The 64,195-nt window shown below is 46.2% G+C and overlaps 2 protein-coding genes across 23 annotated transcripts in view; one reads left to right on the top strand and one right to left on the bottom strand.

Annotated features, from left to right (window-relative positions):
• Nucleotides 1–20,584: 20,584 nt before the first annotated feature.
• RMP24 (ribonuclease MRP subunit p24) lies at nt 20,585–44,676 on the top strand. Its single transcript, XM_068126562.2, has 6 exons — nt 20,585–20,664; nt 33,235–33,327; nt 38,833–38,882; nt 42,763–42,962; nt 43,104–43,369; nt 44,510–44,676. The coding sequence occupies exons 1-6, from the start codon at nt 20,585–20,587 to the stop codon at nt 44,601–44,603; spliced, it is 783 nt and encodes a 260-aa protein (XP_067982663.2). The 3' UTR covers nt 44,604–44,676.
• Nucleotides 44,677–54,572: 9,896 nt separating this feature from the next.
• PCIF1 (phosphorylated CTD interacting factor 1) overlaps nt 54,573–64,195 on the bottom strand; it is a 131,056-nt gene continuing 121,433 nt past the window's right edge. For 21 of the 22 annotated variants that reach the window (XR_013624776.1, XR_013624777.1, XR_013624772.1 and 18 more), the window contains one exon: nt 54,573–55,478. Coding sequence is in view for 16 of the 22 variants with exons in the window: in XM_078785861.1 (XP_078641987.1) it covers nt 55,184–55,478 (295 nt within the window). In the remaining 6 variants the exon portion in view is untranslated. The remainder of the gene's footprint in view (nt 55,479–64,195) is intronic. The other variant, XM_068126558.2, reaches the window with a different exon arrangement.

Here is a 64,195-nt window from a genome sequence, read left to right as displayed (position 1 = left end):
AAAGTGTATTCTGTCGACGACGAAACAGCTAACCTGCCGCTGAAGTGGTTTCAGTGGGAGACAATTGAGCAGCGGGCCACAAAATTAGCTAAAGATGGGACTGTTCAGGATGCCCTGCATGAGATATGCAAACAACTTCCATACTTCAGCTTGCACTCATTCATCAAGAGGAAGCAGAGCTACTTCTTTGAAGATAGAAGGAAGGCAGTTGATGGTGATCGCGTTGTCGTCCAGGTCGATTTTGCGGAGAACTATGCTGCAATAGAACAGAATGAAATCCAGAGTGCTCATTGGAGCCACGTCCAAGTCACTCTATTCACAGTGTGCGCCTCGATTGATGTTAATGTTACCGAGTCTTTCGTTATTGTTAGCGATGACCTCCAGCATGGCAAATATGCTGTTCATACCTTCCTGTCCAATACCATCACCACACTGATATCACGCCACCCCAGGATTAGGGCAATTGACTTTTTTCAGATGGGGCGGCCAGTCAATTTAAACAGAAATTCTTGTTTTCCAATCTCACTTTCCTTCAAGAATTGTTCAAGATTCAATTATCCTGGAATTTCTTTGCCACATCTCACAGTAAGGGCGCTGTTGATGGGATAGGAGGTGAGGTACAGAGGAGAGTTTGGTTGGCAAATCTGGCTGAGGATCCTGTATCTGATGCAGAATCCTTCTTCCGTGTAGCGCAGCAGCGGCACAGTGCAAAAAGATCTAAGTTTTATTCATCACAGCAGGAGACATTCAGAAGTGCCAGTCGCAATTGGACGAGCGCTTGCAGTTAGTGACGTCGCTTCCGAAAACACACCAAACACACTGTGTGAAACCTGTGAGGAAATATGTTATGAGCGCCTCTATGTACTCAACAGCGGAACAATTGGAATTGGTGAGTCTTCACCCCGAGTGCCATGTATCATTCTTGGAATGTCAAAATACTGCTAGTCCAGCACCTGCTGAGCGCCCCAGGTCAGACAGTCAACCCCAAGTGCACCCTGGTGACTTTGTGACTGTGCAGTATGTCACAAAAAAATCTAAGAAGTTGTTTGTTGGCCAGGTGACTCAGGTAGTAGATGATGGTTGTTTGGAAGTATCATTTTTGCGAAAAGCGGGCCTATCTGACTTGGCATATACATTCCCAGAGGTGGAAGATAAATCCTGGATTGATTCCAACCAAGTCGTCAGATTCCTTCTTCAGCCATCCCTCGACCATCGCAATCATTATGTATTTGCTGAATGCCCTTTGGGAAAGGGAACCTTTTGCAGGGCAGTCATGTGAAGTTTTGTGATGTGGCCAACTGATTAATTCCAAACTTTGTTTTTTTTCTGGTCATCCACTCGTAAATTGTTCTCAATTTCTTTAGTCTATTTCTTGACTTTTGTATATGTTTATTGTATATTTTCTCAGTTGAGATTTTGATGTTGATTATTTTCTAAAGTGTTAGATGTTGAAACGCCAGCACAAGTCAGTTGGGTTCAGAATGAAAGTCTGGCGTAATCTAGAAATGATTTGTTGCTTTGGGAGAAATCTCAAAATTGACCTGTCACTCCCTAACGGGATTTTTCGTCACTTCGTAACGGGACTATTGTAATTATTTCAGAGTAATTAGGTCATCTCTGGAATTTTGAAACCCCTGTACTGAAGGTACAACTATTAGTGTATGTTCCCAGTATTTCATTACAATTTTATAACTATTGTGAGAGCAGAGTTTTCAATAAATGTTGTTATTGTTTAATAAATGACAAAAGACAGTGTCACTCCGTAACACAGTTTTTGAATGTTAATTACTTGACAATGGTCCAACTTACAGGAACTCCATCAATATCTTTGTAAAGTGCAACTCTTCCTTTACAATATGATATATAGAGAGTAGGTACTAGTGGCTTTATCGCTGTGCCAGAGCAATCAAAGTTCACAAAAATCACTCAAAGTGTCACTCCGTAACGTCGTGGAATTGCCCTTCATATAATATGTCAATTGCATGTTCGTCTATTTGTTTATAAGCCTTGAAAAGTCGGGCGAACTTTCCTTTGCATTATGGGAACGCACCTTCATTGGGCGGTGTATATTAGACCACTGCCACTATCGCTGCGAATAAAACATGTGTTACCTTGTTTCCTCTGCACGAGTTATAATCAAAATGTACCTTAGTACCAAAATTTGCCATGACAAAGGCAAGTGGATTCTCACCTAAGCTTTGCCTTACCGACTAGTAAGTCCAGCTTTTTATGCCTCTGCCTACCGGAGTCGCCGGAGACCTTATGTTTTCAGGTTGTCCGTCCGTCCATTTTTTCTTTTCACGGCATAGCCCATCGGGCAGAGCCGCCTAGAAGAGTGTTTTTCCGTCTGTATGTATGTATGTATGTTCCCTCAAACGCATACCAATCAGAGCTGAGAATCTGGTCACATGACAGGGTGATGTGATTACGTCTGATGTTATCACGGCGGTGCTGCAGCTGACTCTCCACTCCACACACCACCATTTTGATTTATATGCCGTTCATGCTGAACATATCGGCGAACCTGTCATATATCACAATCGCCATGCTCTTCCTTTACGTTTTTCATTCAGTGTGAAACACAGACAAACCGATTGTTAAAATGACCATGAAATATCGAAAGCATCGACGTTACGGCTCTTCCAACAATACGGTACGTATCGACCTTAGCCTTAGGCGTTATGACTCGCCGTCCACTTCGGACAAATTCAACCCAGGTTTCTTAATACAGTGGCATCGTTTCAGTATTATCGTTTTCGTAGTAATAATAATATTATCGTAAATATAACCATAACACTTAAATCCCAATGTTGTGAATGGAAAGTTGATGGATTGAAGTGGTATAACAGCGGAAGTAAGGAATTACCTCGGATTCAATTTGTACGCATGCGCAAGCTTGTACGAGAGGGGGTGCTGCACTGTAGCTGACCCCGCGTGACACCGTTTACTCTTCTGTTTCGTGGTCACTTTGCTTTCTATGAGTGGATTTTTATTGGTAAATGGAAGATGGAGATTCACGACCTCCGCAGCTGTCGAAATGGCTTCGGGGTTTTGCTGCTACTGCACATGCTGGCTGGTATCTGTTCTTCACTTCACGGACGTTCTTTACAAGATAGCGTCATCACGTATACTCGCGAGGCCTTGCTGAACCTGCGTTTCAATGGTATTGGTGGTGCTACGCAGAGAGTTGTGAACTTGGCATCGAATGGTGTTTTCAGAATTAAAGAAAAGAAAAAACGAGGTTCTCGTGGAGGTCTTCGTCAGCGGCTTAAACGCAGAAACCACAAGGTACCGCTTCCTGTTTTGACTTTGATTAACCCTCGCTCAATGAAGAACAAAACTGATGAACTTGATGCCTTCCTGAGGTTCGACTGGTACTATCGGACCTCATCTGTTGTGTGTTTCACCGAGACATGGCTTGGTGAAGGGGATGACGTGTCCTTCGATGGATTTGAGATGATCAGGGCTGATAGAGTCACGTCATCGGGCAAGGCCAAAGGTGGCGGCTTGTGTATGCTGGTGAATTTGAATTGGGCCAAACATTTTACGGTACATGAACGGTACTGTTGCAAGGACGTGGAGATACTGACGGTGTTTTTCCGACCCTACTACCTGCCACGGGAATTTGGTCAATGCACTATTATTCTGGTGTATGCACCGGGGCCGGACTTTAAATGCGCATCGGAATGAATCGCAGAAAGTTACAATGGAGCGACCGCCCGTTCAACGGATCAATCGATCCTGATTCTTGGGGATTTCAATCGATGTGATCTCGATCAGGAACTCCCTCAGCTCGATCATTATGTGGATGTTGCTACCCGTGGTAACAGGACGTTGGACAAATGTTATGGTAACATTGAACATGCTTATGTGGCGAAATGTGCTCCTGCGATCGAACGATCAGACCATAAGGTGGTCCATCTCTTACCTACGTACAGACCAAAGGTGGTCCATCTCTTACCTACGTACAGACCAAAGGTGGTCCATCTCTTACCTACGTACAGACCAAAGGTGAAACGAATGCCGGTTCCTTGCAAGACGTTAAAACCAGAACGGTGGAGGATAACAAACGTTTGAAGGGCTATTTCCTTTGCACAGACTGGGATGTATTTTTTGACTCTTGTGACGACCCTGATGAACTCACTGAGACGATCACAGATTATGTGAAGTTCTGTGAGGATCTCGTGACCACAAAGAGAACCATTCGCGTGTTTCCCAATAACAAACCTTGGGTTACCGCTGAAGTGAAGGCTTGTTTGATGAAGAAGAAGCGTGCATTCCTGAAGAAGGATGATTCGGCCCTCAGGGTGGCGAAGAAAGAATTGCGCTCTGTCATTGGCAAGTGTTTGCCGGTCGTACAAGGATAGGATTGAAGAACAACTACACGATGGTGATGCTCGTAACGCTTGGAGGGGACTCAGGCATATGATGGGAATGAATGAGAGGCTCAAGGATGGTACATTGCCCACTAATATTCCAGATTCCAAATTTGTGGATGAATTGAGTGACTTTTACGCGAGATTTGATGTTCCAGGAAACCGAGTAAAATGTGAAGCTCTGTGAGTATCTAGATACTCGAGCGTGTCCCATACCTATAATTTGTCGTGAGGTGTTTTAGGGCGTTCAGTACAAGGAAGGCTTGTGGTCCAGATGGCATTAAGTCTTGTATTCTGAAAGAGTGCTGTTTAGAACTTAGTAATGCTTTTACTCGATTGTTTCAGTTACTTTTGGCGACTCACACTGTTCCTATTTGTTGGAAAAAGTCCATCATTATTCCCATGCCAAAAAAGGTTCACCCAAGGTAGCTCAATGATTATGGACCTGTTGCCCTTACCTCCATCTTGTGTAAATGTATGGAGAAATTGATGGTGAAGATTATAGCATCAGATGTAACTCCTAAACTGGATCCTTTACAATTTGCATACAAAGCAAGACGAGGTGTTGAAGATTCCTGGGTCAGTTTACTTCATCCAATCACAAGTCACCGTGACCAGAATGGAACCTATGTCCGTGTGTTATTTATCGATTTCTCGTCAGCCTTTAACACTATGCAGCCATTTACCCTTCTGAAAGTGTTGAGTGACCTGTGCCTGAATCCCCATATCATACTTTGGGTGGAAAGTTTTTTACGAGACCGTCCTCAGCAGGTGAGGGTGAATGGTAGCTTATCAATGTTATCAATCTTGAATACTGGTGCTCCGCAAGGCTGTGTATTGTCACCTCTACTGTTCAGTTTGTACACCAATGGATGTTTGGCTCTTAAAGACGTTTGTAACTTGATTAAGTACGCAGACGATATCGCCATTGTTGGCTGTCTTTCCGATCAATCACCTTTTGTATCTTTACCTCGACGAGATTGACACATTGAATAAGTGGTGTGGGGACTTTTCTCTTACTCTGAATGTGTGCAAAACAAAAGAGATGATTTTGGACTTTCGGAAAGGTCACAATCATGAGCCTGTAACCATAAATGGTGATAAGGTGGAAATTGTTAGCAAATTTAAATACCTGGGCACCATTATTGATAACAAGTTAACTTTTGATGGAAATACTGATGCTGTAGCGGCTACCGCTGGGTTTACACAATCGCCTTGCACTTACCAAGGACGCGGAGCGATCACCATGCCGGGCTCGTCCAGGACGCCTGGGCAGGCCCGCGCTCAACTTGCCAGGCCTCGGCCGGGACGCCCGGGCATGCCCGGGCACGCCCGGCCACGCCCGCTCTCGACTTGCCAGGCCGCCCGGGCATGCCCGCCCTCGACTTGCCAGGCCGCCCGGCCACGCCCCCTCTCGCCTTTCCCGGGCAAACGCTCCGGGATAATGTGTGTATATATATTGCTGCCCGATAAACGGGCTTTTCAGAGTACCCGAGTTGTTTTGTGACAATAAAGAAACTCGGACGAATTCCAGCTTTTTGTCGCATCCATTCTTCCGATTGACGTGGGAGCACAGCTCCTACATTGGTGACCTACCGACATGGACACGGCAGTTGCCCTTAAACTGCCTACCTTCTGGGAGGCTCACGCGGCGGTTTGGTTCGCCCAGGCGGACTCCCTGTTCGCCCTGCGAGGCATCACGGCCGACGACACCCGCTTCCACCATGTGGTAGCAGCGCTCGGTTCAGCCACCGCGGCCCGCGCCCTGAGCCTCCTCGAGAGCCCGCCAGCCGCTGACAAATACGGCGTGATTAAAAAGCTCCTCCTCGACGCTTTCGCCCTCCCATCGGCGGAACGCGCACGGCGCCAGCTCGACCTGCCCGAGCTCGGCGACACGCGCCCGTCCGAGCAAATGGACTACATGCTTTCGCTGCTCGGCGAGCACTCTCCGGCATTCCTGTTCCGGGAGCTGTTCCTCCGTCAGCTGCCTAGCCCGGTACGCTTCGCCCTGGCAAGCACGACGATCAAGGATCCCCGCGCCCTCGCCAGGGAAGCCGACAAGATCTCCGCGGCAGGCCAACGCATTGCAGCAGCGACCTGGGGCCCACCGCCGTCCGACGCAACGCCCATGGCGCCCGAGCACCCGGCACGGTCGACGACCGAACTGCCGACGCAATTGGCGGCCGCTACGCTGAGCCGACCACCTCCAGCACGACGACCGGGGCCTCCACCTGACCAAGCATGGTGTTACTATCATGCCAGGTTCGGACAGAAGGCCCGGACATGCCGACCCCCGTGCACCTTCGGCAGGCCGGGAAACGGCCGGGCCGGCGTTCATTACCAGCCATGAGCGCCGGCCACACGGGCAACTTACTTTTCATCACGGACAAAGCGTCCGGACGGCACTTCCTGTGCGACACCGGCGCCCAACTGAGCGTCATACCCGCCTCTGATCAGGACAGGCAGTCCGCGGTTTGCGGCCCCTCCTTGGTTGCGGCCAACGGATCGGCCATCCGCACCTTCGGCCCGCGCAACGTCACCCTCTGCTTCGGCGGCCAACGCTTTACTTGGACGTTTGTAACCGCAAACGTGCCCATGGCTCTGCTAGGCGCCGACTTCCTCTGCGCACACGGACTGCTGGTGGACGTCCAACGGCGTCGCCTCATCAACGCCGAGACCTTCAGCTCCCTGGTATGCACATTGAGCAGCTCCGCTCCGACCGAGCTGGCATGCGCCCTCCCGGCGGCGAACGAGTTTGCTCGCCTGCTCAAGGAGTTCCCGGCCCTCACGCGGCCGACGTTTTCGGCCGTCGCGGTACGACATGGGATCGAGCACCACATACCAACCACGGGCCCACCGGTCTACGCCAGAGCCCGCCGCCTCGACCCAGCCAAGCTTGCCGTGCCCAAAGCCGAGTTCGACGCCTTGGAACATCTCGGCATCGTGCGGCGCTCCGATAGCGCGTGGGCTTCACCACTACACATCGTCCCAAAGCCAGGGGGCGGCTGGCGCCCATGTGGCGACTACCGCCGCCTTAACGACGCTACCACCCCCGACAGGTATCCGATCCCACACATCCAAGACTTCTCCGCCCGTCTGGCAGGACGGGTCATTTTTTCAAAAATCGATCTCATACGGGGATATCACCAGGTACCTGTCAGGGCGGCCGATGTCCCTAAAACGGCCGTCATCACGCCGTTCGGCTTATTCGAATTCCTACGGATGCCGTTTGGCCTCAAGAACGTGGCTCAGGCGTTCCAGCGCTTGATGGATGGCGTGCTGCGTGACCTGCCGTTCCTCTTCGTTTACCTGGACGACATCCTTGTCGCCAGCACGTCCCGGGCCGAGCACCTCCTCCACCTCTGAACACTGTTCGGGCGCCTCAGCGAGCACAGCCTCATCGTCAACCCGGCCAAATGCCACTTCGGCACGACGACCGTTGAATTTTTGGGCCACCACATCACCAAGAATGGGGCCGTGCCGCTGCCAACCAAGGTCGAGGCCATCACCACGTTTCCGCGTCCCTGCTCCATAAAGGCCCTGCAGGAATTCCTGGGAATGGTGAATTTCTATCACCGCTTCGTGCCCCGCGCTGCTCAACTCATGCGGCCCCTCTACAAAGCCCTCCGGGGCAAGCCGGCCAAGCACGACATCGTCTGGTCCGCAGCAATGGACGCGGCCTTCCAAAGCTCAAAGCGGGCCCTCGCCGACGCAACACTGATCGCTCACCCGGTGCTCAACGCTCCCATCGCCCTCACCACGGATGCCTCCGACTACGCGGTGGGCGCCGTACATGAGCAATGGGTGAACGGGGTTTGGCAGCCACTCGCTTTTTTCAGCCGGCAGCTCCGGCCGAACGAGCTCAAATACAGCACGTTTGACCATGAGCTCCTCGGTCTACACCTGGCCGTTCGCCATTTCCGCCACCTCCTGGAGGGCCGACCCTTCACGGCGTTCGTCGACCACAAGCCGTTGGTTTACGCAATGGCCAAGGTCACGGAGCCGTGGTCGGCCCACCAACAGCGCCACCTCTCCGCCGTGTCGGAGTTTACCACGGACATCCGGCACGTCGCCGGCAAAAACAACGCCGTGGCCGACTGTCTTTCTCGGGCCAGCGCGAACGCGGTCCACCTCGGCGTGGACTTCGCGCTTATGGCGGCGAACCAAACCACCGACACCACGGTGCAAGCCCTCCGGGCGGCGGACATGGGCCTCCGCCTGGCCGACATCCCCTTTGCGGACACTGTCCTGCTCTGCGACGTCTCCCAAGGCCAGCCTCGCCCCATCGTGCCCGTTACCTGGCAACGCCGCATCTTCGCCTCCCTCCACGGCCTTTCCCACCCGAGCCGGAAAGCTTCCCAGAAGCTGGTGTCGGCGCGATTCATCTGGCACGGCCTTCGATGGGACGTCCGCGATTGGACCAGCACCTGCACAGCCTGCCAACAGGCCAAGGTCCACCGACACACCCAGGCCCCGCTGGCACCTTTCACCGTGCCCGAACGACGTTTCGACCACGTCAACGTGGATCTGGTGGGCCCCCTCCCCCCATCACGGGGGTTCACACACCTGCTCACCATGGTGGACAGGACCACCAGGTGGCCAGAGGCAGTTCCCCTCGTCTCCACCACCACCGCCGACGTGGCGCAGGCTTTCATCGCCACCTGGGTCGCCCGCTTCAGCGCACCGGCGGACATCTCGTCAGACCGCGGACCGCAGTTCACCTCCGAGCTGTGGGGCGCGGTCGCCCGCAACCTGGGGGTCAAGCTCCACCGTACTACGGCCTACCACCCCCAAGCCAACGGGTTGTGCGAGCGATTCCACCGCTCCATGAAGGCCGCGCTCATGGCCGGCTTTCAAGACGGCGGTTGGGCCGACCGGCTGCCGTGGGTCTTTTTGGGCCTCTGCACGGCCCCCCAAGGAGGACCTCCGGGCATCCACCGCCGAGCTTGTCTACGGCCAGGCGCTACGCGTCCCGGGCGAATTCGTGCCCGACGCTACCAGTCCCTGGTCCGCAGCTCACCAGCGCTCGGACCTCCAGGAGGCCGCCCGACGGTTTGCCCCCGTGCCAACATCCCACCACGGTGACCCCCAGTCCTATGTCCCCCCAGCGCTTCGCACAGTGGAGTACGTTTTTGTGCGTCATGACGCACATCGGGGGCCACTCCGGCCGCCGTACGACGGGCCCTTCCGGGTCCTGCGACGGGACGACAAGTCGTTCGTCATCGACATCGGCGGCAGGTCGGACCGGATTGCGGTGGACCGCCTCAAGCCGGCGCACGTGGACATCGACCATCCGCCACGGTTGGCCCTTCCGCCGCGGCGAGGCCCCCCCCCCGTCCACGGTGCCCCCCACTCAACCGCCCACCACCACACCGGACCCCCCCCCCCACGACCCGCCAGGGGTCGCTTCGGCCGGGTCATCAGGATCCCCCTCAAATTGACCCTGCCGGTGCAAGTCGATTCTGGGGGGACGTGTGTAGCGGCTACCGCTGAGTTTACACAATCGCCTTGCACCTACCAAGGACGTGGAGCGATCACCATGCCGGGCTCGTCCAGGACGCCCGGGCAGGCCCACGCTCAACTTGCCAGGCCTCGGCGAAGACGCCCGGGCATGCCCGGCCACGCCCGCTCTCGACTTGCCAGGCCGCGTCCAGGACGCCCGGGCATGCCCGCCCTCGACTTGCCAGGCCGCCCGGCCACGCCCCCTCTCGCCTTTCCCGGGCAAACGCTCCGGGATAATGTGTGTATATATATTGCTGCCCGATAAACGGGCTTTTCAGAGTACCCGAGTTGTTTTGTGACAATAAAGAAACTCGGACGAATTCCAGCTTTTTGTCGCGTCCATTCTTCCGATTGACGTGGGAACACAGCTCCTACAATGCTGTGTACAAGAAATCAATGCAAAGATTGTATCTTCTCAGGAAGTTGAATTCATTTGGTGTTAGCTCTCGTGTGATGCGGACGTTAACAAATTCCTTACTGATCATTGTTTTATCATTTAATTTGATTTCCTGGTACAGTTATCTTAATGTGCGGAATAAGTCACGATTGAGAAAGGTCATTACACTGGCATTTAAAGCTGTAGGTGGGCCTTCGACCAGTCTGGAGTCTCTATACCTGCGAGCATTGAAAAGGAAGGCGGTGCAGGTGTGTACTGATGAAAGTCATTTCTTGAACGGACTTTTTGAAAAACTGCCATCAGGGAGACGTTTTCGTGTAAGGAGGATGAAGAAGAACATTTTCAAAAGGTCATTTGTACCATGTGCAATTCAAATGCTAAATTCAAATTCCTAGACATTTTGCTGTTTAGTCAATCTTCCATATTTTATATTTATTTTATATTTTATGTCTTTTTTTTATACTGTTTTCTTATTCCCTTTGTGTTTTATGTTTTAATGATGGTCAACTTACGGTGTCACCAAAGAATAATTTCCCTGAAAATGGGACAATAAAGCTTTATTTATTATTATTTAAAAAAAATAATATAATTTTCGTAATAATAATGTAACATTATTATTATAGTAAATCTAACGTAACACTATCCCTTTTGTTACGTGCTCCTCCCCAACCCCCTGGTCTTGGTGTACCTCCGAGCCCCGAGAGGAGTCACGGCAGAAAAATGTGTTATTCTGTGTGTCAAAGATCAATGGAGAAGCCACCCCAATTGTTACTCACAAACAAATATTGTATTAAGATCACACAAGTATAACAGTACAACAACAATAGTATTCAAAAGTACAATCAATATGTCCTATGATGGCACCATCAGTTTTGTAATATATAACTCACTGTGCTCCAAGTGAGTGAAACAAGAACATTCCCCAATGTCTCTTATTCCCGGCTTCAAGACGAAGTTGATTCGCTCCAGCGATCGCCAGAACGATGTCTAATCGAGACCAGAATCCCATGCGGATGGCAAGTACAGTCACACAGCCGAAGCTGTACAAAGGCGCCCTCAAGGCGACTGGGAAATCCAAAGGCGCCCTACAGGCGACTGAGAGATGACACCCTCGGGTATGGACGAATTAACCTTCAAAAAGCCACGTCACACACACGCCCCAGATAGACGTCTGAATGTGGTGAAAATGGTCGAAAAGAGACGAAACCGCGAGCGAAGCACAAGTCCTGCGTGAGTCAAAATGGCCAACGACCCGTTCTTGAGACGTAACGGCCCGGCGATAATTCTCTTCGGAATCCACCACCAAAAACCTGACATGCAGGTTGATCGGTCACAGCGATGACAACTCTGTCGCAGGAATCCCTTTCCCGGAAACCTGAAAGTTCGCCAGTGACTCTTGCTCGCCAACGTTTGCTCCAGACCGCAAGTAGCTCGGCTCCTTCTTGTCCGACTCACACGCTCCCTCTTCCTCCTCTTCGTCGTCCGGTTCCCGATCCGGTTTCCTGTTTCTTTCAACATTAACTTTTTTACCTTTTGAAAACAGTTCATGGACAATAAACCTTTTGAAAACAATAATAGTACATGGAATCAGAAATATTTACAGTGGATGCAAACCACCACAACGGAAGTGACGAATCCGTAACACTTTGTAGTGACTGCAATGTTACTGGAGATTAAATATATATCTTGTATATATTGAAGTAGCGGAAGTTTTGTGTCTGGCCGTTATGCCATGTCATTACGTATATGATGTCATTGCGGTGTAAACACCCGCACACTTCAAGTTCAGCAGGAAGGGTCATTCCTCTTTGGGGTGTATAGATTACTGTCGATCTAGGGTCGGGTCTCAAGAACATTGGGTGTGTGTTCATTTACCAACGTTCTTGTGGAGAGATCGCCAAGTGGTTTAAGCATTCGAGCAAGCACTCCATTCAAAACCGTTAAGGAACAGCTGGCTTGGTAAGCACTAGCTAGCTGCTTGGTAAATGAGCACACCTCCAACCCTTGTGCCGTATATAGAATACAGTAGATCTTCCCTCAGTTCTGTAAGTAAAACATACCTCATGGATGTCTGGATTCCTCCAAATGTCTTTGTTTAATGTGATAAACAGCATTAGCGACTGTTAAAAAAGCTAATCATGTGTGTTTGTGGTTTATAATATTTTACAAGCCCGGCTACACCGCTGTTAGACTGTTGGTCTTGTTTTTTTGCATACAGAATTGAGGCTCGTGTAATATGTTTTCGTTACTGCGATAACTTGAGAACCGCTGAAGGGATCTTAGTCAAACATGGTGCAGGTATGTATAATGAGGTAAAGATGAACTGATTAGATTTTGCGGTCAAGATGTCAAAGGTCAAAGTCTGTAATAGGTCTATAACTTGAGAACGGCTGAAGTGATCAAATTCAAACTTGGTACAGGTATGTATAATGATGTAAAGATTAAGTGATTAGATTTTGGGGGCAAAGGTCAAAGTCTGTAATAGGCCTATAACTTGAGAACAGCTGAAGTGATCTAATTAAAATTTGGTACAGGTATGTATAATGATGTAAAGATGAACTGATTACATTTTGGGGTCACGATGTCAAAGATCAAATTCTGTAATAGGTCTATAACTTGAGAACGGCTGAAGTGATCGAATTCAAACTTGGTACAGGTATGTATAATGATATAAAGATTAAGTGATTCGATTTTGGGGGCAAAGGTCAAAGTCTGTAGGAGGTCTATAACTTGAGAACAGCTGAAGTGATCTAATTAAAATTTGGTACAGGTATGTATAATGATGTAAACATGAACTGATTAGATTTTGGGGGCAAGAGGTCAAAGGTCAGAGGTCATGTCAGGTAAAAATATGATAACGTGAAACCAGCTAAATGGATTTAAAGCAAACTTGGTACAAGTATTATAATGATGTAATAATATGGCGGAGGCATATCGGTCAACGTCGAAGAGTGTCGTTCTAGTTAGATTTATAAACTTTTACTGTTTTAATTTGACTGGATGAATAACAGCCTGCATCGATTTAAAATGCCCTGGTGTTGGGCTAGCGGCTAGGGTGCCAGCTTAGGATCCCAGAATCCTGGGTTTGAATCCCGGTCGATCGCTGAATTAACGCCAGGGGGGGTTGACTCAGCCTGTCATCCTTCCGAGGTCGGCTAATTGAGTACCAGTTCACTGGTAATTCCCTGCTTGTCGTAAAAGGCGACAAAAAGGGTTGGCGGCAGGAAGGGCATCCGGCTGTAAAACATTGCTTCAAAAAGGGGACCAAAAAACAACAACAACCACGGTCCCTGAAAAAAGCCAACCCCCGCTTTGTGGGGAAAAATGGCCTCTAAATGTGGTTATTTTTATTATTTATTATCGATTTAAAATGCACCTTTTTTTCCTCAAAATGGTCCCTTGTAATGAGATGAGACGCGTTGTTCAATCTTCAGATGTACACCAGAGACCTGTGCGGCCTGTTCCTAGGCAAGAAGCGTGGCAAATTGAGACCCTTGCGAGGGAGAGCAGGGTGGCCAAAAATATGGCCTGATGATGAGCACCCCTGCTAATTATCTTTAAAAAAGGGCTGTTTAAATTCACCCAACTAAATTTTCATTAATGCACTCCCTTGGGGTTCCCTTAGTATGCTTGCAAACTTTCAGGCCACTAGGTTTCATGGTTTTGCAGTTATGGAGGCGACACATGCACACACTGACATTTATTATTACTAGGGCATGCCCGTACTATATCTATATCTAAAATTATATCCCCCCCCTCTATTTACATGAAATGGTTTGGTCCAAAGCGAACGGCTTGCGAGTACGGTGACAATCCCCCCCCTCTATTTACATGAAATGGTTTGGTCCAAAGCGAACGGCTTCCGGAGTTTGGTAAATAAATCGCCATCGCGTGCACAAACGCGCAGGAAAGCGAAAGAATCGCAAATTAGTTTTAATTAGTTTTAAAACATAGTTTAACGCCAACATAGCGGCAACATAGTTTGCCAACGTGAAATAAATGAATACGCTCTCAAATGTGCCGTCCGAGGCAGAGTGTGTTCGCCACGTTCGGCACACGTGATAGCTCGCTGCTCTCTGATTGGTTGAATCGTTTTTTGGACATAGCTCGGTAAGTACTTGTCCGATTAATTTCAAACCTTGAAAAGGCACATCCTCGGGTCCCCAGCAATATACCTGGCAAGTTTCAAGTATATCGGACCGGTAGTTGTCGAGAAATCGTTGTCGCATACACACATACACACATACACACAGAGATTACTGGAATTATAGATAGATAAATTAGTGCCTATTTCTATGTGTCCTTTATAACATCCTTAAAAACAGTAATTTTCCGGTTTGGAATGATTTTCAATTTTGTTTGAGTGCCAGACAGGCAGACATTGGGAAAAAAAATCGTACATGTGTCCGAAGGAAGCGGTTTGGTTTGTCATTTTTAATTTGAAATAGGCAAAGTCGAGAAATGAACGAAACCCATTAGAATGACGCTTTAGAGTTACCCTTTAATCCACACACACACACACACACACACACACACACACACACACACACACACACACACACACACACACACACACACACACACACACATATCCGGGGGACGGCACTCCCGTTAGCAAGGGGGGGTTAATCCCCTTGTCCTGTTAAGCTGGCCATCCGACCGGTCCTGGGGGTATCTCGCCACTCCCAGTCAGCGCTGAATAGGGTAGTAGGCCAATTCTTCCTATGACCTAAGTACCAGCGCCTTCCGGTAAGCGAGGAAATACTCCCGCCCGGGCCGCAGCTTAATGGATGGATTGCGCCGAGCGAAGCGAGCTGCGACGCAGGCCGTTAACCAAAGACTAAACCCGATTAAAAGCGGTTCGGCCAAAATCGCGCCACAGGTACTCAATTGGGAAAAGACAAAGACGATCGGACGAGAATGAAACCAAAAGAATAAGGAGGAACAGGGGTTTATTAATTATTTACCACAAACCAAAGGAAGAGAAGGAACGAAGGTAATATGAAGAAGAAGAAGACACAGCGCAAATCCTTAAACAGTCTTACTTATACCCAGGACAATACAGACAGCACAAACTCACGTACACGAATGGGGATTGCAGGCAGGAATGGCTGGAAGGATGAGAGGGGCAGACGGTCCACAGAGCGGGCGGGCAGGGAGGTCCGGGGATCGCGGCACGACGTCGAGGTCCCGCTTGAATGTCCACGCTCCGGTTCAGTGGTGAAAAAACCCGGCAGGCAGCGCTCGTTCTTCCTCCTCGGTCATCAGCCTCCTTATGCGTCTCTCTTCCAACTCCACCCAACTTCTCGGTTCGTGCTCCCTCACTCATCTCAAGTGAACTCGCCGAGTGCCTCTTCCTTCTTATCTGATCGCCTCTCCTCACTCATCTGCCTAAGCAGTCCCTCGCAGTCCCTTTTATTGGCCTTGGCCGTATCAAGCCGCCGGCCCCGCTGACACGCCTACCGGTGGGCTCACCTCGGCGATGGTTGGTTGGCAAGGGCTCTCTGACTCCACCTTTGATGACGAGGTGGTGCCACGCCCGTGATTTGGCGGCTCCTCCCCCCTTCTTCTCCGAGACAGAGCACATGGCCAATGGCGTCTTGCGGGATAGAAAACCACTCGCACCGCCGGGATAGAAAACCACTCGCACCGCTGGGATAGAAAACGAAAGGGGGCCTATCTTATTTGATTGATGCAACGTAGAGTCAACCATTGGAAACACAGCCTTACCTGGAACACATAATAATGACATAACTATAGAGAGGTCCTAAAGTGTCCTACGTGTTGTACATGGACTAACTAAGGTGCAATCTTTAATTAACAGCCAATTAAGGGGACATGTACACAGGGGTCATTTATAAGGGAATTTACTACTAAATTTACATGTGATGGTTCTAAAAACCGTAACAATATATATACTGTATATATAGATTGTTATGTCGGTGGGGTAGGGCATATATAGATCCAGGTAGATCTGCATAGGTAGGTGCTTCGACTGTCGTGATAGTGAACCTCACCTGTAATAAGTTCTGTGTAGGCGGTTTGTTCGGATTAAGGTGTAACTTTGCCCCCATTACGAGGAATGGGGCATGTTAAATAGTTCTAGGGATTATGCTAATTCCCACGTGTGTGAAACCTCTGTGATCATTCCGGTGTCCCTTATGACAATACATCACATACATTAGTGAGGCCCAATAGCGCACCACATTAATTAAATCCCCCCTCACAATGACTGACCGGAAGAACAAACAGCAAGCAACCACGCACTTGGGCTGACAACACCCGCAGGGCAGCAAACATTGAACAGGCAGGCTGAGAGACACGCCCAGAAGGACTTTTGATTGACAGGGGGTGGGAGGGGAGGGGCGAGCAAAGAGCTGGCCACCGATTGGCAGAGTAGGGAAGGACGTGTGATTGGTCGGGGAAGGGACAGAAAGCTTCCCCGTGATTGGGGGTAAGAAAGGTGAAGGACGTGCCACATTGATTGGCCACCGACCGATGACACCACGGCCAATCAGTGCGGAAGGCGCAAAACCACTACCAAGAAGCTACGCACTGGTTGGAGGAGAAGCGCCGGTGAAGTGAGAAGGCGCGAAACACCACGAGTAAACGACGCACTGGTTGGGGGAGATAGAGAGCTGACGTCAGACGAGGTCTGACAAAAGTGAGCGGAGACGGACATTTTCTCTCTTCCCTTTTCACCCTTCACCTCTGCCTCTTCACCTTTGCCTGCCTCTTCCTGCCTTCCCGCATTGGAGACCGTTCCTTTCTTCTCCTGTTGCCCTTTGCGCGTTCCTGTGCCGGCGGACCTCTTATCTTGGTTCCAGACGAGGGGGCGACTGCACGTGCACGTGGACGAGTCCGGGCACGGCCGGAGGAGCGAGCTGCATGCGACCCGTTCGAGTCGCACGGAGGACCGGTGGAACGCCAGGAGACGGACCAAGCGGTTTGCGCCAACACCAGAGCCGCGTCTGATGGAGCCTGACCATCCGGACCATCCAGACAGATAAGCACAAACGCGCAAACAACGTTTTATTTTATTCATCCTTCCATTGTCTTGTATTTGAAGTGAAGTGTGGGAGCGCTCCATTAGAGGGGTTTAGTTCTTCCGTCGCGTCCATTGTTCACGGGTTCCGAATAATAAATCATTTCTTTTTGTACCATAAATTCCGTTTTCGTTCGTGAGTTACTTTCCACAGGGTGAAGACTGCGCGCGGGGCCGTGAAGGTAAGCGGCATTCTCCCCCAAACCCCCCTGCTCACATATCACCCCGCCATTGAATTGAATAACACCTCATTAAGCTCGATTGCTATCCATGGATGCTCTGTCTTAATAGAGTCGTCCACAGGACTATATATATATATTGTTGCGGTTTTGAGAACCCACACTTGTAAATATAACATCATTAAAGGTTAAAGGTAGCACCCCATAGGTAGGCCACAAGCAACACGTAGGTCACCATAGGACATCAGTTATTTCTTAGTATGTGTTAGATAAGGCAATTCCCAATAGTTGCATCTGCGTTGCGTCAAACAAATAAGAGTAGGTCCCCATCTGTTCATTTTGGCAGCCTCCCTTCCAAGCGACGCCATTAAGCGCTCCCCAGTCTGTGCCCCATGGCCCCTCCCAATTGGTTACGCGCCTTTGCCAGCAGCGTTCGCAACCTCGCTGGGCTTCCGCCCAAACCAGCCCAGAAACCCACGAGGTAAGGCCCGAAAAGGGGGCGGAGCGCCAGGATGGAGGTGCGGCCACATCAACCAGCCATCAGGGCGGGGCCGGTAAGCCGTCACCAGCCAACCAGGGCTGAGGGGAGGTCGCCTGACAGGGCGTGGTTGTGGCTTCGAGAGCGTTCGCTGGCTTATGTTATAAAAGCGCGCACGCAAAGCCCTTGAATAGGACTTATCGTGGTTGAAAGGACTTGGAAGGACTCGCTGGCGCTCAATGCGAAAGGACATCGGGGAGAGAGAGGCGCTTGACCTGGGATGTGCACTTTACGAGAGAACTGAAGCCAACGATTGGTATTGGAAGGAATTGCGCTTTGCGAGAGGGCTGACTGGGCGAGCGCGCGGCACGCATTGCTGAGAACTGCAGGGTGCAGGACATTGGGGAGGGGGCGCTTGGAGCGAGTAAGACCGGTAGCTGAGAACTGCAGGGTGCAGGACATTGGGGAGGGGGCGCTTTGAGCGAGTAAGACCGGTAGCACGAATACAAAAGCGCCGGTACACCAATTACGTACGCCGATAGCCCAAGTTTACCTTCCCCCGTCACGATAATTGTCCGCTACGCTACACGGAGAGCTGCCTGCCGGGTTTCATCGCCTGGTACGGGTCGAGGACCGGAGCCGGACCGGAGCCTGGACACCATCGCCGGACCTTCCACCCTACCATCTGCATCCCCGTGTGAGTCTGAAGTCTGAGACCGAATCTGAGAGCGATCGGGCCCGTGTCCAGGGAATAGAGTAAGACTGTTTAAGACTGCCCTGTGTACTTTTCCTTCCTCTTTCTTTCTTGTACATTCTTTCGTTTCCTCTTCTTCTTTGTACATTTGTTAATAAATTCTTTGTTCTTTCTGGTTTCCTCTTAATCCGATCGTCCTAGTCTTTTCTCAATTGGGTAAGCGTGGCACGATTAGGAACCGCTATAATCGGGTTAGCCATTGTTAACAGCTCGGATCACGGATCGCTATCCGCTCGGCGTTTCCACCTGATATCCGTGATTCGAGCGGGAGTTATTCCCTTGCTTCACGGTCGGTGGTAGTACTTAGGTAATCAGACTAAAACTCGACCAACAACCCTATTTACCACTGACCGGAAGGAACGTTATAACCCCCAGGGTCGCGTCGGCCAGATAAATGACAAGGGGATTAACCCCCTCTTGATAAGGGGAGAGCGGACGTCGGAGAACCGTAACAATATATATATATATATATTGTAAGAAAGGCAAGAAAGGTGCTTCCAACCATACATACTCCGCAAATTTGAGCAAATAAGCAAGAGCAGACCCGGTCTCAGCTGTGACCTCACAAAACAGCCCGGACCTCAGGGCTTACTAACCCTAAAGATTTCTGCTCCAAAATATTTGCCATAGTTATGGATCTGGGTTTAACCCTCTCAGTGCGGCCATTCTCTCCGACTCACTTGCTGCTTTAAAGGTGTTGGACTCCCCTACAGGATGGTGACAGATATGACCTGGTTCTTGAAGTACTCCATTTGGTTAACATTGAGAATTGGAGGGACTAGGGCATGCCCGTACTATATATATGCCCGTACTATATATCTATCTAAAATTATATCCCCCCCCTCTATTTACATGAAATGGTTTGGTCCATTCGCAACGCCAAAGCGAACGGCGAACGGCTTGCGAGTACAGTGACAATCCCCCCCCCTCTATTTACATGAAATGGTTTCGTCCATTCGCAACGACCACAGAACCCCCCCCCCTCTATTTACATGGAATGGTTTGGTCCATTCGCAACGCCGGCACACGCGATCGTTCGCTGCTCTCTGATTGGTTGAATCGTTTTTTGGACATAGCTCGGTAAGTAATTGTCCGATTAATATGAAACCTTGAAAAGGCACATCCTCGGGTCCCCAGCAATATACCTGGCAAGTTAAAAGTATATCGGACCCGTGGTTGTCGAGAAACAGCGGTCACAGACAAACAAACGTACAGACAGAGATTACTGGAATTATAGATAGATGTAGTGGTCGACTACAGTTAATACACTGTGCTGGATCACAGCCCATGTGGAAATGGCAATTTCAGTGGGACACCGCCACGAAGGGAAGATTTTGTTACCAGGTGCATCCAGGTGTGGTACCTCCAGTTAAACTTCCCAGGTTCGCCCGGAGAGATCAGGTAGCTCTCTGCAGTTTGACTCGGACAGTCGCCGAAATGCCTACCTTCATTTAATATTGATGGCTGTCAGTGACGTTACGACAGCTCCAATTCAGCACCGGGTCCAGCTTCTTGGCGTGGGTTTATCGTTCCCAATTAACTGGGCACATGCATATTCCACCGTGGAAAATCAGAGGGCTAGTGCTCCCCACTTGGAATTCACCAACTTGTTTACGAGTCCATTACGGGTACAGTGAAAGAATTTTAAAATGATATGCAGTTGAACGGGTAAACCATAGGTGGGCAACCATTGCGCAGAATTTTATGGACCAAATTAAGGAATCTATTAGTCTTTGTTATTTATATATGCCAGCATTCATTGAGTTGTGAACGGTCATTTTGGTTTCCCCAAGCAAAACGACAAAAAAACGGAAAGATGCAAACCACAACAACAACAACAACCGGAAGTATTCATGCAACGACAACAACAACAACCGGAAGCAGTTCAGCAGAGCCACTCGAGAGAGGCCTTTCACATGTGCAGTGAGATAAGGTAATGTTTTCGCATTGTTTCAATATGTTTTTTGCTTTTTACTACGAAATATTATCATATTTGGTACATTTTGGAACTGATTTAATGTTTTTAAATGATCGACAAATCGTCACCCTGAGAATGTCCTGAGAGAACCTATCGTGAGTCGTTGGAGTGAAGTAAATGTTCTTTCGATTGGTTTGAGGGTATCTCATCTGTGGTTTTTATTGAATTTTTTCTTTATCATTGCCGTCCAAGTGATGGTTTTATTTGGTTTATAGTGTGGTATGAAGTGTAATCCCGTGCGATTTGCGTGATAAAATTGATTTTTTTGCATTGTTGGATTATTTCGAGGTCAAAATATTGAAAAATAATGGGGTTCAAATTTTCCGACCCCCGGACCCCCTTTTATGGGGTGTTTTGTTTCCAGTGACCCCCGGGACTGACCATGCGACTTTCTCCCCTAACAACTGAGAGATTTTATCGATCTCGGGGTCGTTAGAGAGGTTTTCGATGACGCTAAATCCATTTATGATACTTTCGAAGCGACCGGAAGTGGCGATCCCAGATTTCCGTTCACCAAAGATGCTAAGGTCAAGGTCATTTCAATTGTAGCAATAAACTTAGGCATGTAATACCTCTTTTTTATGGTTTTCAGGCACAGGAAGACGTTTGGTGCAGTTATTTTTACGATCTAGATGCCCTGTCGCGAGATAAGGACAAAAAAATATTGGTAAAATGCTCAAGGCTTTTTTTTGTTTGTTTTTCAAAAAGAAGGCTGACAGAGACTAGTACAAAACCATCTAGAGGTCATGTCTGAGAAGAACAGCGTGTGCATCATCTGCAATGAGGGAGCTACATCAAAGAAGAGACTGATAAACAATCCTGATATGATTGGCGAACTTATTTATTGTGCTAACGAGCGACTGTCTTTGGGTCAGGGTGATATTAAGCGACTTACAGATCGGTTAGCTAGCTTAGGTGAATCTGAACGGAAATCAGTATGGTATCATAGCGAATGTCGAAAACCCATCGTCAACACAAGCATGATTGAACGGCTAAGGGTTAAACGAGTCCGGTTTGATTCTCCTGCATGCCCTGCGCGTGGGCCTGGACGACCTTCCAGTGTGGCTGACTCTACCCGACCTAAAAGAACAAAAACCATCCCGAAGGAAAAGGTGTGTCTGTTCTCGTCATGTAGCTTTTGTTCTAATAACATATCAGAACCTCTCCATCGCGTTTACTCTGACAAGATGGGTGAAAACTTCCTCGAGATAAAGCTCAAGACTCAGGATGACCGCATCAGAACTTGCGTGTCCGAGTTAGAAGACGCTGGGGATGCCTCTGCTCTTGAAAAATACTATCATAGGAAATGTTTACGATACGCGCAGCGCACTTTAACGCGAAAAGATCGTAGTAATACCCAGCTTATTGGCTCTCTATGTGATGAACAGTTGCTTCTCTCCGTCCAAAATACTCTTACTGCGGACGATCTTACTCTGAACATGGCTGAAGTGAATGGTGCATATTTGTCCATTTTGAAGAGGTATAATGTAGAGATCAATCAGACAACCAACTTCCGCAAGCATTTGAAAAAGCTCATTACTGAACGGCTTCCGAATATCCAGTTCGTCCAATCACTACGCAAAAATGAGCCCGACAACCTCGTTCTTTCACTGGCGGTTAGGAAGGCCATGCAACTGAGGTCTGCACAGCTGGATAACGACGACACAGTTGGCAACTTGAAGAACATGGCAAACATTCTAAGGGAAGAGATAATGCAGCATCGAAGCTGGTCGTTCAGGGGAATGTTTGAAGACTTTGAGAATCCTCCACTTCTCCAGTTCTTCCTCACTCATCTCCTATTTGGCCGTCATGTTCTCAAAGTTTCTGAAATGCGCAATGCACAAGTGGACAAAACTGTTGATGTTGCTTGCCAGTTTCTCGTCCAGAATACTCGAACCGATCGCCAGGTAAAGCATCAGCCAAAACAAAACGAAATCTTTCAGCAAACTGCCCAGACGCCCCTCTCAATAGGCTTGCCAATAGGCTTGGAGTAATAGGTCTTCGGAAATGTCAAGGACTGATTGGACTCTACAATTTCTCTGGCGCTGGCTGGGGTGGGAAATTCATGGGAATCACCAAGAAGACCTGGGTTGGTGCCTACATGAAGCTTGATGAAGATGATCCTGCCATCAGCTGCTTCCGGGAGCTTGGTGAGGGTCCTATCCCGACCACGCTGACGAATGGTGAACTGCCCTCTCAGGTCAAGGATTTGGAGAAGTTTGTCTGTTGCGTATACTGCTCGACCGGTCCTACAACCCTACCGGCGCTTAGATGGGAACTATTTCGGTCAAAAAACTTAGAGGGAGAGATGTTACCTCCTACTCGCGCTGCGTTATTGCCCCACATCCATCGCGCAAATTACATCGCCATGCGGGATAAATCATCTACTACAAACTGCCCGACTCTGCCTTCTATTGAACAAAATGGATGGACTGTAAAGAAATGTCTATATGTTCCGGTGGGATGTCTCAACCTCCCTGCCCCAAAAGCTGTGATTGAGCTTACGAAATGTAAATGTAAATCAAGCTGCAAAGGCAGATGCAGTTGTTGGAAGAACGGTCTTCCATGCACTCCTCTATGTAAATGTTATGTCGATAACTGTGTAAATTTGGTCAGAAATGATATACATAGCGAAGACGTTGACGAATAATCCATCCAGTAGTTTAGTTTGCATGATTCTCGGATGTGTTATCTTGAGAATTTAGAGGAATTGTGTTACATTATTACATACTTGTGTAAACAAAAACATTTTGTGACATTAAACAAGCTAAACACACATAGTTCTGTATTTATATCATTTGTAAGACTTTTGCTATTTCGGTAAATATTTTCTAAATTTGACTAAGAATGGCTTTAAAACGTAGATTTATTTGTGACTGGCCAGTCTGATCGCAAAAATAACTGCTTCAGCCGTCTTCTCGTGCATGAAAACCCTCAGAGAGTGGTACTATATGACCAGGTTTTATCGCTACCTTCGAAATGACCTTGACCTTGGCATGGAACCTAACCGGAAGTCGGGGATCGCCACTTCCGGTCGCTTCGAACGTATCATAAATGGATTTAGCGTCATCGAAAACCTCTCTAACGACCCCGAGATCGATAAAATCTCTCAGTTGTTAGGGGAGAAAGTCGCATGGTCAGTCCCGGGGATCACTGGAAACAAAACACCCCTTAAAAGGGGGTCCAGGGGTCGGAAAATTCGAACCCCATTATTTTCGAATAAATTGACCTAAAATCAATCCAACAAAGCAAAAAAATCAATTTTAGCACGCAAATCGCACGGGAGCTGTTTTTCATGACACCTCATACCACACTATTAGTGTGTTGTCTTGGTGAAGGCCCGATGTTATTGATAACACCGGAGGTGTGTGAGACGAATCGATTCGATTTTGGTGAAGATCCAAATATGTAGCCGAAATAAAAAAATAAAAAATAAAAATAAATGATTCTTTAACATTGAGAAATGAGGTCAAAAACGATATATATATATAGCACGATATTTCAAAAGGTTGTGGATGGATTATGACAAAATTTGGTGGATGAGTTTCTTAGGCGGTGATTAAAGAACAAGCCGATTGGATTTTGTTTCAGGTCCAGATCCAGAAATGGCCTATCAGTGGATACAAAAGGTAAAATGTTCAGCCACTGGCGAGGTAGCTGTTCGACTTAGAATGCTCTACTGGTACCTCCTTAAGATTGAGAAGGTCAGTGTAACCAAGTGAAGAGGATATAAGACAAAAAATAAAAACATTTCAAACTAGAGCAATGTGACTGTCGCCAATATGCTTCCGCAAACTCCCTGCCCATGACAACAGGTAGATGCCATCGTTCACTGTCCTAAAAATAAACAAGTTTGATTTAAATCCCTTCAGTTGTTTTAAAGTATCACATTTGCACCAGCCATGACAGGTTTCACATCAATCGGTGAAGCGGTTTCAGAGAAGGGATTTAAAAAAATATCGGCTTTCAAGATAATATGGCTGCCACGCCACGTGACATATGACCTTAAAAAAGGGACACTGCATATGTATGGGTAGGGGATCACGTTTGTGAAATTTGGTGTTGATCGGATAAGGTTCGTTTTTCTATCCGAGATGGCTGCGAAACCACGTGACCTACAACGTCATCATTTTCAAACTATATGGAGCAATGGTGTGAGATGATATTTTAAAAAATATCACCTCGATAGGTTATTTATTCATTCATTCATTCATTCATTCCTTCATTTCGGTTTATTGAAATAATTAAACATTCCGCTTCCGGTCCCTCGAGCGACGGGGCTTGCTTTGATCTCTCCACGGCATCAAAGTTTGAGTGTTTTCCCGTTCGTTTCTTTGTCAAATTTCCGCTGCGTATTTTGTTGTGTATGTGTTATTGTGTGTTTCTATTTGGTTTTGGTTTTGTAGTTGTTGCAAATTTGTGTGTAATTAGTCGTTTCTTTGTCCGCGCCTCGTGCGGCCTGGTGTCTCGTGCGGCCTCCTCGTCTCGATTTGTGCCCGCCCCCTATATTCTCGTTTGTTCTTTCACCTCTGCTCCTGCTTTCTCAAATCCACGTTCTCACTTAGAGACTTTTCCCAGATTGTTTTCATGGTTTTGTTGAAATATTTCTTTAAATATGTTTAAACCGCAGCGGTGATCCCCCCCCCCCCCCTAGGATTTCCATGTTTTAAACGTTTTCCAGTGTGTACCCTGGATAAGAATAGGTACGCCGTATCCCTGCGTGTCGTAGGAGGCGACTAAGTGGGTTGGCGTCAGGAAGGGCATCCGGCCATAAAAAAAAAAACATTGCCTCAAAAAGAGAACCATGACAATTACAACTACATGTGGGCAGGGTACAGCCCGAAGTGGAGATCGGTTTCTGAGGTTTGGGACATGGAATGTAGGGACAATGACAGGGAGATCAGGAGAAGTGGTGGAAGTATTGGTCAGAAGAAGAGTGGACATATGTTGTGTGCAAGAGACGAGATGGAAGGGAAGTGGTGTGAGAATGGTGAAGGGTAGGCAGGGACAGAAATACAAGTTTGTGTGGCAAGGGTGCCTGGAGGGTGTGAATGGTGTTGGTGTCCTGTTTTCTGAGGAGTTTGTAGACAGTGTGGTGAGTGTGACTAGAGTGAGTGATAGGTTAATGATGGTGAAAATGATGATTGGAAAGCTCTTGGTGAACGTCATCTCGGGATATGCTCCGCAGGTTGGTCGGAGCGATGAAGAGAAGGACAAGTTCTGGTGTGCGATAGAGAAGCTGATGGAAAACGTGAAAGATGAGGAAGTTGTTGTGGTAGGAGGAGACCTAAATGGACATGTGGGAAGGAGTATGGATGGTTTTGAAGGAGTTCATGGGGGTTACGGATATGGTGTGAGAAATGGAGAAGGTGAAAGGATTTTGGAGTTTGCTGATGGAGCTGATTTGTTGATTTGTAATACTCAGTTCCAGAAAGAGGATAATAAGCTTGTTACATACATGTCAGTCCAAGTTTAACATGGACTTTTGACAAGTTTAATATGGACTTTTGACAAGTTTAATATGGACTTTTGACAAGTTTAATATGGACTTTTGACTCGGTAAATCAACTTATCACAAGTTTAATATGGGCTTTTGACTCAGTAAATGAACTGATCCCAAGTTTAATATGAACTGTTCACAAGTTTAATGTGAACTTTCGAATTAGTAAATCAACTTTTCACAAGTTTAGTATGAACTTTTCACAAGTTAAATTTTTACTTTTGACTTTGTTGGAGCTGATTTGTTGATTTGTAATACTCAGTTCCAGAAAGAGGATAATAAGCTTGTTACATACACGTCAGGTGGGTCGACGACAACCGTTGACTACCTGATGGTGCGTAGGCGAGATAGGGGGCACCTCCGGGACACAAAGGTGATCCCGGGGGAGGAGCACCACTTGTTTCACAGCACCACTTGGTTGTCTGTGACATAAGGGTGAAAGGTGCGACGAGAGCTCGGTGGGTGAAGTACCAACCGAGAATGAAGGTGTGGAGGTTGAAAGAGGTGACAGTAAGGGAGGCATTAAAAGAGAGGCTGAGTAGGGTCGAGGACGGTGTCGTTGAGCTTGAAAGTGGTTGGATGTCAATGAAAGCTAGTCTGTTAAGAGCCGTTGGTGAGGTATGTGGATGGACAAAAGGACCACCGAAGCACTCGGAAACATGGTGGTGGGATGATGAAGTTGGAAAGGGGATTGACGAGAAGAGGAAGAAGTTCAAGGAGTGGCAGAAGGCGACGGGTACGGGAACAGAAACAGCAGAGCATGAAAGTTATAAGGCAGCCAGGAATGCTGCAAAGAAAGAGGTAGCAAAGGCGCAGGAGGCGTGTAGGAAAATGTTCGGAGAACGCTTGGATTCGGAAGAGGGTCAGAAAGCAGTATTCAGAATTGCAAAGCAGATAGCGAAAGAGAGGTGTGATGTGATGGGGGTGAGTTGCTTGAAGGATGAAGTGGGACAAATCGTTGTCGACCCAGATGGAATTAAAGGAAGATGGAAAAGATATATGGAAATGCTGTTGAATACAGAGAATGAATGGGATGGCAACATAGAGAGTAACCCAGTTTTAGGACCGGCAGAGAAGATAACTGAGAAGGAAGTTGAGGAAGCGATAAAAGCAATGAAGGGTAGAAAAGCGGGAGGGCCGACGGGAGTTGTGGGAGATATGTTGAAGGCAGCAGGAAGTTGGGGTGTGAAGAGAATGACAGAGATCTGTAATCTGGTGGTGAAAGAAGGCCGCATTCCAGTGGATTGGGAACTGAGTACCCTCGTCCCTCTATACAAGGGGAAAGGTGACCCTCTGGAGTGTGGCTCGTACCGAGCGATAAAGTTATTGGAGCATGGAATGAAGGTATTGGAAAGGGTGTTGGAGAGGAGGATAAGGAAGAAAGTGAAGATCGACGAAATGCAGTTTGGATTTATGCCAGGAAGAGGAACGACAGATGCGCTTTTCATTGTGAGGCAGTTGCAGGAGAAGTACATGGAGAAGAGGAAGAAGTTGTTTCTTGGGTTTGTTGATCTGGAGAAAGCATTCGATCGGGTTCCACGCAAAGTATTGACATGGGCATTGAGGAAGTTAGGAGTGGAGGAATGGTTGATCAGAGTAGTGATGGCAATGTACAAAAGAGCACGCACAGCTGTAAGGACGAAGGACGGGAACAGTGGTGAGTTTGAGGTGAAGGTGGGAGTGCATCAGGGGTCGGTACTAAGTCCACTACTATTTGTAGCTGTGATGGAGGTGCTGGCTCAGAACGTAAAGGAGGGTTTACCGTGGGAGTTGTTGTATGCAGATGATCTGGTGTTGATTGCGGAAAGTATGGATGGACTGAAGGAAAATATGAACACGTGGAAGGAATGTATGGAGACAAAAGGTCTGAAGGTGAATATCGGAAAGACGAAGGTGATGGCAAGTGGTAAAGCATGTGGTGAGGTGGAAAGAACTGGGAAGTGGCCCTGTGCTGTGTGTAGGAAGGGTGTCGGAGTGAACTCCATTCAGTGTACAATGTGCGCTGAGTGGGTTCATCAAAAATGTAGTGGTCTGAGAGGGTCATTAACCAGTGTGGCAGCTACATTCAAATGTAAGGTGTGCACAGAGGGAGCTGCAGATGGAGGAAATGTTGAGTTGGATCTTGGAGATGGCGTGAAGCTGGAAGGTGTGAAAACATTTTGCTACCTCGGAGACATGCTGAATGGAGAAGGTGGATCAGACTCGGCAACGGTTGCTCGAGTGAGATGTGCATGGAAGAAGTTTCGGGAATTGAGTGGCGTGCTGATGATGAGGGGAGTGTCGTTGAAGCTGAAGGGAAAGGTGTATGCTGCATGTGTGAGAAGTGTTATGATTTATGGGAGCGAGACATGGGTAATGAACGTAGAGCAGCAACGAAGGTTGGAAAGGGTGGAAATGCGAATGGTTCGACGGATGTGCGGAGTATCGTTGAGAGAGAGGAAGACAAATGATAAATTGCGAAAGATGATGGGAATAGAGCCTGTGATTGATGCTGTGAAGAGGAACAGGTTGAGATGGTTTGGTCATGTGTTGAGGAAGGATGAAAGTGACTGGTTGAGAAGAGTGATGGAAATGAATGTAGAAGGAAGTAGAAGACGGGGAAGACCGAGAAAGACTTGGCTAAAGATGGTGGAAGAAGAAATGCGGGCAAGGGGGTTAACAAGGAGAGATGCAGAAAATAGGGCAAAATGGAGAAGATTGTCATGGGTCCAAATAGGGCAAGTCCAAAACGCAAGAGAAGCTCATTCCTGCGTTCGCTCAACAACTGTAAACCAAAATGACAAAGTTGTTGCGCAAATGACTGAATAGAAGGGTACGCAATAAAACGGAGCGCACGCTTCTGGAGTCGTTCAATCTCACCGCTCTGAGCCCTTGTGTTGCCAGAACCCCACACGGGCACACCAAACTCCAGCAAAGGGCGAATGTACACTTTGTATATTTCAACAAGATCGGGGGCACTTACATGGAATTTTTTCAAGGTACAAAGAACGAAGAGTCGTTGAGCAGCACGAGATACCATCTGCTGGATTTGACTATTCTTCTTCAGAGCGATTGGATTATAACACCAAGGATAGTGAGCGATTGAACTCTTTGCAGAGGGATGTTATCAATGACGATGTTTAATTGGGGTGGAACATTCTGAAGAAAAGATATTTGCATAATCTTACATTTCTCCGGCTTCAGCCTAACATCGTTAAGGCAACACCAATCACCAAGTACATCAACATGGGCTTGCATCGAACTTTGCTGAGTTCTGTTCAACACTTCAACCAGGCTCAAATCATCCACATATTTCCAACGATGTTCTGTTGTTACAGCCACATCATTCACCAGAACAAGGAACAAAATTGGTCCTCGTTTCATCCCTTGTGGAACTCTGCAGGAGAAACACAAATAATTTGATGTCTTCCCTTGATAACGAACCACCTGGAAACGATCGGACAGGAAACTGCACACTGTAGGTAGGATGGAAGCATCAACCCCAAGCCGAATGAGCTTTTCGATGACCTTGGAGTGATTGACCAGGTCGAAGGCCTTGTTAAAGTCAAAAGTGCAAATATTCGCAAAATGACCTTGTTGGTCAAGATTTCGATGTATAACATCCAGCATATGGTCTAAATAGTGGTTGATAGAACTTCCTTTCATGTTTCCAAACTGTGCAGGATCAATATGAGGTTTAAAATCGACCATCAACCAGTCAGCAAGAAAACTCTCAAACACCCGAGCTAAAACAGAAGTACGTAATTGAGATAGGGCGTAGCTGATCAAATTCAGTAACACGAGTAGTCTTAGGAATTGCACATACTGAAGCACATTTCCACTTAACAGGGAAGTAACCATTCTGTAAGAATTTGTGAAATATCTTTGTAATAGGGCCTGAGATTTCCAGTGCAAACTCTTTGAAAAGACGAGTAGGTACATCACTGGGATGAGGTGCCTTAGATGCGTTGAGACGTCTAAGACGAAAGTAAACCTTGTGTTGCTGGATTGTTGGTGGAGGCACAGCAGCCGGAAGATAAGCTGTAAGAGGTGCAAGGTGCAGCGGAGGTAACATAGTACAGATACAGGAAAAATGCTTGTTAAGATCATTAGCCAGCTGGTGAAGAGATTGGTCGGCAAAAGCAAGATTATAGGAATGCTTCTTCATTCCGGTCAATAATTTGATCTGTCTACGCCATTTTCCAGGCTCTGATCTTTTAAGGTGTTCGACTTTGTTCTGAAAGTAAGATAACTTACTTTCCTTGATCCTTGATCCTTGATCTTTTCTACCCCCGGTAATTCACCCCAGAGTCCTTGCAGTGTTCATATGTTTTAATCCTCTCCCACCTCCCCCCAAGTCCTCCCGATGTCCCTGCTCTCAAATGTTGTGTTTGTGTCCTTCCCCCTCTTCCCCCTCTCTTTTGTGTCCTTCCCCCTCTCTCCCCATCTTGTCTGCCGCTCCCCTTGTTTTTTGTGTTTTGTGTGTCGGTTTGTCTTTTTGTGTGATTAATGTTAGCTCTTTCACGAGCCTCGATCTTGTATACCAAAAAAAAAAAAAAAAAAAAAAAAAAAAAACTTCGCTGTTCAGATATGACACTGAACTATGTTCCTTAGTTGATGGTATCGAACAAAATCACCGATATCATGTGCGGCGTCCGTCCCGTTGCACTATTAAACGGCAAGGATTGTCGTTGAACCCTGGTTTGTCCCTATACTAGGTTTCCGCTTAATCACTCTTGAAAGCATTGTTTGTATTGCATCATAAGAGTAGTGTGTAAAATTTCTACCATCTCATCAGGATTATCGGTAGAGTTAAAATCAGCCCAATTATACTCCGTAATACACTGTCCAAAATTCCTGATAGATGATTCCCGAAAAGGTCTTAGTTTGGACCTGGTGGATTTCAGAGGTTGAATGGCGTCATACGGTCGGTGATCACAACAGTGATCACAAGATGCAATTGGGGCACATTTTACTGGTTCAGTATAAAGTTCTTGAAAGTTTGTCAAAATCTTATGAAGTACTGCATTGTCTCGTGTCGGTGTTACAACTAACTGTGACACAGGACATGCAGCTCAATAACATCAGTGTGGATCCCCCATAATGTCATTAAAATCCCCCATAATGAATACTGCCACCTCCTCCGTTGACTTGATCAGGTCAACCATCTCAATGATGTGGTCTGTTATCTCCTGATGGTGGTGAGATTGTGGTGGAGCATAAACAACACATGCATAGACGTTCCTCCTCAAACGCACTGTGGATGACGATGTCAGTTTAACCCAAAGAATTTCAAGATATGTTGGAACAAGATCGTTGTACACCTGTCGGGAGTTGATGTCATCTGGAACATAAAGTGCAACTCCTCCTCCCATTCGGCCATCACGGTCAGAACAATAGAGAGTAAATGCAGGTAAACAAAATATGTGGATGGCATTCCTGGGGTAAACCAAGTTTCAGTAACTGCCACTAGATTTGTAGCTCTGTACTGGGTAACTATAGTTGCCTCAAAGTCATCAAAATTATTGCACAGTGATCGAGCATTAACAAGTAAGATTGATGGTAATGCAAATGACGATTGTTCAGAATGAGTAGAAACATGCCTCAAAATCCTGTTTTCAACAGGTTGCCAAGGTTGTTGCTGACGTGGTTGTGGATTCACAATTTGTATTCGAAAAAAATTGTCTTTAGGTTCAATGTCTTTGAGCTCATGCCTTGTAATTAACGTCGGAGACAAATGTATTCTTATCAGATTGGATGCATTCTGCGGAAACTTTCTTTGTTGTTCATAGCACTGAGAATTAATTGTTCACCGAGCTGAACTTTAATTTGTCTTTGTTTATGACTACCACCCCGAGATCCTCTTGGTGTTTTGCTGCACATATTCCGAGTGAGTTCAACCTTTTCCATATGTTTAAGTCAACGTGGAATTTGGTTTGTTGAACGAACTGATGTCCAATATAAAAAAGTTCGTTGGCCGAGTATGCCAGTCTCATTGTTATGCAAGATTCAATAAAACAATAAAATAATAATAATAATTATAATAAATAAATAAATACGACCTAAATAAAATACAATATTACAATTAAACGAATTAACAGGAAAAATACCACAAAAACATACAACAAATGACGAAAACAAACAAAACAAAACTCGTGCAGCTAAACAAAAGCGCTCAATATTAAAGATGAGCTGTCCCGTCCTGGCAGAGCTTGCCTTTCATGTCCCACAATCGAACAGAGGAAAGTTCAAGTAGCTTTGTTGATTATGTTGAAGACTGGTGAAGCCTGCGGGACACTTTTTGTTCTCATCGCACCATCGAACAGGTTTCACAGGTTTAGGCGGTTTCTGAGATATAATTATTTAATATTTTCCTTCAATCCAATATGGCTGCCACACTATGTGACCAATCACGTTTTTGTGGTCATCTTTTAATTGCCATGCCTAGTCAATGACACACGTAAAGTCTCGAGTCAATCGATTCGGTGGTTTGGGAGAAGATGTTTTTTTTATGCTGTGAACAAAGTTCGGTACATCACGGGTGATGAAGGTTGTGGTCAAGTTCCTTCAAAATATTGTGTGTAGTTTCAGAGAAGAAAGCAAATTCCTATTTTGGGGGGTCAAACCTGGATTCAATTTGACCCCCGATAGACCCCCTTATAACCCAATTTTTTTTTTTTAATGCCGTGAACAAACTTTAGTCACAACACATCAAATATTACTTATGCCAGGTTTGGTCACAATCCCATCGGCGGTTTTAGAGAAGAAGTTGCAAGTGTTTACAGACGGACGGACGGACGGACTGACTGACGGACGGACGACGCGCCATCACATAAGCTCCCCGGGAATTTTGCTCCAGGTGAGCGAAAAAGTATAGAAATAGAAAGTCTGATAGTGTCCATCTCTGCCTCTCTCTCACCCCTCTACCTTTTCACACCTGTCTTACCATCTTCCCCATTTTCCTTTCAGTCAAACATATAGTTGTACTGTGAGTACGTGCATTGGTTTTACTCTGGAAGAAATTGGTTTTTATTTTCTCAACGCAGGATGGACCCTGATTTAGCCAAACAGCTCAAGTTCTACAGACTGTCTGGGAATGCGCTCGCACAGAGTTGCCCGGAGATGTCTCGTCGTCTGCTGTAAGCCAAGTTGCTGTTTGCGAGTCTCATATGGATCTGGCATTTGAACTGTTAATGTACTTTAAAGGGTTTGATAAATATTTTCTTGTTTTACCCGTTTATTTGTATTGATCACATACTTTACGCTCATAAGGTGGTAAGCTGTCCTATCTACAACTATCGCTTGGGCAACATGCCATCCAAATTTAGCCTTTAGCCTGCTAACCACAAGATTAATTCTCAGGGAGTGGGATTCCTTCCTTTAATGGCTTGTGTTTGTGGGTGGGCCCATACATGCCATAATATTTATCCCACAAAGCTTTCTTAAACTGTCTGCAGTATAATTGCTGATATTGCCTTTGCTTGCTTTCTCGCCATTTCTTGTACTAGGGGGCCCGTTGGTCCGTTGTACCAAATTTTCATTGGTCTTCATCGCCTTGTAGCATACCTGCTTGCCAGACTCAGAGGGGTCTTTTGGGTCGTCTGGGACGTTTGGGTCATCTGAGTCTTTTGGGTCCTCAGGGACTTTTGGGTCATCAAGGACTTTTTGGGTCCTTGGGGACCTTTGGGTCATTAAGGACTTTTTGGATGCTTGTGGACTCTTGGGTATTTTGGGTCATCTGGGTCCTTGGGGACTTTTGGTGCTTTGGTGACTTGGGTCATCAATGACTTTTTAGGTCGTTGTGGACTTTTGGGTATTTTGGGTCATTGTGGACTTTTGGGTCTTTTGGGTACTCGGGGACTTTCGGGTCATCAATAGCTTTTTGGGGCCTTGGGGTCTTTTGGGTCTCAAGTGTTAAAGGGTCTTCCAAGGTTTGAGGGGTCTCTGCAGTCTAAAGGGTTAAAAATTAATTAATATACGTATGTAATAAATAGACACAAAAAGTATGTCACACACCACAACTCATCCATTTATAGTAGGTGATTATAATTGCTTGTTTTCCCACCGTTTTTCGCCTTGCTAGCTGCAGTTAAACCCATGTGGTATAAAGAACTGTGTCTTGACTTATCCTGTTCGGGATTGTTTGGAGATAGCACCTCTGGGGGTAATTAGCCCGAGCTTTAGATTGGTATTTAATAGTCCATAGAGTGTGGCACGTAATGGTGGTTCGCTCAGCCAAGTGACATCCGTTGCGTGGCCACTGGCATGGTTCCCCACCTGTTTCAGTCGTCTCACAGGTACGGTAAGCTGACACTGTGCGCCTCCTCAAGCTCTTGCCCCTCCCATCCAAATCCCCCCCCTTGCACCTACACTCTTAAACTCCCCCCTTGCCCCTCCACTCCTGAACTCCCCCCTTGCCCTTCCCCTCCTAAACTCCCGCCTTGCCCCTCCCCTCCAAATCCCCCCCCTTGCCCCTCCACTCCCCCCTTGCCCCTCCCCTCCTAAACTCCCCCCTTGCCCCTCCCCTCCAAATCTCCCTCCTCCCCCCTCCTCCTCAAAGCTGCCTCCTCCCCACTTCGTCTCCCTTCTATCTCATACCTCCACCCCCCCAACCTTCTACTTTCCTCTGCCCCCCCTCAAACAACCCCTCACTGTGCCTCATCCCTTCACCATCAAACCTTTCATCTTCCTCATCCTTCCCTTTCTTGGAACTCTTCTGCAATCTCTGACACACTATCAACTGCTCTCCCTACCTCCCCCTCTCATCCTTCATCTTACCCTACTCCTCCCCTCCCCTGTCCTGTACCCGATGCTCCCCCTCTCTCTTCATTAACGGTATGGACCTCAAACATCCGGGGCCTTCGCTCAAACCTGACTGATCTCTCCATACAGGTTGCTTCTGACAATCCAGACTTGATCTGCTTAACAGAGACTTTCCTCCTTCAAGATGTCTCTGATTCCTTAATATCTCTTCCTGGTTACTCCCTCCTCCGGTATGATAGACCTGAGCCTCGGCCTGGTGGTGGGGTGGCTATCTTTATCAAAAACTCTCTTCCTCACTCTCCTTGCACTGCCCTCTCTCCTCCTCACCCCCAGGAGTACCTCTGGCTACGGCTTCCTCTCCGCTCCCACCTTTTGTTCATATGTGTTCTGTACCGTCCCCCAAACAGTGATGACTCCATCTACATTTCACTGTCTGACAACATGGACCAACTTCTATCCACTCATCCCAACTCTCTCTTCCTCATATGTGGCGACTTCAGCTGTCATCATGCCACCTGGTTGGGTGTGGGTTCCTCTCTCACCAGTCATGGCACCTCAGCAAAGGACTTCTGTGACTCACTGGGATTGACACAATCTGTTAATTTCCTGACCCGGATCTCAGCCAATGGTGTATCTTCTCTTCCCGACTTGATTATGACAAACTTCCCTGCTAATGTCTGCTGCTCTTCCTCTGCTCCAATCGGTTCTTCTGATCATGTGCTTGTCAAAGTGGACATCTCTCTGGCCATTCTCAGAGAGCCTCCTCAGCGTCGACGAGTCTGGCATTTCACTCAGGCCGACTGGGACGGTCTTCAAGCAGCCATCAATCATCTGGACTGGTCTCCCATCTCCACTGCCTCTGACATCAATTCTTCCTGGGAATTCTTCCAAAGCAAACTGATCTCTCTCATGCACAGATTTATCCCATCTCGCCTTCAGTTGTCTTACCCTTCCTCCCATCCATGGTACACTGAATCTTGTGGTGAGGCAGTTGCCCTGAAACAACTTGCCTTTGCCTCTTGGAAGGCTAATCCAACTGAAGGCAATCTCAGTTCCTTCCACCAAGCTCGGAACAAGTGTGTGTCTACCCTCAAGAGTGCCAGGAAGCACTATCTCTCCTCACTCAAGAATGAACTCTCAAACCTGTCTCCTTCCTCCAAATCCTGGTGGCGTCTGGTCAAATCCGTTTCTGGTGTTTGTTCCCCCTCCATCCCCTCCCTTACCTCAAATGGCCACACAGTTGACATCGCACGTGACAAAGCCGAATGCCTCAACTCTGTGTTTGCCTCAAAATCCTTAGTCCCAAACCCATCTCTCTCTGTTCCCACCTTTCCCAGTCGAACCCAACTGCTCCTGGACTCTGTGTCCTTCTCTCCTCACAAGGTGGAGGAGTTTTTGTCAAACCTCGACTGATTCTGCAACTGGACCAGATGGAATCAGCCCACGGGTCCTAAAATCCTGCTCTGCCGCTCTATCTCACCCTCTCTCTGTTCTTTTCACCCTATCTTTTGCTCAAGGTCATCTGCCAGCATCCTGAAATCAGCAAACATTACCGCTTTACACAAAAAAGGTGCAAAAACAGATCCTTGCAACTACAGACCAATCAGCCTGCTCCCAATTATCAGCAAAGTCATGGAATCCATCATTGCTTCGGATATGAAATCTTTCCTCTTCTTCAATGGCTTGATCTCTGATCATCAATTTGGTTTCAGACCAGGTCACTCTACTCTGGACATGCTGCTTCTGCTGTCTCAACAATGGATGGAGGTCCTCAATGCCAAACAGGAAATCAGAGCTGTCTCCCTTGACATATCACGTACCTTCGATACGGTCTGGCACCCAGCTCTGCTCACCAAACTCTCCTCCTATGGTATCCATGGAAATCTCCATGCATGGCTTGCGGACTTCATCTCTGGTCGTAGTCAACGTGTGGCCCTGAATGGATTTCTCTCATCTCCCCTTCCTGTTCAGGCTGGAGTTCCCCAAGGCAGTGTTCTGGGCCCTGTGCTTTTTCTGGTCTTTATCAATGATCTCTCCGACTCTCTGGAAAATCCTCTCTATCTCTTTGCTGATGACTCCACTCTCTGCCGCTCCATTCCTCTTCCCTCAGATCGGCAGTCTGCAGCCTCCTCACTCTCTGAAGACCTGGACAAAATCACAGACTGGTCAAACAAGTGGAACATGTCTTTCAATCCTGACAAATCTCACACTCTTACTATGTCTCTCCGAAAAGATCGACTGGACAACCCTCCCATCTACTTTCTCAACAATCCTCTCCAAGAAGTTCTGTCGCTCAAGCTTTTGGGTCTCACTATCTGCCATGATCTTTCTTGGGAAAACCACATTTCCAAGCTGGCCTCCAAAGCCAGTCGCCGACTGGGCATCCTCTGTCATGCGAAGTCCTTCCTAGGCACACCTGAGCTCCTCACCACATACAAGGCGTTCATCCGCAGCTCAATGGAATACTGTTCTCCCCTATGGGCTGGTGCTCCTGCCTCACACCTGGCTCGGCTTCACACTGTTGAATCCAAAGCTTTCAGAATCATTGGAATCTCCCGCGATGAAGCTATCTCTGAGGGCCTTTCACTCACTCACCGCAGGCAGGTAGGTGGTCTTTCTGTCTTCTACCGACTCCTCTCCGGCCTTGCTCCCCCAGCTCTCTCTGTGCTCTGTCCCCCAAATATTCCTACAGGTCGCACAAGATCTGCCAGCAACCCTCTGATGGTTAAACTGCCGAAATCTCGGCTCTCTGCTCACCTTCACTCTTTCATTCCTCTTTTCTCCCGCCTCTGGAACAAACTCCCACACTCCCTTCAATCCCACTCCTCCCTCCAGGTCTTTAAAACAGCTGTTCACCACCATCTCTTATCTTCCCCCATCCAAAACCTTGATCTTTTCTACCCCCACTAATTCACCCCAGATCCACCTTGCTTGAAATTCCAACTTCTTTCTTGGAAGTCCTGGCAGTGTCCATATGTTTTATACCTCTCCCACCCACCCCCCCCCCCCCCTTCCCATGCCTCCCCCCCCAAAGCCCTCTCCCTCCCACAGATCTCTCCATGTCTCCATGTCTCTCGGTCCCTGCTCTCAAATGTCGTGTTTGTGTCCTTCCCCCTCTCTCCCCATCTTGTCTACCGCTCCCGATGTTATTTGTTTTATGTGTCTGTTTGTCTTTCTGTGTGATTCATGTTCGCTCTTTCACGAGCCTCGATCTTGCATACAAAAAAAAGAAAAAGAAAAAAAAGGAAAAAGGTGAATGTTGTAGACGGGGTCCGTGGTCTTTTTATAGATCAGATGCGTCGGCCTTTCAGAGTTATCCGAGGTGACGTCCATCATATCCAACCCCAACTGTCCTTTAAACTAGTAATAGGCGTCCACAACCATCCTTTACCCAGTTGTGGAATGTTGGTCCGTGGCGCTCACTTTTTTTGTACCTTCCATCCTCACTTTTTCACCTATATTCGTTTTTAAATTAGTTTTCTCTGCATCCGCTTGAGTGATTGACACTAAACTTTCAACATAGGACAGCAGGATACTTACCCAATAATTTTTTTTAAAAACAAAGTTACATGATTATTGGAGGGAAAATGTGCCCAGCGTTCCAAAAGTCTGTTTTCTGCAGGCATGGAGTGCAGGGTGTTTCACGCATTAGGAATTAAATGGCCTCGACCTTGCTTCACTCAGCCTGAATTGTTTGATTTGAGCCTCCAATCTTGCTAAACCTTCTTGTATTGTAATTTTTTACAACATTTGTAATTTTGGATTTTCAATCGTGGAAACATGGCTTTCGATATTAAAGACTGATTCTACTTGTTAAGTTGTGGAAATGCCATTTGCGTCCCTTTTCATTTTTTGGTGTCTCCCATGCGTTTCTGTTGCAGTTTCATGTACAAGCAAACAGCCAGTACTGCTGTTTTGGATTCTTTTGAGCGTATGTGTGAACATTTTATTTTTTCTTTGTTGTGACTGTTCTATATAGAGCTCATTTTGTCATGCACTTCAAATCTGTCGCGTGTTGGTTGCTATTGGTAGTATGAGTAGTGAACAGAGGATGCAATAATGGATTTATCTGTCAATTCTGTGGAATTGATACAATATTGTTTTGTATCAGACACATTGCGTCGTGTTACTTGCTTATCTTGCTCTATCCACATAAAGTCCATTTGAATAGTAAATAAACTAGTATTGCTACATTCAACATACACTGCCCCCATGACAAATAAATAAATAACATATCCTTCAGTGCGCGACATTACCGGGGGTGCCTTTGGCGCTCGGCGGTGCCACAGTGCAGCATATGCAGAAGGAATTGGGAGGGAGCGGTGTACAATGATTGATTAATTGCGTCATTAAAATAAATTAATAATCGTAAAATAATTAATTTCTTCATCAATTGGCTAATAGCATACTTAAATCACTACTGCTTCATCCAAATGTGTAACTTTTTGAAAATTAAATAATTAAGTAATTTATCCAAGAAATTTAATCATGAATCCATTAATTGATTAATAAATAAATCAAAAATACCCTTTATAGCTAAATCACTTGGTCATTGTCATGTCCAAATATCAGCTTCCTAGCTCAAAATGTGCCTGAGCTATTGCCCAGATGAGAAAGAAAATAAATAAGTACTTAATAAAATGATAATAATTAAATAATTAATTTATTAATAAAAAAAGAAAACATAACGTTTTTTTGCCAAAGCACTTACTCAATATTGTGCCGAAGTTTCAGCTTCGTAGCTCAAAGGATGGCTGAGATATCGTCCGGACAAACAAACAAACACGAAACCAAACAGAGTGAAAACTGAGTACAGTACTCACTTTCAGCGCATGTCATCGCCGGGCCCACTTTGGTGCCCAGCGATGACGTCATGCAGCGCCTGGAGATGGAATAGGAAAGGAGCGGTGTACAAAACGTTTGTCATGCAAGTACACGTAAGTACTGGTCTTATCATCTTTAAAATACAATATCTCCATACGCAGGTTTCAGAAAGTGTATCTGAAGTATCCACCTCTGTTTTGATAAGGAGCATCACGGCATGGACTAAGTTGTGTAGTTGTGTTGCTCTCAAAGTTTTGTTCCGAGGGCACTTTTCAGTTCTCAGGATCGCCACCGAGCTCTGGACAGCTTCCAACTGTAGTTTGTTTGTACCCAGGGATGGTTTTTTAGTGGAGCCCGGCCGATATATTGGTTTAACCGATTTACCAGCCGATATTTGGGTTAAAAAAAAAATACATTGATATCGGCAGTTATGCCACCGATGTGCCCCGATGCTTTATACCAGGCCGTTGGGTACGTGCACCACCTACTCCCCTCCCCTCCCAGCCTACCCCCCACAATGTTTTTTTTTAACAAAGGTCCACACATTTGTTGAAGCATTTGTTGGGTGTTCAGCATAGTTGGGGACATTTATACGACGATAAAAGGAGCTCCCTCAGTGGTGAAAATTCAGAGAAGCTGTTTTCTTCACTACAATCTGCCACAGCTTGTGTGGCAGTTTTAGAGAACTGAACTCTGTTGTCTGAGCAGTGGCAGAATCTGATAAAATAGCTCAAGTTCAATTTTCAAGTATTTTTTTTTGCTATTGTACACCACTCCTTTCCTATTCCATCTCCAGGTGCTGCATGACGTCATCAGCGGGCAATGAAGGGGTCCGGCGATGACGTGCGCTGAAAGGGAGTACTCGGTTTTCACTCTGGTTTCTTGTTTTTGTACGCCGCTCCCTTCCTATGCCATCTCCAGACGCTGCATGATGTCATAGCCAGGCACTGAAAGGGGCCCGGCAATGATGTGTGCTGAAAAGAAGTACTCAGTTTTCAGTCTGGTTGTTTTCGTGTTTGTTTGTTTATCCGGTGATATCTTTTTTTTTTCTTTTTTTTTGTATACAAGATCGAGGCTCGTGAAGGAGCGAAAATTATTGAATCTCAGCGCCTTGGCAATGCTGCGCTGGAGGATGTGATTATTGGATCTCAGCCATCCTTTGAGCTAGGAAGCTGAAATTTTGGCACAATAGTGAGCATATGTTTTGGCAAAAACCGTATTTTTTGTATTTTGATTAATCCCATATATTTTACGTATGTTACTTATATTATGTATATTAATTTATATATTTGATCCCCTCCCCCCCCCCCCCCCCCCTGCCCATGCCTCCTCCCCCCAGGCCCTCTCGCTCCCACAGATCTCCCGATGTCCCTGTTCTCTACTATTGTACTTGTGTGCTTCCCCCTCACTCCCCATCTTGTCTCCTGCTCCCTTTATTATATGTTTTGTGTCCGTTTGTGTTTCTTTGTGATTAATGTTAGCTCTTACATGAGCCTCGATCTTGTATACGAATCAATTAATTGATTCATTACTTAATTATTATCTATTTAATAATCATTTATTTATTTTCTTTCTCATCTGGGCAATATCTCAGGCACCTTTTGAGCTAGCAAGCTGATATTCGGACATGACGGTGAACAAGTGATGTGGCTACAAAGGATATTTTTGATTTATTGATTAATCAATTTATTATTTATTGATTAATCAATTATTTCTTTATTTTTTTTCGATTAATGTCTTATTTAATTTTTTTAAAGTTACCACTTCGGATGAAACACTGGTGGTTGAGGTATGCTATGAGCGAATTGATTAAGAAATTATTTTACGATTGGCAATGCTGCGCTGGAGGATGTTATTTATTTATTTGGCATGGGGGTGGTGTACTTTGAATTGATTAAGAAATTATTTTATGATTGGCAATGCTGCGCTGGAGGATGTTATTTATTTATTTGGCATGGGGGCGGTGTACTTTGAATTGATTAAGAAATTATTTTACGATTGGCAATGCCGCGCTGGAGTATGTTACTTATTTATTTGGCATGGGGCGGTGTACTTTGAATGTACTTGTGTTTCATAATGTTGAATCCATTAAGATCTTAATGTGTGTATTTTTATTTATTTGTTTCCTCATTCATAGTATAATTTAAGTTAAATGTTCTCAAATATTGAAAGTTCAATTAAAGGTTTTTCAAATGGATTTGAAAATTTTGCATTTTTTGACAAAATATCGGTTGATATATCAGCAATTGGTGGACTAGGACTCTCAAAAATCAGCATTGGACACAAAAGTTGGCATTGGTCGGGCTCTAGTTTTTAGAATCTCCATAACGTTCTTCTTCATTATTCCTGTTGCTCCAATAATTATCACTGGCACTCTTCAGGCTCTTCAGCCGATGCTCTTCAGGTTCTTTTCACTTCTTTTTTCAGATCATGATATTTTAATTTTATTTTTTTCTGCAGTTTTTAGGCCGAAATCTCTGGGTGCTGACACCTCAATGAGCAATGCCTTCGTTACTTTTTTGTGCCTCAATCCTCTAACCGGTCGCAATGCATTTTTTGTATGTTCACGCTCGATGGGATCATCAGGTCATATGTGGGTGTAACTTCCTTGTTCTCAATTATCGCTTTTGGTTCATGTGTCAATGAGTTTTCTGGAACTTTGATATTCAAATTTTCGCACATGTGGCAATGGATTACTGTACATACTTTGTTGTGCCTGTGCCTGTGTGTGTTGTGCCTAGCTGTTCAGACATGAATTTATTTTACATCCTGAGAGGAAGTGGCTCATGCTTTATAGGTGTGTGTGTGTGTGTGTGTGTGTGTGTGTGTGTGTGTGTGTGTGTGTGTGTGTGTGTGTGTGTGTGTGTGTGTGTGTGTGTGTGTGTGCGTGTGTCAGTCATGTGTGATCCAGTGACGTTCAATACTATGTGGTTGTTGAATCTTATATCACCTCTGTTCCCATTTTTTTGTGCCCTTTTTTAATACAGGTACAAAGAAATATTTAAAGCCTTTCTGTAGCAACTGCTTCAGCCTGCTGCATCCATGTCGCGTTCGTCTTCGCTTGAAGCCTAAAGCCCGCTCTACCTCCGCCTGCCTTAAGCTAGCTCGTCGTTTTCAGCGTGGCCAGCAGATCTGCCTCTGGCTCTTCAGAAAACACAAACGACATGTTGCGGCAACTGGAAAAGTGGTACGGCAATAACAGTTTTGTATAGGAGGTCGGAATAAGTATTGCTGTGAAATAAGTGGTAGTAGAGTCGTAGTTTACATTGAATGTTCTTTGACAGCCCGATATTGAGCATTAAGAGATAGTTTTTTCTTTTCCTTGCAGCTCCTGACGTGCTTAGTCTGTGGCAAGACTGACAATTTCCACACAATATCTCGAAAGGGTATCTGGGCACGACGTTCGCCACTGACTGCCCAAACATCTCAAGACTCAAATGCAAATACTCCGCATGCTGCCGACGTCGCTTACTCGACACCCCAGACACCTCGTTCTTCCCGTGGCATGTGCTCTCCATCCGTTAAAAGACGAGGAACCTTGCCTGGTGTGTCAAAATGGAATAACATGAGAACTTCGACATCATATGGCTCTCGGTGAGTTTTATATTTAATTACTTGTTTGAACTTTTGGAAAGAAATGGTTGTTGAGGAGGCGTCACCATTTTGGGGTTTGTTTTTGAAATGGTTTGTAGAAGAACATTTCCCAATGTACATTCTTGTTTAAAAAAAGAGAAAGAAGTGGTGCAGTATTGGGAGGATACAGATGCTCAGGAAAAACGGCCTGTTTTTATAGAGTCAAGGCTCATGGAGGTGCTAGATGGCTAGAACACAGAACGGATCAGGACACAACATAAAAAATGAACAGCAGAAAGAGATGGGGGAAATGCCAACAGCAGGGCCGAGGGACAGAATAAATGGAGATGGACATCAAGAGATGCACAGGTAAGGTTGAGGGGAATGCAGGGGGTGGATAAGATAATCATACAGAAGCAAAAAAAAAAAAAAAATTGGGGAGGGGGGGGGGGTGGGGGACAGGAAAGGATGGTTTAACACAGAGCCATGAAATACTAGAGTTTGGCGAACTTGGTTTTAGCGAAAACTTGGTTTGGTGAACTTGAATCTTCACTGGTGATCATGTGGTCATATCGGTGTACGGGCTTTGGCTCGTATTGGCCACGATGTCAACCACCGAACCCTTGTTCACTTGATCATTGATCCATGTGCTCAATAACCTCTCTATCTTTTCAATGAGAGGATTTTTCTGAAGAACTTGAGACGTCTTTGCGCTTGCAGGCACGGAAGTTCTGTGCATCCGACGAGCACGGATCGTATGCTCACTCGTGCAAAAACACTCCACAACCACTTGGAGAGGTTTGACGTTTCAGTACCATACTCTGTTTATGGGTACAGTATGCGGCTAAATCACGTGGAGTCAAATAAATCTCTTGGTCACAAGTTCACTCGAACGTGGCACTTTGCAGACTGAAAACAGCACAGGTGGAAGAAGATGGTGGGAGACGTCACCTATATGCATGACCTGGTCACAGCGCCACGTTCAAACCCACGTATATTCAAATTTTATGCGCGCTTGGAAAATAAGCATCTCATTTATTCCCACGTGTGTAAACAACCCACATTGTATGAGGGTTTACTGCACTAAAAAAATTAAAACGTTAAAACATTATGAAAACCTGTAATGTCTGTATAATGATCTGTGCACTTCTCGTCCTGTAGGCCCCTGCTGGATCGTTCTTGCCGTAAGAGGCCATTCTCCATGCTGAGACAACTAATGACGGAGAACAAGCATATTTCTGGCAACATATTTTGAGGCTCTTTGTACTCGTAATACTTGTTCAACATGATGTTGCAAATGTGTGGAAATAAACGTTTCATAAGAATGATTTGTTCTATGGCAAAATCAATATTTTGTAAAACAGGCTTTTGTCAAACGATGCTCAATGGGGACAAAGGATTGCCATTACCAAGTTGTGCATCGTGTTTCTCAACACAAGAATCAATTATATTATATATTTAATTTTCCATGGACCATCAATGAATGTCCTGGACCAACCCCATAGATCCCTTTTATAATTCACCCTTTTGAAACCCTTTCTCTCAAGCAATGCTTTTACTGCAGATGTTAGGCAGGTCCTTGCTATTACTTCCAACTATTTTCTCTTTAAATCATACTAAAATATGCAATTTGGCATCTGATGATTTTTTGACTGCGATACATTTTGTCGTTACTTATCCAATCTCAACCAAACTTGACAGGATGACTAAGGGTTGGACAATGAAGGTTGTAGTGCATTCATTTGCCCCCCTCCACAAGGGGGTTTTCACCCCCGAGTGGGTTTTCCCTGCCATTGCCGTCAATGGGGTTGCGTGTTGAGGTGTATATCCATGTTAGTTAGCTTTATCGTGGCGTTTTTCCAAGACTGCTTCTTTTCCTGGTTTCTCCCTCCTCTGGTATGATAGATCTGAGCCTCGTCCTGGTGGTGGGGTTGCTATCTTTATCAAAAACTCTTCCTCACTCTCCTTGCACTGCCCTCTCTCCACCCCACCCCCAGGAATACCTCTGGCTACGGCTTCCTCTCCGCTCCCACCTTTTGTTCATATGTGTTCTGTACCGTCGTCCAAACAGGTAAGGTGAATCCATTTTCATTTCGCTGTCTGATAACATGGAACAACTTCTATCCACTCATCCCAACTCTCTCTTCCTCATATGTGGCGACTTAATTGTCATCATGCCAGCTGGCTGGGTGTGGGTTCCTCTCTCACCAGCCATGGCACCTCAGCAAAGGCCTTCTGCGACTCACTGGGATTGACACAATCTGTCAATTTCCCAACCCGGATCTCAGTAAACGGAGCATCTTCTCTTCTAGACTTGGTTATGACAAACTTCCCTGCAAATGTCTGCTGCTCTTCTTCTGCTCCAATCGGTTCTCCTGATCATGTGCTTGTTAAAGTGGACATCTCTCTGGCCATTCTCAGAGAGCCTCCTCAGCGCCGACGACTGGCATTTCATACAGGCCGACTGGCACGGTCTTCAAGCAGCCATCAATCACTGTGGTGTGGATCTGAATGTGTGATCTGAATACACTGAATGTTGTGGTGAGGCAATTGCCCAGAAACAACTTGCCTTTGCCTCATGGAAGGCAAATCCAACTGAAGGCAATCTCAGTTCCTTTCACAAAGCTCGAAACAAGTGTGTCTACCCTCAGGAGTGCCAGGAAGCACCATCTCTCCACCCTCAAGAATGAACTCTCAAACCTGTCTCCTTCCTCCAAATCCTGGTGGCATCTGGTCAAATCTGTTTCTGGTGTTTGTTCCCCTTCCATCCCCTCCCTCACCTCAAATGGCTACACAGCTGACACCGACGACATGAAAAAGCCGAATGCCTCAACTCTGTCTTTGCCTCAAAATCTTGTGTCCCAAACCCGTCTCTGTACCCACCTTACCCAGTCGAACCCAGCTGCTCTTGGACTGTGTCCTTCTCTCCTGACGAGGTGGAGAAGTTTCTGTCAAACCTCGACTCAGATTCCGCAACTGGACCAGACGGCATCAGCCCACGGGTCCTAAAATCCTGCTCTGCCGCTCTATCTCACCCTCTCTCGATTCTCTTCACCCTCTCTTTTGCTCAAGGTCATCTGCCATCTGCATGGAAATCGTCCAACATTTAGTCAGGTTCACGATGTCAATAAATTATATTTCGTTCAAAATCATGGTAGATTAGCAAACCTATACATTTTTGGAAAGGTTATAGCATAAGGAAACTAAAAATCAATGTTTACATTTGGAGAGATACCTGTATGGCGGCCATTTTGGATTTTCAAAATGGCCACTGTAAAATACATATTTTGTTCTATTTCTGCCTCTAATTACCCTAAAAACCTTTTAAAATATACTAAACCTATATTTTCAGGGACAAGGAATCCAATGAAAGTATCAAATTAGTGCTATGGGGAATGGTAAGACACGAATCAAAGGTTTTGAATTGCAAAATACTGTCTTTATATTCGCGATAAGTTGCATAATCAAATACATGTTATCATTTTGTACAGGCAGTTAATAACATCAAAATGTGTCACAATAATTCATATCACCAAACATACACAGGCAGTCAGCAAAATCATATATACACATGCAGTCAGTATAACTTCACATCTACACAGGCAGTCAATGACAAAATATACACAGGCAGTCAATGGCATCAAACATACACGATTACAGAATATGCCATTTAGAGTTCGTCATCACTGTCCTGTGCGTCGTATCCGACAATATAGTCCGCATCGTTTTCACAGTCCGTTCCACACAAGCAAAGGTCGGTCAAATTGATTGGCAAATCGAATTGGTCGAATGGTCGATCGAATCGAATTCGATGAATCGAATCGGTCGAATGGTTGATCGAAGCGATTGGTCGGAATTGGCAAATGTAAACATTGATTTTCAGATTTTCCATGTAATAACGTTTCCAAAAATGTATAGGTTTGCTAATCTACCATGATTTTGAACGAAAAAACATAGTGAACCTGACTAATTACCGCTGTACACAAAAAAGGAAACTACAGACCAATCAGCCTGCTCCCAATAATCAGCAAGATCATGGAATCGATCATCGCTTCTGACATCAAATCCTTACTCTTCTCCAATGGTTTGATCTCGGATCATCAATTTGGATTCAGACCAGGTTACTCTACTCTGGACATGCTGCTTGTGCTGTCTCAACAATGGATGGAGGTCCTCAATGCCAAACAGGAAACTAGAGCTGTCTCCCTTGACATATCACGTACTTCGATACGGTCTGGCATCCCGCTCTGCTCATCAAACTCTCCTCCTATGGTATCCATGGAAACCTCCACACATGGCTTGCAGACTTCCTCTCTGGTCGTAGTCAACCTGTGGCCCTTAATGGAATTCTCTCATCTCCCCTTCCTGTTCTGGCTGGAGTTCCCCAAGGTAGTGTTCTGGGCCCTGTGCTTTTTCTGGTCTTCATCAATGATCTCTCCGACTCTCTGGAAAATCCTTTCTATCTCTTTGCTGATGACTCCACTCTCTGCCACTCCATATCCCAACCCTCAGATGAGCAGGCAGCAACCTCTTCACTCTGCAGACCTGGACAATATCACAAACTGGTCAAACAAGTGGAACATGTCTTTCAATCCTGACAAATCTCACACTCTCACTTTGTCTTCGAAAAGACCGTCTGGACAACCCTCCCATGCATTTTCTGAACAATCCTCTTGAAGAAGTTCTGTCACTCAAGCTTTTGGGTCTCACTATCTGCCATGATATTTCCTGGGAAAACCACATTTCAAATCTGGCCTCCAAAGCCAGTCGCCGACTGGGCATCCTCCGTCGTGTGAAGTCCTTCCTTGGCACACCTGAGTTCCTCACCACATACAAGGCTTACATCCACAGCTCAATGGAATACTGTTCTCCCCTCTGGGCTGATGCTCCTGTCTCACACCTAGCTCAGCTTCACGCGGTTGAAACCAAAGCATTCAGAATCATTGGAATCTCCCGCGATGAAGCTGATTCTGAGGGCCTTTCCCTCTTTCACCGCAGGCAGGTTGGTGGTCTTTATGTCTTCTACAGACTCCTATCCGGTCTTGCTCCGCCAGCTCTGTCTGTGTTCCGTCCCCCAAATATTCCTGCAGGACACAATATCTGCCAGCAACCCTCTTTTGGTGAAACTGCCACAATCAAGACTCTCTGCTCTGCTCACCTTCACTCCTCTTTTCTCCCGCCTATGGAACAATCTCCCACACTCTCTTCAATTCCACTCCTCCCTCCAGGTCTTTAAAACAGCTGTTCACCACCATCTCCATCCAAAACCTTGATCTTTTCTACCCCCGCTAATTTCACCCCAGATCCACTTTTTTTAAATTAAAACTTCTTTCCTGAAATTCCTGGAAGTGTTCATTTGCCTTATACCTTGTACCCCTCCCTCCTCCCCAGCCCTCCCCCTTCCACAGATCTACTGACGTTCCTGTGTGCTTCCCTCTCTCTGCCCCTCTTGTCTCCTGCTCCCTTCATTGCATGTTTTCATGTTCAATGTGTTAGCTCTTACACAAGCTTCGATTCTGTATACAAAAAAAAACAAACGAAAAAATAACAATAATAGCATAATATTAATGTTATGACAAAACAATATTGATACTAATAATGGCCCACCTCCCCAATGGGTTTTTCCTTGAACAAACGTGGCAACGTTTATCATGGCGACTATACCAGAAGTAAAAATACTATAAACCACAAACACACATGATTAGCTTTTTAAACAGTCACTAATGCTGTTTATAACACTAAATGAAGAAATTTGGAGGAATCCCGACATCCGTGAGGTAGGTTTTACTTACAGAACTGAACGAAGATCTACTGTGCTCCAAATACCCCACAAACAACAACCAACAACAACATGCATTTTAAGGCCATTTTCCCTGCAAGAGCAGGGGTTAGCCTTGCGGTCCCTATGACAATCTTCTCCATTTTGCCCTATTTTCTGCATCTCCCCTTGTTAACCCCCTTGCCCGCATTTCTTCTTCCACCATCTTCAGCCAAGTCTTTCTCGGTCTTCCCCGTCCTCCACTACCTTCTACATTCATTTCCATCACTCTTCTCAACCAGTCACTTTCATCCTTCCTCAACACATGACCAAACCATTTCAACCTGTTTCTCTTCACAGCATCCATCACAGGCTCTATTCCCATCATCTTTCGCAATTCATCATTTGTCTTCCTCTCTCTCAACGATACTAAACACATCCACCGAATTTCCACCCTTTCCAGCCTTCGTTGCTGCTCTACGTTCATTACCCATGTTTCGCTCCCATAAATCATAACACTTCTCACACATGCAGCATACACCTTTCCCTTCAGCTTCAACGACACTCCCCTCATCATCAGCACGCCACTCAGTTCCCGAAACCTCTTCCATGCACATCTCACTCTCGCAACCATTGCCGAGTCTGATCCACCTTCTCCATTCAGCATGTCTCCGAGGTCGCAAAATGTTTTCACACCTTCCAGCTTCACGCCGTCTCCAAGATCCAACTCAACATTTCCTCCATCTGCAGCTCCCTCTGTGCACACCTTACATTTGAATGTAGCTGCCACACTGGTTAATGACCCTCTCAAACCACTACATTTTTGATGAACCCACTCAGCGCACATTGTACATTGAATGGAGTTCACTCCGACACCCTTCCTGCACACAGCACATGGCCACTTCCCAGTTCTTTCCACCTCACCACATGCTTTACCACTTGCCATCACCTTCGTCTTTCCGATATTCACCTTCAGACCTTTTGTCTCCATACATTCCTGCCACTTGTTCATCTTTTCCTTCAGTCCATCCATACATTCCGCAATCAACACCAGATCATCTGCATACAACTCCCAAGGTAAACCCTCCTTTACATTCTGAGCGAGCACCTCCATCACAGCTACAAATAATAGTGGACTTAGTACCGACCCCTGATGCACTCCCACCTTCACCTCAAACTCACCACTGTTCCCATCCTTGCAGCTGTGCGCGCTCTTTTGTACATTGCCATCACTACTCTGATCAACCATTCCTCCACTCCTAACTTCCTCAATGCCCATGTCACTACTTCATGTGGAACCCTATCAAATGCTTTCTCCAGATCAACAAACCCAAGAAACAACTTCTTCCTCTTCTCCATGTACTTCTCCTGCAACTGCCTTACAATAAAAAGCATGTCTGTCGTTCCTCTTCCTGACATAAATCCAAACTGCATTTCGTCGATCTTCACTTTCTTCCTTATCCTCCTCTCCAACACCCTTTCCAATACCTTCATTCCATGCTCCAATAACTTTATCGCTCGATACGAGCCACAATCCAGAGGGTCACCTTTCCCCTTGTATCGAGGGACGAGGGTACTCAGTTCCCAATCCACTGGAATGCAGCCCTCTTTCACCACCAGATTGCAGATCTCTGTCATTCTCTTCACACCCCAACTTCCTGCTGCCTTCAACGTATCTCCCACAACTCCCGTCGGCCCTCCCGCTTTTCTACTCTTCATTGCTTTTATCACTTCCTCAACTTCCTTCTCAGTTATCTTCTCTGCCGGTCCTAAAACTGGGTTTAGCAACACTCTATGTTGCCATCCCATTCATTCTGTGCATTCAACAGCATTTCCATATATCTTTTCCATCTTCCTTTAATTCCATCTGGGTCCACAACAATGTCCCACTTCATCCTTCAAGCAACTCACCCCCATCACATCACACCTCTTTCGCTATCTGCTTTGCAATCCTGAATACTGTTCTCTGACCCTCTTCCGAATCCGAGCGTTCTCCGAACATTTTCCTACATGCCTCCTGCGCCTTTGCTACCTCTTTCTTTGCAGCCTTATAACTTTCATGCTCTGCTTTTTCTGCCCCCGTACCCTTCACCTTCTGCCACACCTTGAACTTCTTCCTCTTCTCGTCAATCCTCTTTCCAACTTCATCCCACCACCATGTTTCCGAATGCTTCAGTGGTCCTTTTGTCCATCCACAAACCTCACCAATGGCTCCCAACAGACTACCTTTCATTGACATCCAACCACTTTCAAGCTCAACCACATCTTCCTCGACCCTACTCAGCCTCTCTTTTAATGCCTCCCTGACTGTCACCTCTTTCACTATTAAATATATCAAATTTTATAATTATATATCAAATTATACAATATACCCCACAAAGGTTGGGTAAATAACTACCCTTCCTGCCGCTAACGTAACGAACTTTTGAAACTCACTCCTGCTGTTTAACATGAAACTGAAAGGGAGGAACCCTGGGTTGTGCTCATTACCCTGCGCTCACGAAGCGAATAGCAGGGTTAAGCATTCATCTGCGTACGTCTGCATTTTAAAAATTCATTTTCTCAGCAACCGTTGGCCCGATTGACATGAAATTTTCACCGTAGGAGTGCCTCCTCCTGTATAATATTTTAATGATTATTATGACGTCATAGGTATGTGCTACAGGCGCCATCTTGGAAAAACCACACCTCGATGTATGAAATCACTCCATGGAATAAATTGAGACCTGGCTCATTGTCAAGTACTCCCCATGGGGAATAAGATATATGTCATCGGTGCCTTCGTTGTCATAATTCGACAAATACAATACTTACCAATCCGATCATTATTTAAAAAAATTCAGCAACTGGTCTGATGGACACGAACTTTTCACCATAGGAGCACCTCCTCCTTTAGAATATTTTGATAATCATGACGTCATAGGACATGTGGTACAGGCGCCATCTTGGAAAACGAAAAATGTTGTACTTCCATGTCTTCAAAACTGCTGCATGGAAAAAAATTAAACGTGGCTAATTGTAAAGAATTCCATATGGGGAATAGGTGTTAACGATTATGTCATTGGTGCCATAATTATGACGTCATAATTCGACAGGAACAACGCTTCGTCTGATCAGTTTGAAATGTCTGAAATTATGTCAGTTTTTTTTGTTTTGTTTGTGTACTGAATCGAGGCTCGTGAAAGAGCTAACATTTATTTCACAAACAAATCAACCAAACAAACAAAATATATAAAAAGAGGGAGCGGAAGACAAGATGGGGAGAGAAGGGGAAGCACACAAACACAACATTTGAGAGCAGGGAGAAGTGTGGGGGGGAGGAGGCATGGGAAGCGGGGGGGGGGGGGGGGGAGGTATAAAACACAAGGGGACCGAAATTAGCAGGGGTAGAAAAGATCAAGGTTTTGGATGGGGGAGGATAAGAGATGGTGGTGAACAGCTGTTTTAAAGACCTGGAGGGTGGAGTGGGATTGAAGAGAGTGAGGGAGTTTGTTCCAGAGGCGGGAGAAAAGAGGAATGAAGGAGTGAAGGTGAGCAGAAAGTCTTGATTTTGTCAGTTTAACCATAAGAGGGTTGCATGCAGATCTTGTGCGACCTGTAGGAATATTTGGGGGACAGAGCCCAGAGAGAGCTGGGGGGGGGGGGGGGGGCAAGGCCAGAGAGGAGTCGGTAGAAGACGGAAAGACCACCAACCTGCCTGCGGTGAGAGTGAAAAGCCCTTGGAGTTAGCTTCATCGCGGGAGATTCCAATGATTCTGAACGCTTTGGTTTCAACAGCGTGGACGAACTAGGTGTGAGGCAGGAGCACCAGCCCAGAGGGGAGAGCAGTATTCCATAGAGCTGCGGATGAAAGCCTTGTAAGTGGTGAGGAGCTCAGGTGTACCAAGGAAGGACCGCACGACGGAGGATGCCCAGTCGGCGACTGGCTTTGGAGGCCAGATTTGAAATGTGGTTTTCCCAGGAAGGATCATGGCAGATAGTGACACCCAAAAGATTGAGTGACAGAACTTCTTGGAGAGGATTATTCAGAAAGTGGATGGGAGGGTTGTCCAGTCGGTCTTTTTGGAGAGACATCGTAAGTGTGAGATTTGTCAGGATTGAAAGACATGTTCCATTTGTTTGCCCAGTCTGTGATTTTGTCCAAGTCTGCAGAGAGTGAGGAGGCTGCAGACTGCTGATCTGAGGGATGAGGAATGGAGCGACAGAGAGTAGAGTCGTCAGCAGAGAGATAGAGAGATCATTGATGAAGACCAGAAAAAGCACAGGGCCCAGAACACTGCCTTGGGGAACTCCAGCCTGAACAGGAAGAGGAGATGAGAGAAACCCATTCAGGGCCACACGTTGACTACGACCAGAGAGGAAGTCCACCAGCCATGCGTGGAGATTTCCATGGATACCAAAGGAGGAGAGTTTGGTGAGCAGAGCGGGGTGCCAGACCGTGTCGAAGGCACGTGATATGTCAAGGGAGACAGCTCTAATTTCCTGTTTGGCGTTGAGGACCTCCATCCATTGTTGAGAAAGCAGAAGCATGTCCAGAGTAGAGTGACCTGGTCTGAAACCAAATTGATGGTCAGAGATCAAGCCATTGGAGAAGAGGAAAGATTTCATATCTGAAGCAATGATGGATTCCATGACTTTGCTGATAATTGGGAGAAGGCTGATTGGTCTGTAGTTGCTGGGATCTGTTTTTGCACCTTTTTTGTGCAAAGCAGTGATGTTGGCTGATTTCCAAGCAGATGGCAGATGACCTTGAGCAAAAGAGAGGGTGAAGAGAACAGAAAGAGGGAGTGAAAGAGCGGAAGAACATGATTTTAGGATTAAATGTATTGAGCGTGATCTATGCAACAATTATATTAGAGAATATAAATTTATGTCATCGCTCACGTGGATATTGCCATATTGGATATTTAAAAAAAAATGTTGAAAAACAGAAGAGTTGGGTCGCAACAAGTTGAGTGCGCAAGGTAACTATTCGATGAATACCATATCGTTTACCAAGCAGCTAGCTAGCGCTTGCCAAGCCATCCGTTCCTTAACGGTTTTGAATGGAGTGCTTGCTCAAATGCTTAAACCACTTGGCGATCTCTCCACAAGAAACTTGGTAAATGAACACGCCCAATGTTCTTGAGACCCGAACATAGATCGACTGTAATCGATATACCCCAAAGAGGAATGACCCTTCCTGCCGCTCATGTAGTGAGCAGGTGTACTAGTCGAGTAAAACAGGCGACCGACAGGTTTCTGTGAAGTCGGTGATAGCATGATAAGAGAGGAGACAGCGTTACAATTCCGCTGTTTGGACGTGAGAATGCCCATCTGCGGAAGGATGAGAGTAAAGATGGGACAACTTTAGAGGGGAGGGGGGGTTTGAGGAGAGTGTTGGTGTGTGTATGTATGTGTATACCAATCCGCTTCTCACCCAAATCCACAACAAATGCAGTCTATACTCAGAACACACAACTTCCATGAGGTTTATACACTTTTTTTTTTTTAATCAGAATGATGTAGTTACAGGACGAGGTGAATTCAAACAGGAAACGCTTGGTCAGTTGAGCTGAAGTGTCTCACTTCTCCAGCTTTGCTGAAGAAAGTAACTCGGAGGCCACCAAATGACGCTTTGCATAAAATTAAACATAAATCACGCTGATTCAAACAACCACAGCCTCTCACTGTGCTATGTACAGTATTTACAAAACCACAAATGCACACAGAAAACATTATAAAATACAATCTCTTTGGACAGCTAAAATAGTTAACCTCAAACCACAAAGTATATGGATTAGAGGGATTGGGGAGGGTGTGAGAACTGGGACTGACAAACACAGTATCAGAACAACCCGGCGGCTCAGAAACTATAAACTGCGAAACCCAATGAGATCACTTTGGTCACACGTGAAATGCACAGTACCATGGCCAGCCTGGCATAGTGATTGGTAGAGGTTCCAATCCTCAAGTTGTACATAGTTTACATGCAGTTTGCAAGTTGCTGGTGTTTACAAAGTCCTTGGAAATACCACGAGACCAACCACCAATTATATTTCGGGATGATAACTTATCGGGCCTTCCTCTCATGATATTCACACCCACTCATCGTCGGAGCTTTCCTTCCGTTCACTTAATTTTCCACCGGTTTCGATTGAACCCGTGGTGCCTCCCGCAGACGACGGTGCCGTCGATTCTTCACCACCCGCCTCGTCACCCCCAGCGGTCCCATCAGCGGGTCCGGCCGGTTGGGGAGCACGGCCTTGAGGCCTGTACGCTTCAAGTAGAGCACGTATCCTCTCGGGGGTCGGCCCCCAGCGTGCGTATGCTGCATCATTTTGTAAAAACAGTATCGCCGTACCATGCAGTGCTCTTATGTGCAGCTCCTCGCTGTGAATGGTGGAAGGGGACAATAAGAAATGATTAGAGGCAGAAAAACGGTCCCAGAAAAAAAAAAGGTCTTGGCATGAAAACAATTATATTTTTAGAAAGTGTCGAGGCTCGTGGAGGAGCTAGACCAGAGAACGGATCAGGATGCAACAGAAAAAAAACGAACAGCAGAGATAAGGGGAGACAAGTCGGGAGAGAATGTTGGTTCTGGGACCCATTAATTAAAGTGAATGGAGAAATGCTTTACTGGGATTTTTTTTTTTCCTCTCACCTCCCCACCTTCCCCCATCGCCCCCTTCCCCCCATCCATCATCCATCATCGCTCCCTTCCCCCTCCCCTGCCCCCCCGGCACTTGATGTTGTTCCCCTATGCAATCTTAACATATTGACATATTATACTCATATAGCGAGACAAGTTCACTGGTAATTCCCTGTGTCGCAAGAGGCGACTAACAGGGTTGGCGGCAGGAAGGGCATCCGGCCATAAAACATTGCTTTAAAAAGTGGACCAATGTGCCCGAAAAAGGCCAACCCCTGCTCTGCGGGGAAAAATGGCCTCTAAAGGTGGTTCCATACTCATATAGCGAACCAATTTTTTTTTTTTGGAATAACTTAAAACACCCTTGACCATTGAGTATACCAAGTATGTTTGAAATTGTTCGTTTAAATATTGTTGTTGAGCAGAGAATTAAACCTGAGCTACAGAGGAGATTATAGTAAATCATTTTTTAAACCTATATTGTATACTATCAAGTATGTGTATATGTATATCCATAAGGGAGGGTATCAATTCCATCTAAAATAAACCTCATCATCAAAAGCACACAATTGCCTTCTTATTTATCTCCTCTGTATATAATTGATGTTTATGACTTTTTATTGTATTCATTTTTCTATACTTTTCTTTCTTAGATGTTATAAGATATATCTGAGATGATAATGTTCAAAATTTATTGTTTTCTTGATTACATTTTTCTTTACCCCCGTTAACTTTTTATCACTATTCAATATTATTATCAATTTATTTATAAGCATAAGCCTGTCTCAATTCCACAAATTCAGTTATCTTTCCACCCAATTCATCTTTAAACTTCCCAATAACCTTTTTATTCTTTGTCGAGAATAGTTTGTTATCCGATTTAGAATTATTTGTATCATAAGTATCACCATCCGGAAACATCATTATAAATATCTTCCGTATTAATTTTCAAAATAAAACTCTGTATCCATACAAAGTAGATTAACTCCATCCATATATTTCTTCTTTAAGTTGTTGTATCAGTAGTCATACATTAACAACTTTGACCAGTCAAGAATGGATGTTCGTATTGTTACATTTGTGGGGGTATAGATGAATCTCAAAGGAAAGGCAGGATTGTGAAAATTAACATGGACCGTGTGACGCGAATAAGAAGAACCTTGATGTAACTAAGTAGGGAATCTGTATAGAATAAGATCACACATGTGTCTCAATTTGAGGGGTGGAGCTATGCTTCGGGCTGAAGGATAATCCCCAGTGTGTAATTATTGCCTTTCTGCGATTTCCCCCTACATTTTATTTAATCAGAAAGGGCCGCCATTACAACAACAATTACAACAACGGCCATCGCACTGTCATGCCGACAGAGACCCCAACATTTGCCGGTCGGCAAGTAAACCCCGCCCAGCCGACATTCCCAAACGGCGGCTACACTCCGCCTTGATGGCTCGTAATGGAGAAACCATGCCCCGAGCTTCGTGACTGGTTAAGGTGCCATGCGATGATGTAATGGAACGTCAGGATTGGTCAGAGAGTGACGTCAGCGAGGGATAAAGGAGGATGCATCCCTCCCCCCCCATCCCCATCGCTCTTTCGTTCTGGGCTTCGTGGCGAGCGGTCGCAATTTTGGCTCTGTGGTTCTGGCGATCGGATCAGGCGGTCGCTCTCGTCTTTTGTCCCTGGCTTGGCTATTCCTGGCTCGTGTGCGATCGAGGAGAGGACGACGAAGAAGCGGACTCGCTCTCTCTCTTCTGCCGGCTTTGTGATCGAACGGGGGACGTTTAGCTGCCTCGGTGTGCGGGCGTGCTTGACAGGCGACATTGTTGGGGCGCTTCGACGCGCAGTCCTTTCAGTGACCGACCCCACCAGAGTGCTCGTCGAGACCAGAGCTGAGGGCCAAAGACAAAGGGTTTTTTTTCTTTTTATTTGTTTAATCACTCCCGAGTCTGTTTCGTGTGTCTGAGTGGAGACGTCTCAAATGAGGAATTATAGTTGTTTTTTACCCCAACATTAATTTTGCCATTTTATCGTCTCACAGTTATTTCATTAAATTCATTATTTGTTGCATTTTACTTTTGTGTCATGTCCGTTTACTTGATTGAAGGTTCGAGTAATAAAACCCCGTGGCGGCCGTCCGATCAGGTAAGACTTCGAACCTTCCAGCATGCGCGAAAAGATAATCCCGCCAAGTTCGGGTATACTCCTCGGAGTTAAAGCAACATTTGGCTATCTGTCCAAGGCTGGTGTTCATCGGCCATGGACTTGACAGTATATAAAGAGGTTTATCCATTTCAATACTCTCTTTATTCAAATGAATAGCACAAAGATTCTCTGAAAACACCCCTGCTCTTTGAAAACTTGGTTTATTAATTAATTTGGATGCTTGTTTTCAAGACGTAGCAAGTTTTGTGTTTTGTCTATTCCTAACATTTTCCATAGTCTTTCCAAATACAGCATTATTCATTAATTTATAAAAATCCTTCTCAAAATCTGTTTTTGCTTCTGTTCTCATTTTCATATTAAAATCAATATAGGTCTTCAACCAATGACTTTGTTTAAACTTCAAATCCTATGAATTTTCTTGAATCTCAACCCAGCAGATATAAATTGTCTTAAATTCCTTTGATGTAAAACATAATGCTCTTTATCATATACAGTCGTGGCCAAAAATATTGGCACACTTGCACCTTTTTCAAATAATGCCCCATTTCTTGCAGAAAATTTTTGAAATAAAAAATATTTTGGTATCCACATTTGTATTTCTTTGGTTTGCAGTGGAACAAAAGAAAAAAAGCTGAAAAAAATTACTAAATCTTAGCTTATTCCACACAGAAATCCAAAAATGGCCCAGACAATGTTATTGGCACCTTTTGGAAGTTGTGAGAAATAATAAGATTTCAAGCAGGTGATTCTCCTTTACTTTGGAATTGAACTCAACTGTGGTGAGTTGCAGGTGCCTGCAATATAAAAATCACATTCAACCAGTTTGAATAGAGAAAAGGAGGGTGGTTGTATTGTAGCTGGTTGCTTGAAGCCCACCCCGGCATTCCACCTGCCAGTCCTAGCGGGAATCGCCCCGGCTGGCCTCCGACGGGAGGCTGCTACCCTCGCCCTGGCAAGGAATGCCCAGAAACACGACTGGCACATCCTGCACAACACAACGATAGTGGCGCCTCCAAGCAGACTCAAGTCCCACCATCCCTACAACAAGGCGGCACAAGAGATGCTCAGTCCTATCCCTGAGGACCTGTCTAGAAGCGCATGGCTGGCGGCATCTTGGAAGCAGGTGTGGGAAACGGCCGGGGCCACCCGCATCCACCGCTACATCTGGAACCCAGGAGGTGGCGTCGTAGGAGAAGATCTACCACGCCTGCAATGGACCTTGCTGAACTGTCTACGTACGGGGGTCGGCCGTTTCAAATCATCGCTGAAGATGTGGGGCCTGGCAGACAGCGCCGCGTGCGAGTGCGGCGAGCCTGAGCAGACGGCCGAACACATAATTACCACCTGCCCCCTATACAGACCACCTTCAGAAGCCGGCCTCTTCGAAGTAGGACCAGAGACGAGGGCATGGCTGCACGACACTGAGCTGGCCATCTGATGATACACGAAAGAAGAAGAGAAAAGGAGTCATTCTGCTGTTCTGTGTCACTGTGTGTACCACAACGAGCATAGAGAAAAATAAAGAAAACTAGAGAATTGTCTGAGGTGGTCAGACACAAGATTGTAGCCAAGCATGGACAATTTCAAGGCTACAAGTCCATCTCCAGAGACCTTGATGTTCCTGTGTCCACCGTACGCAATGTTATCAGGAAGTTTAAGGCCCATGGCACTGCAGCCAAACTCCCTCGACTGTAAGAGAAAACTTTATCGAAGATTGCAGTGAAGGATTGTTCGAATGGTGGAGAAAGCACCTCGATCAATTGCCAAACTGAAGTGTTGTTCTCACCATACTTCTTCAACTTTATCCTTCTTCCTCTGATCCACTTTCACCTGACCCTCAAAAAAACATATTAACGAAGAATTTAATAAGTGGGCCTCTCCTCCCATACCAACACATTTGCTTATACACCTCCCTGTTCCTTCGCTCTCTGCTCTCCTGGCTGTCAATCTCCTATTCTTCTGTTCCTGCTTCTGAACCTGTGCTGGAATCCTTAATCCCCCTTAGGAACCCTTCATGCCCTCATTTAGGGAATTTCCCCGGATAGTTTTCACAGTTTAGTTTTAAAATGTTTAAACTTTCCACTGAAGTGTTGTATTCTGTTGCATATTATAACACACTTTTCTTCTTCTTCTAAAAAAGGTTGTTTTCGATTTACTCACCAAATCTTTTCATTTCAAATACAAATTCAATCAATGACAGTTCTTCCTTCCTACATTCCCGAAATTCACCTGAATTCCACACCTCCTCCAACGTTTTCAAACGGATCTCTGACTTGAAAATCACAAGAAACTCATTTTGCAATAAATGTTCGTTTTCCATGAATCGTCCAACACTTTCTAAAATCCAAACTCACCCATCCCCTCCAAAACTCCCCCTCACTCCTCCCCGCCTATACTCCTCCTCACCCCTCCCCTTCAAAACTCCCCCCTCCAACCTCCCCTCCAAACCCCTCCATTTCAAAACTTCCCCTTCCAATCTCCCCACCTTTTTTCTCCAATTCTCCCCTCTCACCCCTCCTCCTCCTCCTCCTCAAAGCATCCTCTCCCTTCCAACTCTGACCTCCATCTCCTCCAACTTTCTTCCTCGCTCTGCCCCTCCCCCCCCTCAAACAACACCTCACTGTGCCTCATCCAATCACCATCAAACCTTTTGTCCTCCTCATCCTTCCCTTTCTCCGAGCTCTTCTGAAATCTCTGACATAACATCAACAGCTCTCCCTACCTCCTTCTCCTCTTCCTCATCTTACCCTACCCCTCCCCTGTCCTGTATCCGATGCTCCCCCTTCCTCTTCCTTAACGGTATGGACCTCAAACATGGGGGGCCTTCGCTCAAACCTGATTGACCTTTCCATACAGGTTGCTTCTGACAAACCAGACTTAATCTGCTTAACAGAAACTTTCCTCCTTCAAGATGTCTCTGATTCCTTAATATCTCTCCCTGGTTACTCCCTCCTCCGGGACGATAGACCTGAGCCTCGTCCTGGAGGCGGGGTTTGCTATCTTTATAAAAAACTCTCTTCCTCACTCTCCCTGCACTGCCCTCTCTCCACCTCACTTTTGCTCCAGGACTACCTCTGGCTATGGCTTCCCCTTCGCTCCCACCTTTTGTTCATATGTGTGTTGTACCGTCCACCAAACAGTGATGACTCCATCTCCATCTCGCTGTCTGATAACATGGACCAACTTCTATCCACTCATCCCAACTGGCATGGTCTTCAAGCAGCCATCAATCATCTGGACTAGTCTCCCATCTCTAATACCTCTGACATCAACTCATCCTGGGAATTCTTCCAAAGTAAACCGTTTTATCCCATCTCGTCTTCAATTGTCATACCCTTCCTCTCGTCCATGGTACACGGAATCTTGTAGTGAGGCAGTTGCCCTGAAAGAACTTGCCTTCGCCTCCTGGAAGGCAAATCCAACGGAAGGCAATCTTATTTCCTTTCACAAAGCTCGGAACAAGTGTGTGTCTACCCTCAGGAGAGCCAGGAAACAATATCTCTCGACTCTCAAGACCAAACTCTCAAATTTGTCTCCCTCTTCCAAATCCTGGTGGCATCTTGTCCAATCTGTTTCTGGTGTTTGTTCCCCCTCAATTCCCTCCGTTACCTCAAACGGCTACACAGCTGACTCCGCACGTGAAAAAGCTAAATGCCTCAAAATCTTGTGTCCCAAACCAATCTCTCTCTGTACCCACCGTGCCCAGTCGTACCCAGCTGCTCCTGGACTCTGTGTCCTTCTCTCCTGACAAGGTGGAGAAGTTTCTATCAATCCTCGACTCCAATTCTGCAACTGGACCAGACGACATCAGCCCACGGGTCCTAAAATCCTGCTCTGCCGCTCTTTCACACCCTCTCTCAGTTCTCTTCGCCCTCTCTTTTGCTCAAGGTCATCTGCCATCAGCCTGGAAATCAGCCAACATTAACGCTTTACACAAAAAGGTGCAAAAACAGATCCTTTCAACGACAGACCAATCAACCTGCTCCCAATTATCAGCAAAGTCATGGAATCTATCATTGCTACGGATATGAAATCCTTCCTCTTCTCCAATGGCTTGATCTCTGATCATCAATTTGGTTTCAGACCAGGTCACTCTACTCTGGACATGCTGCTTCTGCTGTCTCAACAATGGATGGAGGTCCTCAATGCCAAACAGGAAATTAGAGCTGTCTCCCTTGACATAGCACGTACCTTCGATACGGTCTGGCACCCCGCTCTGCTCACCAAACTCTCCTCCTTTGGTATCCATGGAAATCTCTACGCAAGGCTTGCGGACGTCCTCTCAGGTTGTAGTCAACGTGTGGCCCTGAATAGGGTTCTCTCATCTCCTCTTCCTGTTCAGGCTGGAGTTCCCCAAGGCAGTGTTCTGGGCCCTGTGCTTTTTCTGGTCTTCATCAATGATCTCTCCGACTCTCTTGAAAATCCTCTCTATCTCTTTGCTGATCACTCCACTCTGCCGCTCCATTCCTCATCCCTCAGATCGGCAGTCTGCAGCCTCCTCACTCTCTGCAGACCTGGACAAAATCACTGACTGGGCAAACAAGTGGAACATGTCTTTCAATCCTGACAAATCTCACACTCTTACGATGTCTCTCCGAAAAGACCGACTGGACAACCCTCCCATCCACTTTCTGAATAATCCTCTCCAAGAAGTTCTGGCACTCAAGCTTTTGGGTCTCACTATCTGCCATGATCTTTCCTGGGAAAACCACATTTCAAATCTGGCCTCCAAAGACAGTCGCTGACTGGGCATCCTCCGTCGTGTGAAGTCCTTCCTTGGCACACCTGAGCTCCTCACTACATACAAGGCTTTCATCCACAGCTCAATGGAATACTGCTCTCCCCTCTGGGCTGGTGCTCCTGCCTCACACTTAGCTCGGCTTCACGCTGTTGAAACCAAAACATTCAGAATCATTGGAATCTCACGCGATGAAGCTAACTCTGAGGGCCTTTCACTCACTCACCGCAGGGAGGTTGGTGGTCTTTCTGTCTTCTACAGACTCCTCTCTGGCCTAGCCTCCCTAGCCCTGTTTGTGCTCTGTCCCCCAAATACTCCTACAGGTCGCACAAGATCTGCCAGCAACCCTCTTCTGGTGAAACTGCCAAAATCAAGACTCTCTGCTCTGCTCACCTTCACTCTTTCATTCCTCTTTTCTCCCGCCTCTAGAACAAACTCCCTCAATCTCTTCAATCCCACTCCTCCCTCCAGGTCTTTAAAACTGCTGTTCACCACCATGTCTTATCTTCCGCCATTCCAAAACCTTGATCTTTTCTGCCCCCGTTAATTCACCACAGATCCACTTTTCTGAAATACCGACTTCATTCCTGGACGTCTGAGCTGTGTCCATGTGGTTTTCCCTCTCCCACCCGCCACCCCCTTCCCATGCCTCCTCCCACCAAGTCCTCTACCTCCCACAGATCTCCCAATGTCCCTGCTCTCAAATGTTGTACTTGTGTGCTTCCCCCTCTCTCCCCAGCTTGTCTCCCACTCCCTTTATTATGTCTTGTGTCTGTTTTTTTCCCCGTTTTTTTCTGTGTACAAGATCGAGGCTCGTGTAAGACCTAACATCAAACCCCCAAAAAAATGTTATTTCATTATTCATGAATGTCATTAATTAATGTTTTGTCATTAATGTTAGCTCTTACATGAGCCTCAATCTTGTACACAAAAAAAAGAAAAAAGATTCAAGCTGACCTTCAGACACAAGGTACGACAGTTTCAACTCGCACCATCTGTCGCCAACTCAATGAAAGAGGGTTATATGGTAGGAGACGCAGGAGGACCGCACTGCTGAGAGAGACATAAGAAAGCCCGACTGGAGTTTGCCAAAACACACCTGAACAAGCCAAAATCCTTCTGGGAGAATGTCCTGTGGACAGATGAGACCAAATTAGAGCTTTTTGGTAAAGCACATCATCTCTATGTTTACAGAAAATAAAATGAACTCTTCAAAGAAAAGAACACATTCCCTCCAGTCAAACATGGAGGGGGTTGAGTGATGCTTTGGGGTTGCTGTGCTGCCTCTGGCACTGGGTGCCTTGAATGTGTGCATGGCATCATGAAATCAGGAGATTACCAAGGCATTGTGGATTGTGGAGCATAATGTTCAACCCGGTGTCAGAAAACTGGGTCTCCATTGAAGGTCATGGGTCTTGCAACAGGACAATGACCCCAAACACACTTCAAAAAGCACCCAGGAATGGTTCAAGACAAAACGCTGGACTGTTCTGAAGAGGCCAGCAATGAGTCCAGATCTAAATCCCATTGAACACCTGTGGGGATCTGACAACAGCA

This window comes from Myxine glutinosa, chromosome 10 (genome assembly GCF_964187855.1).
Source record: "Myxine glutinosa chromosome 10, kmMyxGlut1.1, whole genome shotgun sequence".
Lineage (NCBI taxonomy): Eukaryota > Metazoa > Chordata > Myxini > Myxiniformes > Myxinidae > Myxine > Myxine glutinosa.
The sequence above is the reverse complement of the archived record's forward strand: the minus strand, read 5'-3'. Positions and strand labels throughout refer to the sequence as shown.

Bases quoted from the DNA above. Each gene is read 5' to 3' on its own strand.
- RMP24 (XM_068126562.2), top strand. From the start codon at position 20,585: ATGCAACGACAACAACAACAACCGGAAGCAGTTCAGCAGAGCCACTCG. The intron at 20,665-33,234 runs GTAATGTTTTCG...TTCTCAACGCAG, and splicing joins CACATGTGCAGTGAGATAAG to GATGGACCCTGATTTAGCCA. The intron at 43,370-44,509 runs GTGAGTTTTATA...CTCGTCCTGTAG, and splicing joins TCGACATCATATGGCTCTCG to GCCCCTGCTGGATCGTTCTT.